At 43.5% G+C, this 66388-nt stretch overlaps 1 protein-coding gene and 2 pseudogenes across 2 annotated transcripts; 1 reads left to right on the top strand and 2 right to left on the bottom strand.

The window, feature by feature from the left end:
- Positions 1–6134: 6134 nt before the first annotated feature.
- LOC26536189 lies at positions 6135–53121 on the bottom strand. 2 transcript variants are annotated; one of them, XM_015189724.2, is made up of 6 exons: positions 52851–53121; positions 7577–7791; positions 7396–7507; positions 7182–7337; positions 6961–7128; positions 6135–6908 (listed from the first exon to the last, which is right to left on the bottom strand). In XM_015189724.2, exons 2-6 carry the CDS (start codon positions 7781–7783, stop codon positions 6745–6747), a joined length of 807 nt encoding a protein of 268 aa, XP_015045210.1. In that variant the 5' UTR covers positions 7784–7791; positions 52851–53121; the 3' UTR covers positions 6135–6744. The 2 variants fall into 2 exon arrangements, with proteins under 2 accessions (XP_015045210.1, XP_015045208.1); XM_015189722.2 differs by lacking the exon at positions 52851–53121 and having other exon boundaries at positions 7396–7503; positions 7577–7702.
- Positions 23535–24822, top strand: LOC120320506 (annotated as a pseudogene).
- A 13061-nt stretch (positions 53122–66182) lies between the features above and the next one.
- LOC6539294 overlaps positions 66183–66388 on the bottom strand; it is a 626-nt pseudogene continuing 420 nt past the window's right edge.

The following is a 66388-nucleotide window of genomic DNA, read 5'->3' as shown; positions in this document are numbered from 1 at the left end:
ATACTTTTTTAACGAATCTAATACTCCTTTTACTCTACAAGTAACGGGTATAATAAAAAAAACTAAAACAACAGAAAGAATGCTATAGTCGAGTTTCCCGACTATTCGTTACTTAGTAAGGGGAAGTGCAAAGGAGAAATTTCCACAAAGACAGTTTTTAGCGGTTTGTGCGCGTTAGTTATAGTGGGCGTTGCAAAATTGTTGCAAAAATATTAAATAGTAGAATGCGCTTCCAAATGGTCCCTCGCAGTCTTGTGAACAGGTATTCTTTGGCTTCGACAGGCTGGCTTGCTTAGGTTGTATAATTTTGTGTTTATAGTTGATACACTTAGTGGGTGGTGGTTTTGGGATTTTTTTTGATTTGTCAAATTTATGATAGTCGAGTTCAGTTTGTAATTTTTAAGCGGTCGACCTGAGGTTTAGTAACCAATAACCACTTCAAGTGCGTTATTCTCTCTTTCATTGTACCGGTAACGGGATTTTCCTCCGTGTACCTGCCACCCACGGAATTCGCAACTGTGTGCGTTAGCCGTTAACGGTTTTCCGGCTGTATACCCTTCCTGTCCCGCTCTGTCCCGCTCTTGCGCTCCAACTTGCCTTTCTTTTCGATACCCCGTATCGTCTTCCCCCTTCTTCACTAAAGGGTTTTATTATTGTTTTCCGCACTCGGTGTCCTCTGGGCCGCCGGCGCCCGCGTTTCCCGGATTTAAGTCGCTAATATGAGCCGTTTTCGTCTTCTTAGTTGTCGCGTGTTCGAATACACAAATTACTGGGGACGTGAATCTCTTCTGAACGGCCCGTCGAACCTTGTTGCCAGTTCCGCCGCGAAGCCTTGGCTGTTTTCGACAGGTGGTGCTCTTTGGTCCATACTGTTTCTCCCACCTTCGGTTTCCACAGCCTTCTTCTTCTTCTAATGACGCGCCTGATCCTGCGCTGCCTTTTCCATATTCCTTCGCACCATTTCGAAGATCTCCTTCAGTTTTTCCGCGTTTTCTGCCGGCGTCTGTGTACACCTGCCCGTTCCGGCCGTCTGTTCGTCGAACAATGCATTCGGCAGCCTTGGTTCCCTTTCCTGCGTGATAAATGCCGGCGAGTATCCGGTGGTCCCCGCCACACTCGTGTTTACTGCCAGCTGCAGCTCCGGCCAGTTATCGTCCAATGTCCTCTGTTCGGCCCCTGTGAACTGCGCGATCATTGTGTTTACGGTCCTGGTGCTGGTGTCGCACACCCAGCTCCTCCAAAAACCTCTTGAATGCCCTGCTCGTAAACTGGACTCCGTTGCCCGTGATCATGACTTTTGGCACCCCGTATCTGGCCACTATTCGCTCTCGCAGAGCTTTTCGTAACGACTCGGTGGTTGCCCTACGCATCTGGACGATCTCGGTCCACTTGGAAAACCTTTCCACCAGGACCAGCAGCATCGAATTTCCGTGCTTCGATCTCGGCAAGGGGCCCACAAAATCCGCACACACGGTGGCCCATGGTTCTTCCGGCACCTGGGTCAACATTTTTACTGCTGCATGCAGCTGGTTAGGCTTCTACTTCATACAGCTCTCGCAGTTCCGCACGTACCTCCTTAAGTCTGGTGCATTTCTGGCCAGTGGTACCTGGCTGCCACCCTCACTATCGTCTTCCGACTTCCCAGGTGTCCTGCCGTCGGCATGTCATGGTTCTCGGCCATAACGCGCTGCCTCTCCCTGGTCTGTACACACCATGACACCACATCCTCATTCCCTGCCCGGTGCGGAATGTTCCTGTACAACTGGCCGGCCTCCTCTAGGTAAACTGGGAATTTTTGGGGATCCTGCTTCACTTTCTTCCGCATTTCTTCTGTCCACCAGCATCCCTGCTGCTCGTCCGGGTGCCCTTCTTTCATCGCCGTTATCCTGCGGCTGGTTTCCTGCAGCGGCTGTCTCGACAGGGCGTCCGCGACGACGTTCAGCTGACCCTTTCTATACGAGAATTCAAAATCGTATTGTTGGAGCTCCAGTGCCCACCTTGCGATCCTTCCGGACGGGATCTCGATGCTGTTCAGACACTTCAGGGCCATGTGATCTGCTGGAGTAGGATGGCCGCTCGCCTTGCTCGGATTGCTGTGTGAGAATAGCGCCCAGCCCGCTGGCGTCCGTCTGTAACACGAATGTCTTTGCGAAATCGGGGCATACCAGGATCGGGTCGGCGACCTTCCGGACGGGCTCTCGATGCTGTTCAGACACTTCAGGGCCATGTGATCTGCTGGAGTAGGATATGGCCGCTCGCCTAGCTCGGGGTGCTGTGTGAGAATAGCGCCCAGCCCGCTGGCGTCCGTCTGTAACACGAATGTCTTTGCGAAATCGGGGCATACCAGGATCGGGTCGGCGACTAGCCTGGCTTTGACAGCTTTGAATGCTTCTTGGTGGGCGTCTGTTCACTCCCACCTTGCCTGCTTCTTGAGGAGTGCGTTCAGCGGTTGTAGAAGCGTCGCAAAGACAGGTACAAGACGCCTGTACCACGACGCCACTCCCAGGTACTGTCGCAGCTCCTTCACGTTTCCCGGGCTTCAGCTGTGCTATTGACGCTACTTTCTCCGGATCCGCTCCGATGCCTTGATCCGTCACGCGGTGGCCCAAGTATTGTAGCTCCTTTCTAAAGAACTTGCACTTATCCGCGTTTACTTTCAGGTTTGCCGCCCTTAGCCTCCGTAAAACCTCTCTCAGGTTGCGCATGTGCTCTTGTAGTGTCCGTCCGATAACAATTATGTCATCCTGATACGCGAAAGCGTGCGGCACCATCTCGGGTCCTATCACCTGGTCCAATGCCCGTTGGAACGTTGCCGAAGCGGAGTGGAGTCCGAAAGGCATCACTTTCCACTGATAAAGCCCCTTTCCCGACACCGTGAATGCCGTATATTGCCGACTCGACGCTTCCAGCGAGATCTGCCAGTACCCGTCCTTCAAGTCCAGGCTGCATATGTACTGATCTGGAATGTAATTGATCATAGGCATTCGGTACGCGTCCTTCACGGACTTCGCGTTAATTTGGCGGAATCCCACACACAGCCTCCATTGACCCGTCTTCTTTTTCACCATCACTATTGGTGAGCTGTACGGGCTCCTAGATGGCTCGATGCATCCTTTCTGTAACAACTCGTCGACCTTGGCGTTGATCTCCCCCTGCATCTTTGGGTTCTTTGGGTAGTAGCGCTGTTTAACCGGTTGATCGTCTTTCATCGTGATTTTAAGCACCGCCACTGTCGATGTCCCATGTCCTCGTCCCCACTCAGCCAACTTTGACGTCAGGAAACCGTCAATATCCTCCTCCGCGATTGCCACCGACAGCTTCTCGCGTGTACTGCTTCGAATCGCCTGTCCCACGGGTATCGTTACGCTCAGTCCCGCGCAATCCGTTCCGCGCACGGCTTCCAACTTTCGTTAGGAAATCCCAATCGAGCAGCGATGTAATCTCCGTATACCGTCCATCAGCCATCCGCACTTCTCTCCTTGTGGATATGACCTCTCCCGCCGCCCGCAACCTGTCCGCGAACTCTTTGCTAATATAACTGTGGCTCCGGTGTCCTTAATTTCCACTCTATCTATGAGCACTGTGGCGGACAGTTGCCTTTCTTCCGCCTTCAGCTTGCCCATTAATTTTGAGGGGCAGCACCTTGCGAACCCTTGTTGCCCCTCTGAGGCTGGGGTCTCGTGGCGTTTCCTGAACACGGATAGCACTCAGCGGTCCTCGGGCCGATTCTCCCGCACGTCCAGCAAAAGCTGATCGGTCGACGTCCATACGGACGGACAGACGGACGGACATGGCCAGATCGGCTCGGCTATTGATCCTGATCAAGAATATATATACTTTATATGGTCGGAAACGCTTTCTTCTGGCTGTTACATACTATTCAACGAATTTAGTATACCTTTTACTCTTTTGATCCTGATCAAGAATATATATACTTTATATGGTCGGAAACGCTTTCTTCTGGCTGTTACATACTATTCAACGAATCTAGTATACCCATTTACTCTACGTGTAACGGATTGATTTTAGTTGCATTCCTGACCCCTTGGAATCGGGACATTCCCCCCGCAATACGGTTTGGGCCGTAGATATACGATGGGCCTACTGAAGCCCTATATGAAGGAAGAGGTTATCGGGGGAGATCGTTGTCGGTGCGGTGCGCGGACGTGTCAAGCGCGACCGTAACCCATCCTGTCTGCAGTCTTTGTTCCTTTGTGTTATTTGTCCATATATCTTTCTTACAGAATTCTAAAATTAATATGGAATAAGTTTTTGTTGCTACATTTAAATTTTTATTTGCAAGAGAGTTCTTTGTGGTGATCTGTTTTTGCCTGTGTGCATGGATGCAATTATACATTTTGTTGTTATTATATTATAGGGTATAGTAGATTCGTTGATAAGCGTTTCCGAAAGTATATATATTCTTGATCAGGATCAATAGCCGCGTCGATCTGGCCATGTCCTTCTGTCCGTATGAACGTCGAGATCTCAGGAACTATAAAAGCTAGAAAGTTGAGACTCAGCTTGCAGACTCCAGAGACATAGACGCAGCGCAAGCTTGTTGATTTATGTTGCCACGCCCACTCTAACGCCCACAAACCGCCCAAAGCTGCCACGCCCACTCGTTCGAAATATAATTTGATATTTTTTAATTTTTTTATTAGTATTACAAATCTCTATCGATTTGCATAAAAACTTTTTGGCACGTCCAACCTAACGCTCAAAAGTGCCACACCGACACTTTTGTAATATGTTTTGATATTTTTTCATTTTTTTAGTAGTATTGTAAATTTCTATCAATCTGCAGAAAAACTTTTGCCACTTCCACACTTACGCCCACAAACTGACCAAAACTGCCACGCCAACACTTTTAAAAAGTGTTTAGATATTTTTTCACATTTTTGTTAGTATTGTAAATTTCTATCGAAAAACTTTTTGCCACGACCACTCTAACGCCCACAAACCACCAAAAACTGTCAGTGTGGAAGGCTCTCCTTCGCACTTATACTAGCTGATTACCGGGTATCAGATAGTCGGAACTCAACTACAGCGTTCTCTCTTGTTCTTTATTATTACCGAGTCTACGTTACAATTGGTTTTGTTATCAAATAGGAAATACGTCTGAGCTTGTTGGTGGTACCAAGAGAATTAATTCTAGGATCTGCTAAGTCCCCGGGTGACTGATCTCCGTCGCTCTATAACCACAGATATGCAGAGTCGCAGCGGATACTCGTGCAGTCGACGGCATCGATATTAGGCTTCCAGCTCAAGATGCTAGCACTGCAGATTTCCGTTGGGCCCAGAAAGGATTCCCGGTAGCCCTTAAGTACAAGAGGCTGCATGTCTTATCTCAACTTTCTAGCTCATACATGGTCAGACATACCTTATAGGGTCGGAAACTATTACTGTAACATATTTTCAATCGAATATAGTATAGCCTTTTACTCTACAAGTAACGGTATAAAAATGGCAAGCCCAGCATAACAGCCATTACCTGAAAATCACATAGGCCAGCTCCTTACATAGCCTAAGACGATGGTAACACGAAGATACTCAGATAATAACAAGATACAAATGGCAGGCCTGAAAATCGAAGAGTTAAGAAATCAACAAACGGGATATGTCAGAAGTATAGGGGAAACGCAGCAATTCCTAAAAGAGGGTCGATAAGCTTTAAGGTCCTCCCTAGCCTGAAGTGAATGAAAGACAACGATTTTTAAATTTTCTCCGCCAAAAAAATACACAGCCATCAGCTACAGTTCATCAAATGTTCCACACAGTGATCACTAAGGCATAAGTGTAAGAGCAAACACTGTGCCTGAATGACACATCATTGCATTGAAGGCAACGCTGATGCAGTTGAACAAATCACGATGGCGCAATGCAGACATACAAGCATATACATATGCAGACATATACAATACATGGTTTTTCTGACGTTTTAATGCTAGCGTTCTACCATATCTTAACATTTTTTAAAATTCGTGCAAGACTCTTGCATAGTTCTTCAATAAAGAAAGTTTTTCTCGGTATTGGATCAGAACGCATCCTTCTTTTTTGCCAGTTTTCGTCACCAACCAAAAGTGACGTTAAGGATTCTATTTGGTTTGTCTTTCAATTCTAAAGGTTAAAGATTTAGCTTAAAACGGAACATACTGAGTTTTATTGGTTTGTCAGATTTCTAGTTATAAAATAAATAAAAAAAGCTTAAAATATCGACTTTTAAACATTAAAGTCACAGATTTTGAAATAAAAACTCAACTTTAAACGTTTTTGACATATTGTAATATAAAATTCGAATTTGAAAAGGTACCTTTTTTTAAATTGTTTTTGTTGGCCGGTTTTTTGGCCAACATATCTGCTTTTATATATCCCTACAATGTATGTTTATTAAACTGCACAAGCGGACATGGCTAGATCGATTTGGATACTGATCCTAATCAATATCTTATAGGTTACTCTTCAATGAATGTATACTACGAGTTGTAACACGTAATGACATTTTACGCTATTTCGAGTATACAATACTGTCATACATGTTTATAAGTCTATTAAAAAATGCATTCTTTTTCAAACTAAAACTTTCCACAGGTTTTTGTTACAATGATTATGCAGTGTCCTTAAACGTATTTCAATCAAAAGTGAAAAGAAGATTTATGATTATTGTATTGTAAAAACATTTGGATATTAAAAAATGATTTCCATCTGTTCGAATACTATTTGAAAGGTGTAAAAATTAGTTACTTAAATACGTGTAATATTGATTGCGTCATTCGTAGATTCTCTTCTTAATAATTGCTTCTTATCATTTTCTAATTCAATCGGAGATATTCCAGAGTTACGGTCGTTTAAATAAGTTGTATCTTCCTCCACAATTTTTTCGAGGATTGCATCAGTGCTGTTTAAAACTAAAAACTTTGTTAATTGCTGATTTTAATAATCTGATACTACATTTTTTACCATTATGGTTAACTATCGGTCCATTGCACATATTTTCTGCAGAGCCACAATTTACGACGGAAACATCTGTAGGAGATATATTACGTCCGCCCTTTTGTAAAGCAACAGCTTTTCGAGCATGTCGCGTTGTCAAAACACCAGTTTCAATATCTCTTTCAAGTCGGTGTCCTGAAAAGTATATATTTTATTTGAAAAATTTTACATGTGTAATATTATATTACCAGATCGAGATCTAGTTAGTTGACGTTGCACATAGTCTTCAAGATCCTCCTCCTCTTTTCGACTTATAAGACAGTTTAAAATAAGTAAAAACAGTCCCAGTCCAAGAGAAAATAAGCCTGTGCATGTAACTTCATTCCACCAGGCAGAGCTTGAGCCTAATAAATCGATTAGATGCAGCAAACAAAACAAGGAAATTATGTTAAAACTACTTACTAAATACGTTCCATGACATAGTTTCGTCTGGAATAATACCAGCGCCGCAAAGAAAAACTCCAAACACAACGAATACAATACCTATATGCAACATGCCAATACTAGTAACTACCTATATTTAAACGATAAATAACATAAAATTTACTGTTTTTTTCCTATTTTTATATTCCTAAACATAAACCTGGCTGTCAAGCATTCCGGGGCCGGGACTAACTGGATGACGAGGATGGTGATATTTTCGTCTCAGGGATCCTGTTGGAGAATGAAATGTTTCTCCGCTCTCAGAACTTTGCGTGCTATAACGTCTTTCTCGAGCCCTTTTCTGTTCATCTCGACGTTTCCGTTGCCTTTTGATCGCCATTGCCGAATGAATGCCCACGGAATGCATTTTAATTCCTAGAATGTTGTTTTTAATATGAAATGTGTATGAATTTGTAGTAGATTTTTTCTGACATTTATATTTTAAATAAAAATTGAATTATAGCTTTATATAAGCTATAGATTTTGCCTTCTTCTTCTTCTACCTGTTATATACTTTTCAAGGAATATAGTATACCATTTTACCTTAATTTGCTTTTGTTATACCATACTTTTTTTTGTGCCAATTTCTATCGCTATGCCAATAACAATTTAAATATCTTTCGAGCACTAATATATAATATTTATTAAAGTATTTCATTTACTGTTATAATATACATATATTTATTATTTGCAAAGTGCAATTAAAAACAAATAACAACAATTGGACTCGATTTGAAGTGAGAACAACGACTTCATTTATTAAAATTCAATTAGCAACTAAACTATCTATGCTAGTTAACACGCGCAAGCTTAAGTTTGCTGACAACGCTGTTACGCCGGATGCCGTCGTGACAAAGTTGCAGCCGAAACCAGAGACTCGCACGCGTAAGCTGCCGGACAGCCCGTTGCAGACGCTGACTCAACATTCAGCCGACTTTCCAGCGGCAGCGGCGGCTTCGTGGTCCGACGGAGCTGGCCCTAAGTTCCAGTTTTAATTTTGTTCTCCAATTGTCAAGTACAATAAATAAAAACAAATAAAGTTACCTTGCCGAGATATAATAAATAAATCAAGTAAAGATTCCTTATTTAAAATAAACGGTCTTGTTATTGGCGCCCAAACAGAAAATAACCCAGTTATTATAACTCTTCGAGCTAACGCAAAGAGTCGCGGTACGGTTCAATAAAGTGAATAACCAAATCAACAAGTGAACAGTTACTCTATTATCTAACTGAAATAACTCTTCGAGCTAACGCAAAGAGTTGCGGTACGATTCAAAGTGAACAACACAACAAATTTTGTGAAAAAAGAACCGGAAAAATAGTGCAAAAAATACGCACTCACAACGAATACAAAAAATTAAGGCCTCCAGCCAAAGGAGCTGAACGAACCACCCCACCCCACCACTTGATCGAGTTCATATCAAAAAAAAATGTATGTGAGATGTTCATTATACCCGTTACTCGTAGAGTAAAAGGGTATACTAGATTCGTTGAAAAGTATGTAACAGGCAGAAGGAAGCGTTTCCGACCATATAAAGTATATATATTCTTGATCAGGATCAATAGCCGAGTCGATTTGGCCATGTCCGTCCGTATGAACGTCGAGATCTCAGGAACTACAAAAGCTAAAAAGTTGAGATTAGAAATACAGACTCCAGGGACATAGACGCAGCGCAAGTTTGTCGAATCATGCTGCCACGCCCACTCTAACGCCCATAAACCGCCCAAAACTGCTACGCCCACACTTTTGAAAAATGTTTTAATATTTTTTCATTTTTGTATTGGTCTTGTAAATTTCTATCGATTTGCAAAAAAACTTTTTGCCACGCCCACTCTAACGCCCACAAACCGCCCAAAGCTGCCACGCCCACACTTTTGAACAATTTTTTGATATTTTTTCATTTTTGTATTAGTCTTGTAAATTTCTACCGATTTGCCAAACAATTTTTTGCCACGCCCACTCTAACGCCCACAAACCGCCAAAAACTGTCTTTTGCACTTACACTAGCTGAGTAACGGGTATCAGATAGTCGGGGAACTCGACTATAGCGTTCTCTCTTGTTTTTATTTTAAATTAAGTAAATAAAATACTCAGAGCTGTCTAGTGTGAGATTTCAGTGTTTATTAAAACAAACTAAAATAAATTTCTGCCTGTTGCAATAGAGTGCTGAAGAACCTCTATAAGCTTAAACAAAAATTAATTCCGAAACGATTTGAATCTTTTATGATGTGTCCGGGGCAATACCAAAAAAGGGCGGACGACAGTAGTGGCGGCGAACTAATACTCTCATACTTAGAGCGGACTTTAGAGCAATAAAAAAAAATGAATACTGAACAGGTTGCCCGGATGGAGGCAAAGGTGCAGGCAGAGAAACAAGGCCGCTTATTTGAAGAGAGGATAGCCTCCCTGACAAACCAACTTAGTAAAGCTAGAGTTTCTGCACCACAGATAGAAATTTTCCAAGAAATTAAAATAGTGCCAGGGACCCGCTGCGACGAGCCCTTAGATGTTGCAAAATCCATCCCCGAGTTCGACGGAAAGATAGAAAACTATGTTTCGTGGAGGCAAGCCGCTTCCGCAGCCTATAAAGTCTTCTTATATAAAACCCCTTCCCGAACTGGCACATTGGGTGTCAGTTGACAGCCTTTTTCAAGTCAAATCAATTCATGGGCACACTAAGATCGAGCAGAAATGCCTCATCCACCTTTTCGATGTAAAGTCCTATTTTTTCATGCTAGAGTCACTTAATGACTTTGATGGCATAATTGGCCTTGACCTCTTAAAACAGGTCAATGCTGAAATAGATCTGACAAACAACGTCATTAAACATGACCATGGGATGGAAAAAATCGAGTTCACCAAATGTCAACAGGTGAACCATATCCAAATTAATGACGCAGATGTCCCTCCTGCTATCAGACTCACTTTTGATAGTATGAAAAAAATAATGGTAAAGGCATTTGCGGACGTTAATAAGTCCCTACCGTACAACATAAATACGGTTGCCACCATACCAACGGATGACGAACCAGTTTACTCAAAGCTGTATCCGTATCCAAAGGGTGTGTCTGACTTTGTCAATGCAGAAGTTAAACGACTTCTAGCGAACGGCATAATAGGACCGTCAAAGTCTCCGTACAATAACCCGATATGGGTCGTCGACAAAAAAAGCATCGACGAAGCGGGTCACAAACAAAAGCGCCTGGTTATTGATTTTAGGAAACTAAATCATAAGACAACCGACGACAAATACCCTATCCCATCCATTTCGACTATATTGTCAAATTTGGGCGAGGCTCAGTATTTTACTACGCTGGACCTCAAGTCAGGGTTTCACCAGATCGAATTGGTTGAAAGAGACAGGAAAAAGACAGCGTTCTCTGTCAACAACGGGAAGTACGAGTTTTGTAGACTCCCCTTCGGTCTGAAAAATGCCCCAGGTATTTTTCAACGAGCCATCGATGATGTGCTTCGCGACCAAATTGGTAGGATATGTTATGTTTACGTCGACGACGTAATAATTTTCTCCAAGTCCAAAGAAGACCACATCAGAGACATTGAGTGGGTCTTGAAAAACCTTAGGGACGCAGGCATGCGGGTGTCTCAAGAAAAATCCAAGTTTTTCAAGAAAAGCGTGGAATATTTGGGATTTACAGTGTGCAGAGGCGGGATTCAGTCCTCGCCCGATAAAATTAAGGCTATTAAGGACTTTCCCCCACCAAAAACACTATTCGCTCTTAGGTCATTTTTAGGTCTAGCACTCTACTATAGCTGCTTCATAGCGGGCTTTGCCAACATCGCAAGGCCCCTAACAGATATCTTAAAGGGCGAAAATGGCAAAGTAAGTGCCAACTACTCAAGAAAGGTGATAATCGAGTTGTCACCAGAGCAATATGAAGCCTTCGATAGGCTAAAAAATATACTGGCCTCCGAAGGTGTAATGTTGTCCTACCCAAATTACAAAAGGCCTTTTGTCCTCACAACAGATGCGTCTGGCTACGGACTGGGAGCGGTACTGTCTCAAGACGGCCGCCCGATAACAATGATATCGCGAACACTGCGGGGTAACGAGATGAATTTTGCCACAAATGAGCGTGAGCTTCTCGCCATCGTATGGGCACTTAAGAACCTCAGAAATTGCTTGTATGGTGTTAAGAATCTTAACATTTATACAGACCACCAGCCATTAACCTTTTCGGTATCGGACAAAAACCCGAATGATGATGAACACAACGCGAACATAATTTATAAACCCGGAAAGGAGAATTTGGTAGCAAACGCTCTGTCTCGCCAAAATGTCAATGCACTAGAGGACTCAGTGGACTCGGATGTCGCCACCATCCACAGCGAAGAATCCCTCACGTATACCATTGAAGCCACAGAAAAACCGGTGAACTGTTTCCGGAACCAAATTATTTTGGAAGAAGGAACAATTCCCCATCAGAAGACGCTTATTTTGTTTAAAACAAAAACTCGTCACACACTACTTTTCTCTGATCGCAGCACATTATTGCAAAGCAATAAAGATGCAGTAAATGCTGACGTAGTCAACGCAATTCATTGCGAGCTACCCATACTGGCATTCATCCAACACGGATTAGTTGCGGCATTCCCTTCCTCCACCTTTAGATATTGCAGGAACTTGGTAACAGATATTGTAAACCCAACGGAACAGAGGGAAATTGCGACAACCGAACATAATCGCGCGCACAGAGCAGCGCAAGAAAATGCGAAACAAATACTTAGGGACTACTTTTTTCCAAAAATGGGTCACTTAACTTCAGAAATAGCTGCAAACTGTAGAATTTGTACTATGAGTACAAGAAAACAGGAAATAGGGAAAACCCCAATACCTTCGTTCGCCGGAGAAATGTTGCATATAGATGTTTACTCCACTGCCGGTAAATATTTTCTAACCTGCATCGATAAGTTTTCCAAGTGTGCAGTAGTACAACCTATACGGTCTCGCGGTCGAGCGGTTCCACGGCACTCTTGGGGATATAGCACGCTCGTATAAATTGGAAACACAGGTAGAGGACACTGTCGAAAACATTCTCCTTGCAACTATAAAGTACAACAGGTCAATCCATTCGGTGACAAACGAGAGACCCATAGACATAATTCACGCAGCCTCCAAAGATAGTACAGTTCAGACAAAGAAAAAAATTGCGTCAGCACAGCAAAAGACACTTGACCAAATGAATATAAAAAGGGTCTATAAGTCGTATCTGGTAGGCGATCGGGTTTGGATAAAAAACAATAAACGATTAGGAATTAAACTATCACCCCTATTCACAGAGGGTATAGTGGAAGCAGACCTAGGTACGACGGTTCTTATTAAAGGAAATGTATGGTCCATAAGGTCAATCTTAAATAGGCTTTTGACATTTGAAAAATCATGAAAACTGTTTTTTACTAATTACATTTTTTTTAGGTTATATCTTCTCAGTTTAATAATAGCAACCATGACCTTGACCGAAGAGACATTGAGACTCAACGACTACTCCCACGAGGACTACATACCTATAGTTGACGGAGACGTATCAATCTGGGACTCGTACACTTACTTGGGACACACGACGAACTTGACATCTTTCGAAACTTACATTGACGAGACATGGAAATTAATAGACAAACTACCCAAAGATCATATGAGACAGGTATTGAAAACGGACGTACAGCACATAGCCACCTTAATAACTTCCTTGACCGTTCATCACCGACAAGCACGTAGCATTAACATGATGGTAGTGCCCTTAAGGCAATTGCAGGAACCCCAGATTTTGATGCCTTCAAACAAAATCAGTTAATAGAGTCCGAAAGCAAGCAGATAGAGATCAACACTAAATTCCAAACAAGACTCAATGACGTTTCAAGGGCCATCAATAACATTTTGAAACCAGATGCAAGGGTCGAACATTTTTATGCAACTATTTCGGCAAAGAATAGAATGATAATTACTAACCTTGAGGACTTAATCCTCACTGTTATACTCGCAAAAATAAATTTAATCAGCCCCCTTATACTAGACAGCATCGACATTAAAGAATTATTAAATGAACAACTCACCAATATTAGTATAACCGGTCTCCCATATAAAGGCTTTTCAAAATTCTGAATTATTGTACTTTCTGATCAAATATCCCAAACCTCTGTTAAGCTGTAAAAAATACATATTCTTCCCGTCCAGCATAATAACGTAACATTAGATCTAGAAGAGGGTATTACGGTGGCCGACTGCGGAACAAGGACCTTCGCTGTACGTGACTGCGCTGCTACTGTGAGCACCACTTTCTGCAGAAGACTACAAAATACTTCATGCGCGCAACAACTGGTATCTGGAACCGTCGCACACTGTGCCACACGCCCCGGTCACCTGGCGCCCGTGATAGTAATCGGAGAGGTCATTGCAGTAATAAACAACGCGACCATGAATGTAGTGGACAGCACTGGACACAAACAAATAATCGCGGGAACCTTCCTCGCGATTACGTCTCACTAACGTGAACCACCGAGGCATCCTGAAGAAGAAACCTGCTGTATCCACGTCAACCGTGGTCAACGTCACCCTTTTCAGAGAACATCTAACCTCCCATTCCTACATGACCTTACCATGAAGAGTCTCCGCCATATCGGGGATCTTAGAACAGGATTATCTTCACGATCATATGGCGGCTTGGCACTCATCGCCCTATTCCTACTCCTCCTGGGCACCTGGAAATTGTACCAGCGCAGAATGAGAAAGAAGAAACCCGAAGACGCGTTTCAAACTAGTAGGGGAGGAGTTAACACGTGCAAGCTTAAGTTTGCTGACAACGCTGTTACGCCGGATGCCGTCGTGACAAAGTTGCAGCCGAAACCAGAGACTCGCACGCGTAAGCTGCCGGACCGCCCGTTGCAGACGCTGACTCAACATTCAGCCGACTTTCCAGCGGCAGCGGCGGCTTCGTGGTCCGACGGAACTGGCCCTAAGTTCCAGTTTTAATTTTGTTCTCCAATTGTCAAGTACAATAAATAAAAACAAATAAAGTTACCTTGCCGAGATATAATAAATAAATCAAATAAAGATTCCTTACTTAAAATAAACGGTCTTGTTAATTTGCTGTCCCTAGAAAGCTGCGAGTCTTTAGCTGTCGGCTGTACTGTCTACGTGGGCAGAGGATCGACCTCTATGTCCAATAGGCCACGATGAAATGCAGTCTTCTTGTAATCACAAGCGCTGGTAGGAGCGGAAGGTATTGCCAAACAGATTCTTGGAGCTTTACTTGGCAGCTCGGTGTGTAAAGGAAATTAAGCAGACGCTGAGCTTGCATATTGAAATTTGTTGTTCTAGATTTGGACATTATTGTTATTAACTCTTCACCTTCTAATTTATGCTTGTCCCCATGCTGTCTCTAGAATGGGAATACTGTTGAACTGAGGTAGCTGATGTTGTGCCTCAATAAAAGATCGCTCTGAGGTTGATGGTGCTAGTATAGCGGTTTCCATTTCCGTGTAGGTCCAAGATGGAAGGTTATGCTACTCTTTCTTTGAAGAGTAATGGCAAAAAGAGTTTGCAGGGTTATGCTGTTGACCGTTGAATGGGCATTTATGTGCCTCAGCTTTCCAGTATTATTTATTATATATGCAACGCTTCCAGTGTTCCGAGCGATAGAACATAAAGTAATTATTTTTCCTTAGCAGTAAACTGCACAAGAATCAATAGAATGATTCCATCGTTAACTTCTTCTTTTTTGGAAACTTGGTCGGCATTGCTAAAACTACATAGCGCATTCTTTTCTTGCACTAACTTTCAAATACAATTTCCATTTCTTACATTATTCCACCCTGACCCTAACCAATTTAATGATTGGAATTTAATGGTTTTGGAATGCGTGAAAAGTTGTGATTATATTTCATAGTGATATATATAATGGACTCCGTTTAGTATGTTCATGTTAAATATTTAAAGTGGTGTCAATGACAAGTCAATGACTTGGTATAAATTGGTCGTTGGTTATTGTTAGTATCTGTGCGTTATTGTAGTCCGTAAGACTCATACTTCCACCGACATCATTTGTAATTCATAGTAATATCCTGAAAAAAAATATTATATTTTGATTATTTCCTGATTCAGTTATTATTGTGGTGTGCTTGATTTCCTTAACTGGTTTCTTTCTATATTTGACGGAAAGCCTAATCTAGTGTTCCTTTTTTTTGTACTTTCTTTTTATGATTTGTAAGGTATAATTTCTATTTGTTTTTAAGTCTTTCAATGTTATCTTGTCTGGCTGTTATGTAATGGTCTGTCGTTACTTTCCTGCCGAAGAATACTTCTAATGATATCTTATTTGTAACAGAATAAAATTATGGTTATACTTCTAAACAACGCTTTCTAAAAGATCCTTGAAATTTCTATTTATGCCAACTTTCTTTAGGCATCTCATTATTTGTGGGAAATAATACGTTTCTGACTATTGTTTCGATATTCTAGAACGTTTCGATGTGCTCTCCTATGTTCTTGAGAATTTTTTCTTTCTATCGGTTTTGTCTGTCAAGTCTTCTACCCTGGACTGGTAAGCTTTGATTCCCTTAAAGTGGCTTCGGTAGATTGTTTTATTTTTTTTCATTATATCTTCAGTCATGTCAATGCCGTTAATTACTGAAGGGTTGAGAGGTTTTTTTAGTTCTGCTATTATTTTGTCTGTAGTGTATTCGTGCCTGTATTTTTCTTGACTTTGGAAGGTAGAAAATGGAATGGTAAACCTGTAGTCGGATTTGTCTGATTTGTAGAAGAATATTTTGTTTTTAAAAACATTTATTGGGGCTTTAAAACTATTGATTATCTTGGATAAAATATACAGCGTTATGTAAGATTACGGATTTATCTGATGTAAAGGTATTTCTAAGAGCGCGTCTGCCATAACATTTCCTTTTCCTGGTTTGTAGAATATCTCATATTCATATTCCTCTAGATAAGACTTCCATCTCATTGAATGTATTAAAGGCCGATGATTTATAAAGACCTTAATCTTTGCTTTACCGTATAGCTTATTTCTGAGGGACTTAGTGCCCAAATTAAGGCTAGCGAAATCTGGGTAACTGAGAACTATTTCTTTTTAGTCATCTTAAAAGGGTCTAGAGCTTCATTGTCTAGGGAAATTACTTTTTTTGGTGACATTCTCTCGGACACGTGTCAATTTTCCCCTCTTAAAAGTAATGTTAGGGAATTTGCAAAGTTGGCATAATTTTGTATAAACCTTCTCTAACTGTAGTCATAGGAAGGATCTCAGATCCCTCAAAGTTTAAGGGCAGGAATAATTTTCCATCGTTCCCACTTTAATCGGGGTTGTTTTTATTCCCCTATCAAAGACAACAAATCCAAGGAATTCGTCGTTGTTTTTCATAAATTCACATTTGTCCAACTGATATTTCATGTTAGCGTTCTGAAGAGTTTGAAAAATGTTGGCAAAGTTCTCAATGTGCGTATCATCATCCTTACTAAATGTGATATAAGTAAAAATTATTTTCCCAATATGTTCTCGAAGTATGTAATCCAATCCGCGTTAGAAAATTGAGGGCGAAAAATAAACTCATATTTTCCGTTATTTACGTAGAATGCGTCACTATTTCACTTGTCACTATTTCTGAAAAAGATTTGATATAAGCCAACTTTTTTTTGAGCTTGGCATATTGCGTATCGGACACGTTGGATGTTCTCGGAATAATTGTCTTGACTGCATCGAATTAACCTTTTTTTTAGAGTCATAATATTTTTGCTGATTTCTGCAGTTTCTGCGTTACTTTCTTCGTCGCGAGCCAAGTCACACATCGTCGATCCGGAGCTTTGTTCGTCGGCTTATTTCTCTGTTTCTCCAAATGCTGAGCGGGCTTTGCCGAGACGACTCGAGACATCATCATCCACTCCTTCACTATTGGATATTATGGTGCCAAGGTATGGGAAACTGTTGACGAACGCGATTGGGTTCCCATGTATGATGATGTTTTCTTGGTTGGAGTGGTTGAATCGCATAGCTTTTATTTTTGCTACGTTTATCTCGAGTCCAACGCTGCTAGCTATCCTGACGAGGTTATCACTTTTACTCTGTACATCGCCAAGTCTATGAGAGATAAGACAGATGTCGTCTGCATAGTCCAAGTCCTCAAGGTGTCTGGTGAGGCTCCACGCAATTCTGCGCTTGGACGAGCATACTTCGCTCATTAACTCGACGACCACGATGTTGAAGAGTAGAGGTGATAGAGGGCACCCTTCCCGAATTCCGGTGCTCGTCTGGAAAGGTTCACTTGTTTTTCCGTTGTGCAGTACCGCCAATTTGGCATCGTCATACATTGATTTGATGATTACGATGAGGTTCGCAGGTACTCCTTTCCTTGCAAGTGATCCCCATATTGCTGCCATTTCAACTGAATCGAACGCCTTCTTGAAGTCGATGAACAGGAGGTAAAGCGGGGCTCTCCATTCCACAGCTTGCTCGGTAATTATGCGTAGTGTGTTTGCCTGATCTACGCAACTCCTGTATGGTCTGAAGCCTGCCTGTTCGTCTCGGATTTGGCTCGATTTTTTCCTGGAGGCGTTCGTGCAGTGTAGCTAGGGCTTTATAGCTCGTGTTGAGCAGTGTTATCCCTCTCCAGTCGTTGCAGTCGCTGAGGTCGCCTTTCTTGGGGAGCTTTACGATGATTCCGCTTCTCCAGGAGTCAGGTAAGTCTCGCCTTCCCATATCCGTGCGAAGTGTGGATGCAGCGTATCAGCCATCAGCTGAGTGTCAACATGAAGCAGTTCGGCTGGTATGTTGTCCTCGTCGGCTGCCCTGTTGCGCTTTAGCTTTTTTATTGCATTCACAATCTCTCTTACATGCGGGGGTGTAGAGGGTATCCTGGTATTCCCACTTGGTGGCGCAATGTTTCTATAATCCATAGCCACGATTGGTGATGTGGTGTGGCTAATTCCCATGAAGTGTTGGCGCCATCTCTAGATTTGTGCATCAACATTGGATAAGAGGTTGCCTTCTAGGTCTCTGACTGGCTGGTTCCGTCTGTGGTGGGTTCCGGCAATCCGTGCAATCTGCTGGTATAACGAGCGCATGTTGTTCTCGCCGGCTGCTCGTTCTGCGTCTGTCGCAAGTCTATCCAGTAGCGGTCGTTTGTTCTTTCTAGCCGCTCTTTTCACAGCTCCGTACAGTTCGCGATATTCTTCACGATTCTGTGTGAGCTGGTCCGCCAGAGGCTTCAGATTGTTCCTCCTTCTAATCAGGTCCCAGGTCCCTTCAGATATCCAGTCTGCTCTTCCACGTTGTTGCAGCCCAATTATCCTGGAATATGATCGTTACTTCGTCGGAGATATCCCCGGAATACAGATTACAGGACGTAAATACAGTTCTGTGCTCTCCTCCGACAAGATGAAACCTTGGTGCACTACTATTCCTGAGCTAGATGTGTCTGATGACGTAGATGACCGAATCGAGGACGATCCGAATGCAGGATTGGCCGAGCTGTCACACTCCAATTAAAACTCAACCTGGTGGCATCCTTATAAGTCCCATATGTATACATTCGGTGTTGAAAAATATAAAAAGGGAATGCCATGAGAGAGTCGAAATAGAACCGATAGAAGCGGACGTGATTGCAACGAGCGGCAAAAACGTAACATCGACTAAAATTTATTCTTACCTTACTCCGTGTATAATCTCCTTTATTTGATAAATTAATTAAAGAATACCTAATACTATAGCATTTCGATTCTTTCACATAGTTAGTCGCGCTACCCACTCGCTTATTTCCTAACAAAACTGAAAGCTTACACACATAGGCATCGCGAATCTTATTTCTTGGTGTGTATGTGACATACGTTTTATGTGACGCATACACACACACAAAAATAATTGTTAGATTTTTCTCCCAGCCAAGGGGTGGGCTTAGACCAGGGTAACAGGTCGCTTAGCCATGGTCGCTCTAGCTGTTAAAAAAACATCGTTGATTTGCACTTACAGTTGTTCGGAAGCTTAGGAACACGGAGGAAGATGACTCAGTTTTAAAGCGTCTAGCTGTCCGCAGACGACAACAGAGGAATAGGAAGTAGAGAGAGTTGTGTGTAGAGTATAACATAGTGCTGCCCGAGTCAGTGCACATCAAACGCATAGGACTAGCAGGTGCATTTGCAGGTGCAATGATAGGAATAGACAAAGGGGCACAACAAATTTCATTGGGACTACTTAATTTTGCTATTATTTGAATAGGATTACTGAGCGTTTATCTTTCAGAAGAGAAGCTCAGGCCACGGGTAATAGTGAAAGGCATAGGCCCAACAAAAACGGAAGACTAGAAGCGCCAGCCGCTTGGACTGCAGACAGCGAAGCTTATGTCTGACCACGGCAAACGTTTCAGGTTGTTGTTATTGCTGATTAGCAATAAACAACACTCTTCAGTTTTTTTTTATTTCGGTTTTCTTCTTAAACCTTTTGCTTGCATATAATTTTAATTGCTAGCATTAGTATGCTTGCTGGTCCGACTTTTGTTATTGATTTTGATTTATTTATAAAACTAAAAACATTTATTGGAAGAAACTTCAGATCTTCAAATCGAAGTCTGAATCTTGTTGTGGAACGCGATCTCAGAGTTCGGAACTTGGATAGATATTTTTATCTTTTTATTTTTTTTTGGAACGCTTATCTTAGTTATAGTTTTTTAGGAGTTGTATTTTTTCGGTTTTATTATTATTTATTTTTTTCGTTTTTGTGACTTGTTACGATAGAAATTATGGAGACAGAAGCTTGGGGGTAAACAAAATGCATTCTCTGCGACAAGACCTCGCTACCGGATCAAGTAAGTCGTGCAATATGTGGACATGAATGGATGGACACTCTGATCAAGTCAAAGGGCAGTTGTCCTGGTTGCAAGACTTGGGGAGCCTCCGCTAAGCAGAACACCGCAGCTTCAGGAAAGCAATCGGTTAACAGCATTGACGCAGAAGCGATCAGCAACATTGTAGCGCAATAAATAAAGGCGCGGCAGAATGATATGCAGATACAGAACAGATAATGGGCAAATAATTCAGGCAAATTTCGCGGCACAGATACAGGAGCCACCAAGATCAGCCGAATCTGTTTAAAACTTTGTAGGTCCGCCTGAATTAGGGGATATTGGGCTCTCGGATAGACCCGTTTCAGCCTTTACAAACTTAGATTTAAGCAGCCGTCCGGATAAGGTCGGACAGATCATCAACAGCTGGATGCTGCGATTCAATGGGGCTCAAGACAGTCTTGGTGTGGATAATTTCTTATATCAAGTGGAGGCGTTCTTCCGGGAGACCCTCAATTCCCGATTTGATTTGGTCTGCGGCAACGCTAGCGTGCTTTTCGATGGGAAGGCACGAGAATTTTATTGGCGTTTTCACAAAGAATCCGATAGTTCGCGGTGGTATTTGCTTACAGAAGCTTTACGCAAGCAGTGGATCTAAGTAAGTCAATTAGCGACCGGAAGCAGAAAGAAGAAGAGAGCTTTGACTGTTTCTATGATGCCATTGCGCAGATAACGGACTGTCTAGAGGTTCCAATTCCGGAAAAAGATCTTATAGAAACTCTTCGCCGGAACTCACGTCCGGAAATTAGGCATAAGCTTTTAAACTTAAGCATAGATTCCGTCCAAAAGCTTCGTGATATCTGTCGGCGCAGGGGGGGAGGACGTTAAACGTACTTATGGATACCAAAAGCCAGCTCCTTTTCGAAAGCAGGTTTCCGAGCTAGTGAAGAAGTATTTGTCGGATGTTGCAGCGGAGTTTTCTGACGCCGATCAAGTAGCCGAGGTAGATGATTTTCCAACGAACCAAGTTGCAGGCAGTTATTGATTAATTTCCTTCTTTCGCTGTTTTGGGTTTGGGAAAAACAGGCATGGTTTTCCATTCTATAGATGTTGGGAAAGCCAAGCCCGTAAAACAGAGATACTTTCCCGTTTCGCTAGCTGTTGAGAAGTTACTCGTCGAAAAAAAAAGCGTATCCTTTGCCACAAATAAATGCTATATTGAGACGTCTATCTAAAGCCAATTTTATTTCTAGCCTGGATCTCAAAGATGCCTATTGGCATCCAATAGATTCGCAGTCGCGCGAGAAAACCGCATTCACGATTTCTGGCAAGCCATTATATCAGTACAATATGATGCCTTTCGGTTTAACGAATGCGTCGTAGACAATGACTAGGCTGATGGATAAAGTTAGACCGGCTGAACTTAGAAATGATGTTTTTGTGTATCTGGATGATCTCCTGATCGTCTCATCCCGCTTCGAGGGTCACGTAAGGGTTCTGAGCACTGTTTCTAGTCACATAAGAACTGCTGGTTTGACATTAAACGTGGAGAAGAGCAAATTTTGCATGAAAAATTTTAAATATTTAGGCCATATTGTTTGCAAAATTAAAGGAGATGCTTTGTTCTGCAACAGTTCTTCGTAGCCCAAATTTCAGCCAGTCATTTTACATTCACTGCGATGCCAGCAACTCCGGAGTGGGAGGAGTGTTAGTGCCGAAGTCTAAAAGTGGCTAAGAATGCCCAACTGAATGGCATATTCAGCAAATCCTTCTCTAAGTTTTGACTGACCGTTTAAAACATTTAGAAAGATGGCAGCAGGCATCTCGATGCCAACAAAACATTGAATAAACAGTACTTTTAAATGAGCGCAAGCTTGCGACAGTCACAGTGATGCACTTCCTTCAAGGGCCGTGCCTAATGCAATAACTAACCCGCTGCCTTTGATCACGTTGTCGGCAAATATAAAAATATATCAAATTTAAAAGGATGGCAACAGGCATCTCGCTGCCAACAAAACATTGAATAAACAGTACTTTTAAATGAGCGCAAATGGTGCCAGAAAAGCATACTTGCGACTGCCACAGTGATGCACAGGCCTTCTAGCGCCGTGCATAATGCAATTACTAAGCCGCTGCCCTTGATCACGTTGTCGGCAAATATGAGATCTACTGTTGTACAGCAGGCTGAACCTCACCTCACACGCAATCGGGGTTAAATTTAAAGGAAAAATTTGGATCTCAGTATACACTGTGCAGCGTAGTCACCGCCTGAATGTTAAAAGGAAATGGCTTTTGTTATTCGAATGCTTGGTAGATCCGACAAGAATGATGGTGGCGTATGATTACGTTGGACAATCATCGTATGTAGTTGTAGACCAGATTTTTTATAGGATTACAATTGCAATTACAAATAGTGTATAAATTGGAAAAAGATGGTTTATTATTTTCCAGAAACATGTGATATTCCTAAGCCGTTTGTAGGCAAAGAATTCCCAAGAATTTCGGTTCCATTTCCTTGAACGAGTATGTCCTACAAAGTATGACTTTAGGTCTGGTCCGGATTCGACACAAAAGCAAACGATCCTAGTGTATGTAATAAGCTCAACCTTAATGTTCACCTCACCCCCAAGAATGGTGCGCTAAACGTGCCCAATATTACCGTACAGAGCTTTTATGTTATGCTTTTATATTTTCGACAATTCGTTACCAAGGAATACAACGATTTGCGGCTACCCACATTTGGCGATAAAATTTGACTATATCAGCTAAAAAGCCGAATTTAAACATTCTGAAACGTATATAAATTGGGAATAAGTGTTGGCTCATGCAGCCGCAAAAACTGTGCAGTAGACTAATCTTATACTCGTAATATTGTAAGCCGAAGTAGTCAGTAGTAGGAGTGGCGATGCCCATAGTGCAAACCGCTGTTCTCGCATAAATTTATCTGTACGGCATTCATTCCTTCTTCTCTTGTTATCTACCTACATTTAGCTTGGGCGCAGCATTCGTCTGTCTGTCCCGCCAATGTCACTTCTTCGTTTTTCGGCATAGACTTAACTTGTGCATTCGTTATAGTTCTTGGTCGGCCCTAGCTGCCAGTATAATTAACAAAATAAACTGTATCGGAAAAAAGACAAAACTTTCTTCGGCTGCTACAACAGCTATTGAAAAAGCTCAATAGCTTAACAGTTGGTGACCCCGACGTGATTGTGTTAATTTTCATGCATTAATTAATGCACATATCCCGTTTACATAAATATTATATATTAAAAAGCAATCGGTTGGACAAGTGAGTGGCGATTTCGGTGATAGTGGCTGTGTTTAAGCGAGCTAGCATTGTAACATACATACATATTTATATATATATGTCGGGGCGAAAATAATGTGTATGCGCTTAGTCGCTATTTAATTCTTCTCCATGTTCCTTGTGCTGTTATGCGTGTTCCTATTCATTGTCAATGTGTGAGGATGAGTAGATGAATTATCTATAAACAGGACTCTGCTAGAATGAGAGCGTTATAGCTGTTGCTGAACGTGGCCACTTGCGCTACTTGAATTAGAGTGAGAAAGAAACATAATGAAAAGGGAATGTCAAAAATTGGGAAGACAAATAGCAGGTCTGTACGAAACGACACATTAACCGTTGAGAAGCCAAAGTAGACGCAAGTGGACTCGTTAAACGCGCGCAGCTTTACAAATTGAGTAGTGAAAAAATCATTATGAGTAACGCTGATATGAACGTACGAACGGACGACGAGGCTCCTGGCATCAATAACCCGACATCAAAAGTGGGATCTGTGCCCCATCCTGCATTTTCTAAGGAGCAGTGGCGTGCAGTGGTCGAAATGCAAAATCGGAATTTGTCCGAACTCGTAAAAATCATGCAAGTGACGCCGGCACGCGAGCAGTAACCTAGCTATGAAGTTAAGCTACCCAAATTTAACCCTGAAGCTGCATGCGTTGAGGCAGCAAAGTGGTGTTCAACAACCGATATAATTCTGTCTGAGCACCCCCTTCAAGGAAGTAAATTGATCATGGCACTTAGCAACTGTATGGAGGGAAGTGGATCTCAGTGGCTCACACAAATTTCGTACCATGGTATGACTTGGCGAGAGTTTCAGGAATTATTTCTACAGCGCTTTGAAACCGAAGAAACGCCGGCCGCTACGTTTTTTAATTTTCTCAACAGCCGCCCGAGTGGCGCCGAATGTTACGCGGTATATGCAAGTCGGTTGGTGACGACGCTGACTACGAAGTGGCGAAATATGGGAATAGAAGAAATTGCCGTTACAACTGTTCTGGCGCATATGGCAAACATTGATAGTCGTTTGCAACGCGTTCTCTTCACATCCAATGTGAGCACCAGAAGTAAGCTACAGGCGGAGCTAAAAGCGTTTACGTTCGAGAAGAAGCGACATGCTCGAGATGACAACCTTGGACCTAATCAGAAGAACCATAAGGCATCGCCGGTTATATGTCACTTCTGTTCAAAGCCGGGACATCGAATTGCTGAATGCCAAAGTAAAATGCGACAAGATAGAGAGACGAAACCGCAGCGTGAAAAATCAAATTTGAGGTTACTATTAACGAAAACACTATGGAAATATTGAGGAGTGATATTCCGATAGGGCGAGAGATACTCAAACAAGGCTTTTATGTAATTTTGACATCCGATAATTTTAAAGTAGTAAAATCAAAAACTGTTAATAATTGTTCCGTTGCTGAGCGATCGTTTACCTTGTCCGATATCGACACCGAATTAGTCGACAATGAGAAAGCTAAATTAATCGAGCTACTTGAAAATCACTCGACTTCATTTACCAATTGGATACCTCATACCCGAGTAAATACAGGTGAAATGAAAATCCGTTTAATTGATCCAACTAAAACTGTCCAGCGCCGACCTTACAGACTTAGCCTCGAAGAAAGAGAAGTAGTGCGTATGCAAGTCAGCGAATTGATAAGGTGTAATATTGTTCGCCCAAGTTGTTCTCCCTTTGCTAGCCCCATGTTGCTCGTCAAAAAGAAGAATGGCACCGACCGTTTGTGTGTCGATTTTAGAGAGCTTAATTCAAACACGATTTCGGATAAATACCCCTACCGCTTATTAGCGATCAAATTGCTAGACTTAGCGGAACAAAATATTTCACATGCTTAGATATGGCAAGTGGCTTCCACCAAATACCGATTCACCCTGAATCCGTGGAATATACTGCATTTGTGACCCCAGACGGTCAATTTGAATTTCTTACAATGCCTTTTGGCCTCAAAAATGCGTTATCTGTTTTCCAGCGCGCAGTCATAAATGCACTTGGTGACCTTGCTTATTCTTTTGTAATAGTTTACATGGACATTATAATGGTTGTATCGCCAACCAAGGAATTGGCTTTGGAAAGACTTACAACTGTTTTGGATGTTCTTACAAAGGCTGGTTTTACCTTAAATCTTGCTAAATGTAGTTTACTCAAAACAACGGTCCAGTATTTGGGTTATGAAGTGCGAGCTGGGGAGATTCGCCCGAATGTGCGAAAGATAGCTTCATTAAGCTCTTTGCCTCCTCCTCAAACTGTCTCCGGCGTTAGACAATTCATTGGCCTGGCAAACTTTCGCAGATTCGTTCCTGGATTTTCACAACTTTTGAATCCTTTGTATTCACTTTCGTCTGGTAACGGCAAGATTACATGGAGCGCCGAGCTAGAAAAAATCAGAATCAAAGTTGTGACGATCCTCACAAATGAGACTGTTCTGGTCATTTTCGACCCGCAATATCCTATAAAGTTGCACACTGATGCAAGTGCCTGTGGATATGGAGCGATACTTTTACACCGTATAGAAAGTAAACCCCATGTAATCGAGTACTTCAGCAATACAACTACCTCTGTTGAATATAGATATCACTCTTACGAGCTGGAAACCTTGGCAGTAGTAAAAGCCGTTAAACATTTTCGCCATTACATAATTGTCCGTGAGTTCGTTGTCTATACCGACTACAATTCATTAAAAGCTTCTCGCACAAAAGTAGATTTAACCCCCAGAGTTCACCGCTGGTGGGCCTACTTACAATCGTTTAATTTTGAAATTCAATATAGAGAGGGTAAACGTATGGCTCATGTCGATTTCCTATCAAGAAATCCTTTACCATCCGAACACATTCTGCCAATGAACAAGATTCCCGAAAAACGAGTAAATCTGTCCGAAATTTCAAGTACTTGGCTTCTTGCTGAGCAACGATTAGACCCCGAGATAACAGAAATTGTTAACAAATTGGAGTCAGATGAGTTGGCCGAAAACCTAGCCAAAACGTATGATCTCCGAAAAGGCGTATTATATCGCAAGGTCCAAAGACTAGGTAGAACAATTTTTTTACCAGTTGTAGCCAGAGCATTCAAATGGTCAGTAATTAACCAGGTACACGAGTCAATAATGCATTTAGGATGGCAAAAGACACTTGATAAAGTATATCAGTATTATTGGTTCGCTAAAATGAACAAGTATGTCCGGAAATTTGTTTCAAACTGTATTACTTGTCGGTCCGTGAAATCATCGTCTGGGAAGGTTCATGCGGAACTTCACTCTATTCCGAAGACAAGTATGTCGTGGAACACCATTCACATAGATATAACGGGAAAATTAACTGGCAAGAGCGATATGAAGGAATATCTTATTGTTCAGATCGATTTATACAAAGTTTGTTTATCTATATTACACCTTGAAGATAGATGCCGAAAGCTGTGTCAACGCTATGAAATCTTCCGCATCCTTATTGGGAGTACCAGATCGCGTTATCGCCGACCAGGGCAGATTTTTCGCTAGCTCCAAGTTTTCAGAGTTTTGCACATCACAGAAAGTTTAACTTCTCTTGATTGCTACGGGAATGAGCCGCGCAAATGGGCAAGTGGGACGGGTCATGAGCATACTGAAAAATTTGCTGTCAGTGGTAGAATCAAGTCAACGATCGTGGCAGGATGCACTTGGCGAAGTCCAACTTGCACTGAATTGTACAATTTCTCGTGCCACTGAGGCAAGTCCGTTGGAGATGTTATTGGAAAACAGGCTCGACCCCTTGGGTTAGTTCCCGAATGTGAAATAGATTTGGCAACTGTTAGAGCGCAGGCGACAGAAAATATGAATTCCTTAGCGTCTTACGACAAATCCAGATTTGATAGCAGTAAGGCAGCCGTTGACAAATACCACGTAAGTTACTATGTGCTATGTATGTTATATCCGAAATTCAAAGGTCCGTTTTTGGTAACTGAAGTATTAGAGGGTGACAGGTATACGCTAAAGTCGTTGACGAGTAACCGATTGTTCAAGTATTGTCATGAAGATTTACGAAAAATGCCGGATGCGGAAATGCCTAATGAGTTAAACGAGGATATAAAGAAATAGCTGAAATATAGAAATAGTGGAATGAAGAGAAAATCCCGCCAATGAATTCTTTTGTGAACGAGAGATATCCGTCTAGGTGAGACGATGAATTGCGAGTTATCTGTCTATGTGAGACGATGAATTGTGAGTTATCCGTCGAGGTGAGACGATGAATAAGTAATAAAGAGTTATCCGTCTAGCGAGACGAAGAGATATCTGTGTCACTTGTTGCTTGTAACAAGAGAGATCCGTCCAGGAGAGACGATGAGTTTGCATAGAATAAATAATCAAGTGGCTGCATTCCTGGAGCAGCGATGTAGGACTTTGGAGGCCATGGATTGCACCATGGTCTCTAGATGGTCCGCCTTCCTCGGAGCCACATGTTCCAGTGTCTTCAAGCTCCCACACTGAGCCTTCTGCCCCGCTTTCCATTTCTTCTACTCTAATTGCCCAGGATCTCGGTAGTGACCTTGTGCTGCTAGCCACTGCAACCGTTCTAGTGCAGTATCGGTAGGGACTGTTCCTTCCCTGCAGGGCCTTGTTAGATTCTGGCTCTCAACTGCACTTGGTCACCTATCGGTTTGCAAATCAACTGCAACTTAAGAGGTCGAGGTCGTGTAGCTCCGTCACTGGAATCGGGGATTCCAATTTCGAGACTGATGGATTCTCGGTAGGAATTGCGATGCGGTCTGCCACTTTGAATTTCCCAACGAGCATAACAGCAGTTATCCCTCCCAATATCACGGATCGCTAGCCAAGCTTTAATGTGCCCAATCATTGGGGACTGGAAGATTCCAGAAAACGTGCAGCGCGCCGACCCGGAATTTCATAAAGCTCAGCGTGTTGACCTGTTAATAGGAGCTAGCCTGAGCTTCTGTGCGTAGGTCAGATAAAGTTGTTGCCAGGACTGCCACTGCTGCAGAAAACTCGTCTGGGCTGGGTTGTGTCTGGAGGCTGCGCGCGCCCGTGCGGTAGCGCCTTAATAGCGTCACGCGTTCCTTCTCTAGCCAGCGAGGAAAACAGCATTGATTTTGGACTTGATTCGCTTCTGCAGCGCTTTTGGGAGTTAGAAAATTGTCCCGGCCCAATAGGTTAAGCCACGAAGGAGGAGCTAGATTGCGAGGCCAACTTTGTTAAAAATTACACACGATTGCCAGCTGGCGATTACTCGGTATGCTTGCCGCTAGAACTCCATTTGGATTCCTTAGGAGATCCTTAGGAGCACCCTGGCATGAAGGAATATCGTCATCTGAGACATATGTCGCCTGTGCCTGCTTCTGAGGTCAGCTCGTGTCGATATTTTTTGCCACATCACTGCGTCATGAAGGAAGATAGCTCTGCAACCAAGCTTCGCGTTGTCTTTGACAGATTAACGATGTATTAATGCCTGGCCCGGTCATCCAGCCCAAGCTATTTCACATCCTAATTCGATTTCGCTCACACCCAGTTGGCGTTACAGGAGACATATGTAAAATGTACCGATGTGTAAGGGTCTCGCAAAAAGATAGATATTTGCAGTGCATTGTATGGAGGGACTCCCCGATCGATGACCTCCAAGTATACAAACCCGACACAGTCAGTTACGGTACCAAACCAGCCTCCTTCATGTCCGAGGAGCTATGCAGCAGTTATCAATCGATAAGCAGGCAGCGTTTACCGTTGGGTCAGAAATCCTTCGGCGTGATTTTTACGTGGATGATCTTATCTCCGGCTCCGGCACCGTAAAGGATGCTATCAACGTAACGCAACAGACGGCTGGTATTCTTGCGAAGGGCAAGCTCAAGCTAAGGAAATGGGGCTCTAACATTCCGCTTGTGCTGGAGGGTGTGCCCGAAGCTTGAGGATGGTAGCGATTTCACCAAAACTTTAGGTCTCGCTTGGGATCCCGCCTCCGACCAGCTATTGTTTTCGTTCTCTGCCTTTCAGACGCAATTGAGACTCTGCAGGCGCTCTGTTTTGTCTGCGATTGCTAAATTTTACGATCCTCTCGGCCTGATCGGTCCTGTAATCACAAGGTGTAAAATCTTTTTGCAGCAGTTCTGCAAGGAAAAGCTGTCCTGGAATGAAGGCCTCCCTGAAGCTCATAACACGAAATGGCTTGATATATGTCGCAGGTTTGAAATGATTAGTCATGTTATTTTCCCTCGGTTCGTGTTTAGCTCAGAGCCTGGCCTTGAGGTGCATGGTTTTTGTGATGCAAGCATTGATGCCTATGGAGCCTGCGTTTATGTGGTTTCTAAAGGGGAACAAAGTTTTAGCCAATTGCTTTGTTCGAAGTCGCGCATAGCTCCGTTCAAGACCATAACAGTACCAAAGCTGGAGCTTTGTGGTGCGGATCTTTTGGCTAAAATCATGAGCGAAATAGTTGGCTTGAAAGTATTTAAAGGACGCTACTATTGTTGGTGCGACTCGACGGTGGCACTTTCCTGGATCCGAGATGAGCCCGTCGTAATTTGTGGCAAATTGGATTGCTGCCATTCGGGAGCTGACACATGTCACGGCTTGGCGTTATGTTCAAACAGCGTTAAATCCGGCTGACATCTTATCCAGACGATCCCTCCCGTCTGAGCTCAGCGAGCTGTCACTCCGGGCGCATGACCCGCCTATCTTATGGAGCCTGAAAAATATTGGCCACCAGCTGTATGTCCTGAGAAACCGGTGCTTGAACTTCACTGCAACGAGTGTTTGCATACATTTACAAATTTTGTAATGGAATTCGTGATCCTGGGCTCACTCACACATTCAAGAGAGTACTCAGATGATGCTGCGTTTGGTGCAGCGTGCGCAGATATGGGAGGACATGTCCCTAAAAACGCTGGGAAGAGTTTAGTTCCATATCCTTGCTTTCCTGAACCTATTTAAACTTCTTAGTGTAGGCGGTCGTCTCCGGAATTCGTCATTGGACTTTGATGGTCGCGACCCGAAAATCCTTCCAAGGTCCCATCCGGTGACTGGCAATTATTTCGAATTACCATGAAACCAATCTTTATGCCGGACCTCGAGCTCTGCTGGGTGCAATTCGATTCCAATATTGGCCAAATGGGGGGGAGGAAGACGGTTACCAAGGCCGTGAATAGATGCATCAGATGTTTTCGGATTAAGCCGCGACTGATAGAGCACATAATGGCGGACCTTCCCAAGAAGCGCTTGGAATGATCTCACGCCGAGAATCAGAATTTTTGCCTTTCGGAGACGATAGACTGGCGGTTCATCCCTTCACGGTCACCCCATTTCGGTGGACTTTGGGAAGTGGCGGTGAAAACGGCCAAGCATCATTACTACCGCGCTGTGGGTACGGCGGGTCTGACCTTCGACGAGCTGAGGACGCTGGTGTGCCTCATCTCGGCAGTTATTAACTCCAGACCTTTATATCCCATTTCAGAGATCCCTGCCGATCTGGACGTTCTCACTCCGGCGCATTTTCGCAATGGTGGTCCGCCTTCGTCGTTTGACGAGCCAGAGGTAACGGGCCTTAACTATAATCGGCTTGATTCTTGGCAGCAAATCTTTTGGTCGCGAAGGAAGAATACTTGACGTTGCTCCAGCAGCGCTCCAAGTGGCACACCCCAAAGCCTGGCGTAGCCGTGGACAACGTCGTTCTTGATAAGGACGAGAATCTACCTCCAATGAGATGGCCTTTGGCGAGAGTCATGCAGTTGATTCCTGGCAGAGACAGCGTCGCTCGAGTTGCAGAATTGAGGACCGCGTCTGGAGTAATAAGGCGGGCAGTAAACAAGCTGTGTCTGCTTTCCCTTGAGGACTCTGTTGAAAACGATGCTTCCAACGGGGGGAGGATGTTGGGTCATGCAGCCGCAAAAACTGTGCAGTAGACTAATCTTATACTCGCCGCTGATCTCGCATTAATTTATCTGTACGGCGCTCATTTCTTCTTCCCTTGTTATCTACCTACATTAAGCTTGGGCGCAGCATTCTGCTGTCTGTCCCGCCAATGTCACTTATTCGTTTTTCGGGAAAGACTTAACTTGTGGATTCGTTATAGCTCTTGGTCGGCCTCAGTATATTTAACAAAATAAACTGTATCGGAAAAAAGACAAAACTTTCTTCGGCTACTTATTTCTTGCAACAGCTATTGAAAAAGCTCAATAGCTAAACAGTGAATTTGTAGTGAATTGATTATACGAGTTGGTGTGGCAAGTTAAAGCATGGTTTCTTCTCAATGTCTTCCGGCAATAGCTCTCTCGCGTGAAGATCGGGATCCTCCTTCATGAGGCGTCCAGCACCCCATCAATCTCTGCTCGACTTAAAAGAAGTTACGATTTGGAAATAACGAAAAAGCGATGATACTACCCTGGCTGTCGAACATCTTTTGTCCGGTGAACACGGTGAGCAAAAGCGCCAACGAATAATAGCCAGAGTCTGCTATAGCTATGCATACAGTTATATAATTGTCGTTAGTCCCGAGTAATCGGGTCACGTCAACAGAATCAACGCAACTAAAAAAATGTTAGGAAGTGTGGTATGAAATGAAATGTACCATATAATCCTATTAGTTTGGTCTGCTGCATCCTCGTACAATCTCCGTAGCTCGCTCCGTCACTTCGTATTTGCAACAAAGTCAAAGGTAAATTTACACAAATCAGCTGTTTCTCTACAAAAATTTAATTTTAATTAGTAAAACTTTTAAATTTCTCTCAAATGGTCTTTTCATGAATCCTACGCCCAGAAAAATGTTTTTATATTATTTCATTTTTTTATATTTTGTTAGTCCGGTAAACTTCTTTCGATTTTCCAAAAATCTTTTTGAAACGTCTACTATAACGCCCACAAAACGCAAAAAACTGTCAGTGTTGAAATGTCTTCTTCGTACTGCCACTAGCTGAGTAACGGGTATCACAGGGTCGGGGATCTCGACTCTCTCTTGTTTCTTTTTGTAGGTGTGGATAATTTGAATGTTTTCTGCGGTCAATACAATTGGGTGTTTAGGATATTAAGTTTTTTTAAGTTACGATTTGGCAAAAATCTTTATTTTCTTTTTCATTCATACCCTGCATTGTCTTATTAATGTTTTTTTTTTCTATTTTGAGTAATAGTATTATGCAAGTGGGTTTCTGTTATGTGTTTCTAATATTAATTCTTTCTGCATAATTTTTCTGTCAAGTTTTCCTTTTTATGTTGTGAGAATTTGATGTTAATAAATCCCAATTGTTCTGGATAAATTCGCTGTTATTTTCTATTGTATCTTCTGTTCAAAAAAATTCCAGAGAGGGGATTAAATATTTTGTTTAACATTTCAATAATATTGTTATGTGTTTATGAATGATAGGGAACGAAACACTTAATTTGTACTTTAATTAATTTGTATTTAATTTGTTTAAATTCATTTGTATTTTATTTTTTTTATGAGCTATTTTAGCTTTGCTCATAATAAATCGTCTGCAGCACCAGGGTAAATCCAAGGAAGTACCTTAATACCTTCACGTTGTTGTGAAGGGGGTAGTTAGCTAAGCTATAATACAATAACATTTTAATATATCCAAGTTGGGCAAGATCCATAACCATATTCAATTTTCTATAATCTATTTCGTTATGCGTTTCCTTATATTTAAGGGATCTAATTTTTTTCGATCTATTCACATTGGTGAGTTTATTGACCTTCTAGAGTCTTAATTTATTATATTCTATGCGTTCCTTAATTTCTCTCTATATTTAATTTTGGATGGTAAATGGTAAAATTCGGTAAATGTCGGTATTTGTTTGTTTTAAGTTTTAAGTTATATGCTTCTTGTTTTTATTTTCGCAAATATGTTTAAGTATTTCTGAATAAGTTGTAAAGAATGATTGTTACAGTAAAACTGACTTCTTGATAAATTAAAGTACTACAACTTTTAAAATACCCATGTGTTCCAAGTTTTAATACATTATGATCTAAAACAGCTGACTTACTTTTTATTACTTTTAATTAATTTGCTGAATGCTGCTATGACAGATATCATACATTATATATGTATATAAGTAAACTCAAGTTAACGCCGCTACGGCGAGCTTGAGAAATAAGAAGGCAACGGCGTTCTGCAATGTAAGCTTTATGCCGGATGTCGTTACGTAGCCGGCAGACACTGCTTATTTTACGTGGCCGCTACGAATATGAAACCGCAACAATGTGTTTCGTTTTCATTTTAGCTCCTAATTTGAATTCCCATATTTGCATAATCCGTTCTTTTCTACATTCGTTAGGAGCAGCACCTGCTCTGCTCAATAAAGAGAATATCAAAGGTTACTCCGTGAAAGGCCGTCAGTCGGGTGATGGACAAGGGGAATAACGTGTAGTTTCAAGCTTGCTAGAAGAACGCGCCGTAATTGTCCATACACCCGGAAGTGCGACTATACTCTCCACGCGAGGGCGGCTGGAAACAGGTCCCCTGACAAGGTTATGTCCCTGCCAGAGGATGCTGGCAAATGGTAGTCGGGCGTCCCGGGCCCAACTAAGGTGTTATTCGACCCGTGCCGAGAGTCAGCCTGACTGAGTTCAGTCTCAAACGGAGAGCTCAGGGTAGCTGGCAACTGTTCTAAGAAGCCTTACCCGGGCGTCGCGGACCCTCCTTTTCTCCGTAACTCGTGCGAATCACATGGAGTCAACAAAAATAAAAAGGAGTCAGGATTTCCCAAAAAACCTACCCAAACGGCAGTGACGACTGAGTCTGGCCGTACAAACTTCAAGGCAGCGAAGTTGGCGAATGAGCCCACCTGCCTGGACAACACCGCAGGATCGGGTTCGGGTGAACCCCGCCTCAAATCTGAGGCGACTGAGTGCAAGCCGCCCAAAGCCGTCGCTATGGGAACATCTCCAGACCCTAGTGCCATGATGCCCCCTTCAGGCGCAGCCAAGGACGGCCAGCACTCAGTGGCAACCGATAACGGCAAACACACCTACGCAGAGAAACGATCTGCAGGTCAAATCCTACGCAGCCAGGAGAGATCAAAAACGGCTCCTTCGGCTGAGTGGATGAAGAAGGTGGAATGGGCTATATCCGTTTTGCAAAACTTCGGCAAGGAAGCCCCCAAACCACCCAAGCCCACAGAGGCCTCACCTAAGAGGGAGCGCTCCCAGGGCGTTCCCTCCGACCCCTCGGCAAAGCGGCAACGCGTACAGCCAGGGCGATCCTTTGCGGAGATCGCGAAAAACCGCATTCTCCTGGGTGTGGTCGATAAAAACGACCCGAGTGGCAGGATTCCACGATTCCAGGATTAGGGACTAAGGAATATAAGCTTCTAACAACTCCCAGCGAAGGTAAAATAAGAGCCTGTATTCTAGCCAAAAAGCACCTTAGCATTTTTTTGCTCCATAATTACAGCGATGCAGACAACGCGGCAGCCACCGTGGAGAGTCAGCCATCTCCATTCCGAGTGCTGTCATTATACATAGCCTACGAAAGGCATTAACCGCCGGATGAACTGGTTAGGAGACTGGTAGAAGACAGTGAAAAGCAAAACATAGGCCTACAAATAGGCTGTGATGCTAACGCCCACCATACATAATGGGAAAGTACAAACACAACGACCGCCCACCATACATAATGGGAAAGTACAGACACAAACGACCGCCCACCATACATAATGGGAAAGTACAGACACAAACGACCGCGGTGAGTCTCTTTTTAACTTTATCTTTAATTCAAATCTCTTCATATGTAATAAAGGTAATGACCCCACCTTTATCATTAAGAACCGAAAAGAGGTAATAGACCTAACTCTCGTCTCTAAACCACTATTAGAGACAGTAACTCACTGGAGGGTGCTAGATAAGCACTTTTTCTCGGACCACAGGTATATAGAAACGACCCTCACAATCAACCCCTACAAACCAGCAGTTTTCACAAACCCAAGGAAAATAGACTGGCAAAAATAAAAAAATATTTTAAGGGAAAAAATCCCAACGGATCCCCCTCCATACCCACAAACAATCTCTAGTCTAAACGAACTAGTTTCAATTTTCACAGAAACCTGCAACTATGCACTAAAAAAGGCCTGCCCCAACAGCAAGCCCAAAAGAAAAAGAAAACCTCCCTGGTGGTCAGCAGAACTGTCCCCCCTCCGAATAGACTGCAGAACCCTTTTGAACAGGGTCAAGGCAGGAAATGAGGAGGCCCTATGGACCGCCTACAAGAGAGCCCTTGCAAAATATAATACAAAAAAGCCATCAGGAAAGCAAAGCGATCCTCGTGGCATTCCTTCTGCTCAGAAATTGAAAACACAACTGAAGCAGCCAGACTTAGAAAAATACTATCCAAATCGGCCACAACCCTAGGCTTCCTTAAAAGAGCAGATGGCTCCTGGACCAGCACGAGTGAGGAATCTCTGGAGATACTTCTAGATACTCACTTCCCAGGAAACAGCCAAAACGCTCTCACTCCCCAACAAACAAACGCCACACTAGCAAGTATCGAACTGTGCATAGACCCAAAGGTTCTCTATTGGGCCATACACAGCTTTAAAACATACAAATCTGCAGGTACAGACAAAATCATACCCGCACAAATCCAGCATGCGGGAAATATAGCCATCAACTGGCTTTTTGATATTTTTAAAAGGTCCCTACTTCTGGGACACCTAGCACAATCGCGTCTTCCAGGCTGAAGTGGCAGCAATAAGGGAGGCCCTAAAACACTTAAAATCACTAAAGCCGGAAGGCTCACATGAAATCATTTTCAGTGCAAGCCAATGAGCTATCAAATCGATTGGCTCAATCTCAAGCCACTCAAAAACAGTATCAAATTGCCGCTCATCTTTACACGAGATGACACAACAATTCGTAATCAGCCTTATATGGGTACATGGACTCAGGGACATAGAAGGCAACTCCATCGCAGATGAACTAGCTCGAGAGGGCGCTACCGCGCCACTCCTGCAAGAGATGGAGGGCACGAGTATGCCTTTAGCCACATGTAAACAAACAGACAATATGGGAAAATATCACACACAGGCGCCTAACACGCCAAATATGGCCAAAAATAAGCTCAAAGAGAACGTCAAAACTTTTAAGATTGACCAGAACAAACCTCAGCACTGCTATGGGAGTCATCACAGGGCACTGGTTGATAGGCACCCATGCCAGAAGGTAAATGCCCCGTATAATGATTTCTGCCGTAGCTGTAGGGTCGAAGAAATGGAAGAAACGGTAGAGCATGCCACTGTCCAGCACTGCAAGCGAAAAGACTTGCTCAATTAGGAAGCAGATTCCTGATAGACACGTCCGACCTGTCCGACACCGATCCACATTGGATACAAAAATTCACCAGCGCCTATGGCTGGGGAAACTGCTAACTTCACACGAACCGCTACGGGCAAAAGGGGAAAACATTCACGGTATCACAATGGGCCTCTAATGGTCTAAGTGCGTCGGATAACCGACGGCCGGTAAAACCTAACCTAACCTACTTCGTGAAGTATTTATTGTGAAGCCACCGGCTTGCAAAAGTGACGTATAATTCAAAACACAACATACCAGGAAACTGGTTAATAGGCGCCCAACTTGCGGTATTTGACAGTGTATTAGTCATTTCCCACGAACTAAAAAAACACAATTAACTACAAGTGAATCAAACTCAGCCACGTCAACAAGGCTGTAGTGACAAACATAAGTGGTAACAGAAAAAACAAGTGCCACTGTTGCTTACAACAGAACAATCAGACAAGTGGCTGCTGCTGACCTACGTCAACACAGGCGGCACAGCGACGCCGTCATTAACCTCGTCTCTTGAGTGCAGTTGGCTTAGCTCAAATTTAATTTCACGTTACACCGAAGCCGCTGGAGCTCTTTGGCAGAGACAACGCAGCTCACAACAGCAGACACCAACTGCAGATTAGAACACCACACTGCATCAAAAGATGTAAGTGGGCTTTCTTTAAACTGTTCTTAAACATGCGAATTAAAAATAAGTATAAGAGTAAAGTTTTTGCAAGTGTCTTTACTAAGATGGAATTAAACAGTAAAAAGTTTTAACACAGTAGTGGTAAATTAGGTTGACGAAAACTAAAAAACTATTGGCAGCAAGAATAATTAAAATAAAAACATTTGACCAATAATTATCAAATTATCATTAAATGCACGCGCGCACAAATTTTTCCGTCTGCCTTTGTCTCGTTCGTTTTGTTTTATCGTTCAACGCAATACGATCGGTGGAATTTTGCAGCCTTGTTGCCTCCATCCTCAAGCGTTGTGTTAGAGGTTTCTTTGCTTATATTAGGAGCATATGAATTAACCCTTCCGTCGCTATAGAACCCCCTGCCGTCGGTCTAGTGATTTGGACTCTACCGTACACGCCATTATCAGGCGGTGATAATTATAAGGAATAAAATCAGGGGGGCTGCGGATGTTCTTCTGTCCTCTTTCGGCACAGTAATTAACTTTGATGCGATCATAAATCGCCTCGACTTCACATACAGTTCACCTAATCAAGCAATAGATAGGCACGCTGAGACAAGGCAGCATGCCTCTACTGCAATATTACGATGAAGTCGGCAAAAAACTTACTTTGTTGATTAATATGTAAAGTCAACATGTCATATGAGCCGGTCCTAGCAAAGGGCCTCAGTTCCGCAAAGATGCACTACGTGTGTTTATTTCGGGACTCAAGCGTAATTTCACAGATGTACTATTCTCAGCAAAGCCAAGGGACTTGCCGGCAGCTCTGGCGCTCGCGCAAGAGGTAGAATCGAACCATGAAAGATTTGCGTTTGCTGCCAGCTTCGCGAGGAGCGTGGAGGAAAAAAGACACATGGCAATTTCCCAGCAGTGGGTCAAGCTACCCCAACAAGCAGAAGCCCAGGCAAGCGGGTCCAAGAACCCACATTTTAGTAGGCAGCACAAGCAGCAAGGCCAATATGGCCAGCGAAACGCCAAGCAGCAAATTCGGGCCAGTGCTCCAGAACCAATCAAGGTTGACTCTTCGCTGTCAAAGTTTAGACAGCCCATCGAGGCCTCCGTTGGCATCAGCAAGCGATCGACCATGCCCGATCGGTATAGTGGTAAGAGCAAGCAACAAAGGGTCAATCATGTAACCCAAAATGCTAGAACTCGTACGCCGTACAGTTCTAAGTCGATACTGAAAGTTATTCTGACGCCCTTAATTTTTTAGGGTAAAATCCCTGCTACCCGTCATCAGACGAAGAGTAGCGGGGCTGAATATGAGCTTCCTTATCGACAGCGGGACGTCCAAAAATTACATCCGACCACACAAGGGGTTGCGTGGCGTCCGTATGGTTAACTCGCCATTCAGCTTGCGATCGATCCATGGCTCAACCACCGTCACACAAAAATGCTTTGTTTCGTTGTTCAACGTAAATGCATCATTTTTTATTCTACCAGACTTGTCAACCTTTGATGGGGTAATCGGCTTCGATTTGTTAGCTCAGGCCGGGGCGTCACTCTGTTTGGCCTTCAGTCAGCTCAATGGGGTACGTAGGTCGAGAAGATCTCCTTCCGCTGATGTCAACTTCACCAATGTCGATTGCCCAGACGCGCCCGCTTCAGTGCGGGAGGCTTTTCGAAAATTACTAAAGATCAGAAAAAATGCCTTTGCAAACCCAAACGAGGCCCTGCCATACAATACTTCGGTGGTTGCCACCATCAGAACAGTGAGCGAAGAGCCCATCTATGCCATGCTCTACCTATATCTCATGGGCGTAGCCGACTTTGTCAATAAAGAGATCTAAGATCTTCTAAAAAAAACCTCCTACAACAACCCCATATGGGTAGTAGATAAAAAGGGAACCGATGATGCGGGCAAGCGCAACAAGCGCTTGGTGATAGACTTTCGCAAAGTCAATGAGCAAACCATTCCCGACAAATACCTGATGCCAAATATATCTGATACTAAGCAATTTGGGTAAAGCCCATTATTTTTCGACCCTGAATCTCAAATCCGGATATCATCAGGTTGTGCTAGCGGAACGTGATCGCGAAAAAACTTCTTTCTCGGTGATGGGGGAAAATACGAGTTCAAGAGACTGCCGTTCGGCCTCAGGAGCACCGCCAGCATCTTCCAGCGAATGATCGATGATATCTTACGGAAACAAATAGGCAAATTTTGCTATGTTTATGTTGATGACGTGATCATTTTCTCGCAAGACGAGAAGGCTCACATCAAACATGTGGAGTGGGTGTTAAAAAGTGTGAGTTTTCTTGGGTTCATAGTCACCAGTAACTGTGCAAAAACGGACCCAGAAAAAGAAGGGCCATAAAAGAATTCCCAGAGCCCAACACGGCATTCGAAGTCAGGTCGTTTCTGGGCTTCGCGAGCTACTATAGATGTTTCATCAAAGACTTCGCTGCCATAGCAAGGCCCATCTCGAACATATTAAATGGCGAAAATGGAACAGTCAGTAGGCATAGATCGAGGAATATTCAGGTGCATTTCTCCGAGTCCCAGCGAGAGGCGTTCCAAAAGCTGCGCAATATATTGGCATCAAAAGACGTCATGCTCAGCTACCCTGACTACAAGAAGCCATTTGATCCAACAACAGATCCTTCGGCCTACGGTATAGGTGCGGTGTTGTCCGAAAGATTTCAAGGACTCTTAAGGACACTGAGGCCAGCTACGTGACTAACGAGCGGGAGTTATTGTCCATCATTTGGTCTCTTGCTAAGCTGCGGTATTACTTGTATGTAGTGAAAGATATAAATATCTTCACTGACTATCAGCCTTTAACATTTTCTGTGGCGGAATCAAACCCGAACGTTAAAATTAAGAGGTGGAAAGCCCGCATAGACGAAATCAATGCGCGGTTATTTTACAAGCCCGGTAAAGAGAACCTGGTGGCGGACGCCTTGTCTAGACAACAGCTATATGTGCTGGAACAAGAAGAACCCGAATCTTGCGCAGCAACGATTCACAATGAGATGTCTCTCACCGACACAATTGATTCGAGCCGTTGAACTACTTCTAGAACCAGATAATACTGGAGGAGGCAAGTTCGTCGTCCAAAAATACCTTTATTTTATTCGGGAATAAAAGGCGCTACACGGTTAACTTTGTCTGCAGGGAGTCTTAATTAGACGAACTGGTAGACATAATCGGGCGTAAACGCTTTCCGTTGCGATTCCCACTTGCTCGCAATGATACAGGACGAGATAGTCCGGAGGTTCCCAGCCACAAAGTTTTGGCATTGCAGGAACCACGTCGTGGACGTACTCAGATTTGAAGAATGAAGGAAAATCTTAGCTGCTGAACACAATAAGGCGCACAGAGCAGCACAAGAAAATGTGAAGCAGGTATTGTCAGAATACTATTTCCCCAAAATGGCCAAGCTGGCCAACGAAATCGTGCAGAACTGCAGGACTTTTGCGAGGGCCAAGTATGACAGGCACCCAAAGAAACAAGAACTCGGTAAAACGCCAATACCGTCAAACACAGGGGAAATGTTTCACAGGGGAAATGTCTCCTCACTTGCGTCGACAAGTTTTCTAAATTTGCCATCGTACAACCTATTGCCTCGAGAACTATTGAAGACCTGAAGCCAGCGCTGCTTCAGCTCATGATCTTTTTCCCAAGGGCAAGGTTCATTTATTACGACAACGAACCGTCGTTGAAGTCGCACCCTATCGTGTCCGTGCTCTGTAACAACTTTGGTCTAAGCGTTACAAACGCACCACCACTGCACAGTACCTCCAACAGGCAGGTGGAGCGTTTCCACTGCACGTTGCTGGAGCTAGCCAGGTGCAAAAAGATAGACAAGGGCTTAAATGATACAGTCGATAGTTACTATCTAAGAAGCGGACATGAGGACCACGGTCCTTATTGAGGGGAGAGTGGTCCACAAGGACAATTTGAAATGACGCGCTCAGTAGCGAGGTCCGTGTACCGGTTTTTGTAGTGTATCTTAGCTTAGTACCATCCGCACGTGGCCGCTACCAATATGAAACCGCAACAATGTGTTTCCTTTTCATTTTAGCTCCTAATTTGAATTCTTATATTTGTATATTCAGTTCTTTTCTACATTCGTTAGCAGCAGCACCTGCTCGGCTTAATAAAGAAAATATCAAAAGTTACGCCGTAAATTATTTATTGTGAAGCCACCGCCTTGAAAAAGTGAAGTATAATTTTAAACACAACATTCCAGGAAACTGGTTAATTTATGTATACAGTCGTCCCATTTTGATAATATTACCGATATTAAATCGTTAAATCCGCTCCGTTCGACTTATATTGTGGTATGGCCAGCATAGGATTAGGGTAGAAAATGAGGGCTCTGCAATCGAACTCAAACTGCAGTTAAACATAGAGCTATGCAGTAATATATGTATATATATATGAATATATATCAATTATATATTGTACTGTAAATGTGCATCGTTTATCAGGTGAATTGTTTACCACATGTGTATACAAGATTTTTTCCTGTATACAAATCAACGTATATCCATGTGGAATGCCAACGGTATTTCACGGCATAAACTTGAAATAACTCAATTCCTAAACGTAAATCACATCGACGCCATGCTGCTGGTTGAAACGCACCTCACAGGGAGATATAACTTCTATATAAGAGGCTATACCTTTTACCGCACAGATCATCCGGATGGCAAGGCCCACGGCGGAACGGGCATTTTAATCAGAGAACGCATCAAACACCACTTTCATCAAAGGTTTGCAACAAATTACCTGCAAGCCACGTCCATAAAAGTGATCTCAGGAAACGGCAACCTTTGCATTGCCGCTGTCTACTGCCCACCTCGATTTAACATCTCTGAAGGTCAATTCATGGACTTCTACAACACTCTGGGGGATCGCTTCATAGCCGCAGGAGACTACAACGCCAAACACACGCACTGGGGATCACGCCTCGTGACTCCCAAGGGAAGGCAACTGTATAATGCACTTATAAAGGTGAGCAATAAACTGGACTACGTTTCCCCTGGTAGCCCCACATATTGGCCTGCAGACCCAAAAAAGATCCCAGATCTAATTGATTTCGCGGTGACAAAAAACATCCCATGCAATTTAATAGGCGCCATAGCACTACCGGATCTCTCATCTGACCACTCCCCTCTGTTGATAAGCCTTCTTCAAAGCCCAGAAATTGCGGACCACCCCCACATGCTGACGTCGCACAACACTAACTGGATGAAATACAGAAAGTATGTGAGTTCCCACATTGAGCTAACTCCCCAATTAAACATCGAAGCGGACATCGACTGCTCCACCGCCGCACTGGAAGAGGTACTCGTCACAGCAGCTAGGATCTCAACCCCAAAACGGAAGGATGGGGAATTTAAGAAGTTCAAAACCAACCGGCAAATTGAACAGCTGGTTCTGGAAAAGAGGCGTCTGCGACGAGCGTGGCAAACCAGCAGATCGCCATGTTCAAAGCAACGTCTTACTGAAGCCACCCGCAATCTAAACCGGGCTCTGAAGCAAGAAGCTGAAAATGAACAACTTAAATATATTGGAAAACTCTCGCCAACTAGCACAAAGCATCCCTTGTGGAGGGCTCACCCAAATCTAAGCTCTCCAATTCAAACCGTCACCCCTATAAGGAATTCTTCAGGGTGCTGGGCCCGCAGCGACAAAGATAGAGCCGAATCATTTGCCTTACATCTCAGAGGCGTATTCCAGCCGAACCCTGCAGCAAAGGATTATGTTCCTCCACAAATCCACCTCGAAACTGAATCCACGCCAACTACATTTCAGCCGAACGAGATCAAAAAAGTCATCAGGGAGCTAAAACCAAAAAAGGCTCCAGGCGGTGACCTAATAACTACAAAAATGATAATGGAACTTCCGTACTGTGCTATTGAGGTCATCTGTAAACTCTTCAATGGAATCATAAGTCTCGGCTACTATCCAAGGAAATGGAAAAAATCAATTATTATAATGATACCGAAGCCCGGAAAAGATCACACGATTCCGTCATCTTACAGACCAATAAGTTTACTATCATGCCTGTCCAAATTATTCGAAAAATGCCTTCTAACGCGCATAATACCATACATGGGGGCCCACAACATTATTCCAGCCCATCAATTTGGCTTCAGAGCAAAACACGGAACTATAGAGCAAGTAAACAGAATAACATCAGAAATTCGCACAGCCTTCGAACATAGGGAATATTGCAGCGCGATATTTCTCGACGTATCTCAAGCATTCGATCGTGTCTGGCTCAAAGGTCTCATGCATAAAATCAAAACACACTTGCCCGGGTACACCCATAAACTCCTTGAATCCTACCTCTACAATAGAGCCTTCGCAGTAAGATGTAATACAACAATTTCGGATAGCTACACTATCGAAGCTGGGGTCCCTCAAGGTAGCGCACTTGGGCCAACTCTATTCGTCCTTTACACAGCAGATATTCCCACGAGTGACCGACTAACAACATCCACCTTCGCCGACGACACTGCGATCCTTAGCCGCTCCAGATGCCCAGTCCGTGCAACAACCCAACTCGCCAACCATCTCGTGGTAGTCGAGAAGTGGCTATCTGATTGGCGTATTAATATAAACGAACAAAAGTGTAAACACATAACGTTTACCCTTAACAGACAAACTTGCCCTCCGCTCTGTATGAATAGCACGCAGATCCCGCAAGTTAATGAAGTAACGTATCTCGGCATCCACCTCGACAGACGTCTAACATGGTATAGACATATCAAATGCAAGAAACTGCACCTAAAACTGAAAGCCAGCAGCCTCCACTGGATTATAAACTCACGATCGCCCTTGTGCCTGGACTACAAGGTCCTGCTCTACAACTCCACTCTTAAGCCAATCTGGACGTATGGCTCCCAGCTGTGGGGGAACGCGAGCAGAACCAACATAGACATCATTCAGCGAGCCCAATCAAAGATCCTGCGAACTATCACTGGGGCACCATGGTATATTCGTAACCAAAACATCCACAGGGACCTCGGCATTCTCGCAGTAAAAGATGAAATAGACAAGCAAAAAGCGTCGTACAATGAAAAACTATCTGCCCACCCAAATCCTCTAGCAAGGGTCTTGACTCGGCTCTCCAGCCGAACCCGCTTGCAACGTACAGATCTTCCAACCCAGTCATAACTTGTCAGGGCCACTGTCTCAGTCTACATGACTCCTAGTTAGGTTATAGTATAAGATTTGATACACTTATTGTTAGTCTCGAAAATGGGAAGATTCAATAAATAAAAGCAAAGCATTTAAAAAAAAAAAAAAAAAACAAATCAACTACTTAGAACAACATTATGCCTACTAAAAAAAAAACAGGGAAAAGCCGAAGTCAAGTCATATAGAAAACGTTACATCACGTTATCGATTTCCGACTCCAAAAGGGATGGATTTTTGTGCTTCGATTTTCGAACCGATCGCCGGCCCTTATATATCGGCGGCTCGTTATTAGACTTTTTGTGCCTCGAATTCCTGAAAATTGCTTTGAGTTCCGTACTCAGTAATATTGTTGTGTCACCTCCTGACGTTTCGATTAATATTGGGAAAAACATAACATATATTAACAAAATATAACAGTAATTGTCCTAGGAGCCTAACGGTTGTACACCCACACCAGTGCACACTAAACCATTCGTGTTATTAGTTTAATCTGCATAGTTCTCTTACAGAAGCATTTCTTGTGCAAGCTAGCAGCCACATGGTGAGGCTGGTATAGCGTGCAACGGTGTCCAGTCCCCCGTTCCCACACTCCCCATTCAAAAGAAGATGGATTGACAAGTTGGACATACCCAGCGATACTGCTTTCTGGAGTTTCGCTGCGTGAAATGTGGAGAAGGAGTGTGCAAAGAAGGAGAAAGTTAATCACCCTGCCGTCAGTCGGGTGATGGACAAGGGGAATAACGTGTAGTTTCAAGCTTGCTAGAAGAACGCGCCGTAAGTGTCCATACACCCGGAAGTGCGACTATACTCTCCACGCGAGGGCGGGTGGAAACAGGTCCCCTGGCAAGGTTATGTCCCTGCCAGAGGATGCTGGCAAATGGTAGTTGGGCGTCCCGGGCCGGACTAAGGTGTAATTCGACCCGTGCCGAGAGTCAGCCTGACTGAGGGCCCGGTTCACAAAATAGCTCAGTCTCAAACGGAGAGCTCAGGGTAGCTGGCGACCCCCTGTTCTAAGAAGCCTTACCCGGGCATCGCGGATCTCCGCCCGGGTGGACCCTCCTTTTCTCCCCAACTCGTGCGAATCACATGGAGTCAACAAAAATAAATAAAAAGGAGTCAGGATCTCCCAAAAAACCTACCCAAACGGCAGTGACGACTGAGTCTGGCCGTACAAACTTCAAGGCAGCGAAGTTGGCAAGTGAGCCCACCTGCCTGGCCAACACCGAAGGATCGGGTTCGGGTGAACCCCGCCTCAAATCTGAGGCGACTGAGTGCAAGCCGCCCAAAGCCGTCGCCATGGGAACATCTCCAGGCCCTAGTGCCATGATGCCCCCCTCCGGTGCAGCCAAGGACGGCAAACACCCAGTGGCATCCGGTAAAGGAAAGCATACCTACGCAGAGAAACGATCTGCAGGTCAAATCCTACGCAGCCAGGAGAGATCAAAAACGGCTCCTTTGGCTGAGTGGATGAAGAAGGTGGAATGGGCTAAATCCGTTTTGCCAAACTTCGGCAAGGAAGCCCCCATACCACCCAAGCCCACAGAGGTCAAAAAGCGACCTCCACCTAAGAGGGAGCGCTCCCAGGACGTCTCTTCCGACCCCTCGGTCAAGCGGCAACGCGTGCAACCAGGGCGATCCTTTGCGGAGATCGCGAAAAATCGCATTCTCCTGGGTGTGGTCGATAAAAACGACCCGAGTGGCAGGATTCCCAAAACAAGTGGAAGTGGGTGGAGGCAGCCCTAGCTACAAAATGCTTCGAGATTTTAGCCAAGGAACCTGGCCCCCCTCCTGTCTGCAAAGACGTGGGATGGTTCCAAGGCGGCGTCAAGGTTATCGCCTGTGACGATGAACGCTCTGCGGAGCTGTACAAAGCCGGACAAGGAGTCCCTAGCTCCCATTGAGGCCGCTCACGGGGTGCTAAACTTCGGGTTTAGCTCAGTGACCATAAAGGTCTTCAAATCGGACTCCGCCAAGGAGGATCAGGAAGGCAGTGGAGGAGTGATCGGGGAGATTGCCTCCGAGATCGAGGCATCGGAAACCGAGGACGGCCTCAATCCTCGGCAGCCTTGCGAACATGGGTCCAATGACGGACCTAGACACATCGGACGGGGAGGAGCCGATACAACCGTGGTGGAGATGCACACAGCAGATGTCCGTGAGGCTTCTGCAGATAAACCTCCACCACAGTTAGGCAGCTTCCGCTGCTCGTCAAATCCATCTGGCTAAAGATGGAGTCGACATAGTCCTAATCCAGGAACCTTGGATAGTGGGAGGAAAGGTTTCAGGATTAGGGACTAAGGAATATAAGCTTCTAACAGCTCCCAGCGAAGGTAAAATAAGAGCCTGTATTCTAGCCAAAAAGCACCTTAGCATTTTCTTGCTCCATAATTACAGCGTTGCAGACAACGCGGCAGCTCCCATCTCCATTCCGAGTGCTGTCATCATACATAGTCTACGAAAGGCAATAACCGCCGGATGAACTGGTTAGGAGACTGGTAGAAGACAGTGAAAAGCAAAACATAGGCCTACTAATAGGCTGTGATGCTAACGCCCACCATACATAATGGGAAAGTATAGACACAAACGACCGCCCACCATACATAATGGGAAAGTACAGACACAAACGACCGCGGTGAGACTCTTTTTAACTTTATCTTTAATTCAAATCTCTTCATATGTATTAAAGGTAATGACCCCACCTTTATCATTAAGAGGCAGGAAATGAGGAGGCCCTATGGACCGCCTACAAGAGAGCCCTTGCAAAATACAAAAAAAAACATCAGGAAAGCAAAGCGATCCTCGTGGTATTCCTTCTGCTCAGAAATTGAAAACACAACTGAAGCAGCCAGACTTAGAAAAATACTATCCAAATCGGCCACAACCCTAGGCTACCTTAAAAGAGCAGATGGCTCCTGGACCAGCACGAGTAAGGAATCTCTGGAGATACTTCTAGATACTCACTTCCCAGGAAACAGCCAAAACGCTCTCACTCCCCAACAAACAAACGCCACACTAGCAAGTATCGAACTGTGCATAGACCCAAAGGTTCTCTATTGGGCCATACGCAGCTTTAAACCATACAAATCTGCAGGTACAGACAAAATCATACCCGCACAAATCCAGCATGCGGGAAATATAGCCATAAACTGGCTTCTTGACATTTTTAAAAGGTCCCTACTTCTGGGACACCTAGCACAATCGTGGCTAGAGTCCCGTATAGTCTTTATCCTCAAAGCTGGGAAACCATCACACACGAGGCCCAAAGATTTCAGACCAATCAGTCTGTCTTCCTTCCTACTAAAGACCCTTGAAAGAATCATCGGCCTGCATCTGAGATCAACTCTCAACCCCAGTCCCATCACAAACACGCAACACGCCTACAAGAAAGGGAAATCGACCGAGACAGCACTACACTCTCTCGTCTCCAAGATAGAAAAATCAAAGTCGCAAAAGGAATATGCACTGGTAGCTTTTCTGGACATAGAACGAGCCTTTAACAACGTCATCCCAACGGCGGTTACCGAAGCCCTGACAGACCTTGGGGTGGACTCCTACGGAGTACATACAAACACCTTTCAACACAATCATCCCAGAGAGGGATGATTGGAACTCACGAACACCTGGCCCCGGAATGCTATATGCTTCTATACGGACGGGTCAAAACTACAGAACAGAGTAGGAGGAGGAGTTTACTCCGAACAGCTAGGCCTACGCACCTCGTTCAGACTCCCCGATCATTGCAGCGTCTTCCAGGCTGAAGTGGCAGCAATAAGGGAGGCCCTAAAACACTTAAAATCACTAAAGCCGGAAGGCTCACATGTAAACATTTTCAGTGCAAGCCAATCAGCTATCAATCTCTAATCACTCGAAAATAGTATCGAATTGCCTATCATATCTACACGAGATGACACAACAATTCGTAATCAGCCTTATATGGGTACCCGGACACAGGGACATAGAAGGCAACTGCATCGCAGATGAGCTAGCTCGAGAGGGCACTACCGCGCCATTCATACAAGAGATGGATGGCATGAGTATGCCTTTAGCCACTTGTAAACTACTACTTAGGGAAAACCCAAACCGTAACAAATAGACAATATGGGAAAACATCACACACTGTCGCCTAACACGCCAAATATGGCCATAAATAACTTCAAAGAGAACGTCAAAACTTTTAAGATTGACCAGAGCAACCTTAGGACTGCAATGAGAGTCATCACAGGGCATTGGTTGATAGGTACTCATGCCAGAAGACTAAATGCCCAGTATAATGATTTCTGCCGTAGCTGTAGGCACGAAGAAATGGAAGAAACAGTAGAGCATCTACTATGCCACTGTCCAGCACTGCAAGTAAAAGGACTTGCTTAATTGGGAAGCAGATTCTTGATAGACACGTCCGACCTGTCCGACACCGATCCACTAATCCTCTAATGGTCTAAGTTTTTTAAGCCCCTTGGAAGCCCTTTCATAGCAGCAGGGGATTTCAAAGCTAAAAACACCTAATGGGGGTCGCGCGTCTACAACCCCAAAAGGAAGAGCTCTACTTGGAATCCAGGCAGCGCAATGGTCTGGACTGTCACTCTCGATTCTCGAAAGAGTATTTTTGCGTGTTGCCGACGACACCGCGTTTCTAGCCACCGCCTCTGAGTCGAAGAAGCCACAGCCATCATCCAAAGTCAACTGTATGCAATAGGCCCTTGGTTGCAAAGCTGAAACATACTTTCGCTGTCTCTCTAAATGGAGACACCATCCCAAATGTACCCACACACAATTACTTAAGGCTGACCCCGGATGGCAGGCTCACTTGGCGTCTCCACCTCATCGCTAAGCGCATCCATTGAAGGCGCTCATTTTCGCCTGAAACTGATCATTGGAAGCTCTGGCTCATCGGAAGAAGGTCAAAGCTTAAGCAAAATACAAAACTTCTGGTGTACATGACATCTAGCGGATCTAGACCTACGGAATACAGCTATGGGATACGGCAAGTGTTTCAAACCACCTCAAAATACAGCGGTTCCAGAACAAATGCCTGAGAAATGTCTCTGACGTACACCCGCACCACGAGAATGCCACCATCCACATCGAACTAGGCATCCCGCCAGTACTAGACGAGATAAAAAGGCTCAGCCCAAGCGCGTGAAAGTTTTCCCTACTAAAGATGTGATTTGTAATACTATGTAAAACATATTGAAAAAAAGGGGTAATACCTGAGGTTATTTTAATACTTGCAGAGGATGAGGCGGTAACCAAAGTAATAGCCGTCAAAGTTGTTATAGAGGTAACCAAAGCCACAATAATAGAATAACCGGCAACAAGAAAAGAAGTGTTCGAAGTATACAATCGGAAATCTTCCGAAAACTCAGTAAGTAACTCTTATATATACAGAAAAAATTGCTTTTACTGGAATGCAGAAGCAACAACCTTCATAACGCAAATTTAAACAAACATACACTGGTAGGCACAATTATTTTGACAAAACGTTCTTTCGTGTTCCTCAGTACTCTTTTATCAGCAGCGTTCAAAGAGTGCGCAAAAGTTCATAAATAGCATATTAATAATAGCATATAAAAAAAGTAGCAAGAATTTTAGTTCAAGCTCAAGATCAAAGAGTACTGAGAAACACGAAAGAACATTTTGTCAAAATAATTGTGCCTACCAGTGTATCAGGCATATCCTGACAGTCTTCCTATACCAGGGTGTGGTATAATGCGGCTTGCGAAAAATATGTAATCATACAACACTAGGTATTACAACCTGAATAATATTAACAAGCTATATTGTAGATACTTAGAGCGTGTTGTTTCGCATTAAAAATATAACAGAAAAAGACGTCAAAAATCTAAAGGCAATGTCCAGCCGTCTATATCAGAGTAAAACGGACGGTACGCAAGAAATCGCTGCAATCGGCGGAAAATCAATAGCCCAATCAATAAAAAATTGTAAAGTGTCTACTTTCCACTTCCAAGAATAGATGATATTCTTGATCAATTAGGACGAGCGAAGTATTTTATGTGCCGAGACCTAATGTCTGGATTTCATCAGATTGAACTAGACGAAAGGTCAAGAAATTTAGCATCATTCTCAACCACAACTAGTTCATATCGCTACTTGCGCTTCGCTTTCGGCTTGAAAATATCTTTCAATTACTTTTAAAGAATGATGAAACTTAACAGATTTTTGTAAAATATGCAGACAACACAATATGCAATTACTTCCAGAAAAATTTACTTTCTTCATTAAAAGTAAATTATTTAGGTCATAAATGTACGGACAAAACTATATTACCAGATGATTCTAAATACGAGGTAATTAAATACTGCCCACAGAAGCTAGACGGACGATTCGTCGCATTTTGCAATTATTACAGAAGATTTAGCCAAAATTGTTCATATAATTCCAAGATCAGAATGTGGAATTGACTATGCAGTCATTTTAATAAATTAATAAAAGCGCGACACAAGTTGCTAAAACCATATTTGAGATTTTTACTCAAGTACGGTCCAATGAAAACAATCATTACGGACTTCTGAGTACAAAAACGCTGTGTACAGCGTACTCAGTGTCGTCAATTATTCTCTCCCTTCTTGATTTCGAGACGAAAACGATCTATATATATGTATATAAAATCAAAATTGCCATGCATTTCTGCCACCAGCTTACATTCGATATTACAAGAGCACCTGGCCGTAAAAAAGGTTTGTTCTCGTTGGATCCCGCACAATTTGACAATCGGTAAAAAAAAACGCTCTTGTGGATCCCGGTGCTTCAAAAGACGTTTATAGGACGAGTAATGGATCTATCCGTATGAGTTTGAAACAAAACAGCAATCGACCGTGTGGGTCGATTTTCGTCGCCAGAAGGTGGTGTTGAAGCATTCAAAAACCATGATTTTGATGTGTCTCAATCGGAGCAAAAGTGTATAAATTTTAAAAAACAATAAATAACAATTTTCGTTGATAAATATTCGTACTTTCATTGTTAGGACAGAAATATATATGTATTTAGCAGCCCTCGTATCGACACGACTGTTAATACTGATCAGGAATATTTGTACCTTAAATTGTTTAAAATGTCATTGCAAACTTCTAACTAAAATTGATTAGAAATCCTTAAATAAATTATTGCTAATCTTTAAATAAATGTTAGACATTTGCCTCATTAGGAATGGCCTTCACAGATCAAGAGATCTGTGAGACCAAGAACAATGAAAACATAAAAAGTACAGAGGAAGACCCTTATATAAATGTCTTTGGAGTAGGTGCATCCCAATACTATTACCATAAGTCGTTCTCATGTATATATTAAGCTGTTTTGCATAATTCAAAATGCATTGCTCAAAAAGAGTTTATTGTGTTATATTCGGTGAAAAGTCCTCTAACGGTATGTTTCAGTTAGAAGATTTCAAGGCAGCGACATTTGCGATCATACAGAATATATATTCTTGACAGTCCGTCCTTCCATCTGTCCGTTCGTTTCTACGTAAACTAGTCTCTTAATTTCTAGATTTAGCTATATAAATGTAACTATTAATAGCTGGTGGATTTCTGCAAAAGTGGAAGACGAAAGTTTTTTGTTTCGAGCTTTTTAGCACAGATTAAAAGTTAAGTAACACTTAAATAACTTTTTGTTTGTAAAAAAATGTTAAACAAAAATTGTTATTTTTAAATTTCATGCACAATTTATTTTGGAAATATTTTTTTTAACGTAGACATACGTTGCAAAATAATTTTTTTTTTTTGGGATTATTATCTTCTACCAGCTTCAGATCGGTCAACCACCACAGATTTTTTCAGATTTTTTCACATATATATACTATTGAAAGGCTTACGAGTTTTACTTATGGTAAACCAACTGTATTTCTGCCGATTGTGATTTAGCTTTTATAAAACTAAGCTGAAATATTCAAATTAGCTTTCGGTAAGGATTTATATTAACATGAACTGTAAAAACCAAGTGGCTTTGGAATATAATCATGATCGAAATTACACGCCAAAATCACTTTGAAGGGACTGCATAAAACTCAGTAGTGTTTTTCAGCACATATTTCAACAGGTTAACATCTGAAATCCGTAATTGGTTATTAAGAATATTAAAATGTATATTTAATATCAATAGGTATAAAAGTATACATATATGTGTACATATTGCATGTATATTTGTATGTATGTATATATATATATACACATATTAATTGTACGTTATTCCTTTAAACAAATTGGAAAACTCACCTTCGCTCGTTGATTTCAGTAAATTTTTTAAATGTATTATACTATAATCTGTTAAACTTTGATTTTTTATAAAAACGCATTTTGGGACTCTCCTTAAAGTTATTTTCTCTCAATATTTAACACGAAAATACATGGTACATATTTTTATTATTTATCGATTTCATTTTAAAAGTTTACTGTATGCGCATGATTTCTATCATTAGGTAAAGCAATTTGTAAAGCTCTTGAATATAAAGAGAGTTTATTCTTTAGGTATAATTTCATTAAATTGCAGTAAACATATTTATTGAACACCGATAAAATATTTTAAAATTATAAAGATCTTAAAAACAATACTCGCCACACAAAAATACTAAAAAAACTACTGCAATATTGTGTCAGGTTTTTGGTTTATGACTTAGAATAAAAAGCTTTTTCATTGGGAAAGCTTTTGAAAGATTTTCCTTTTACCAACTATTTACTTTTTTATATATATTTTATGATCTCGGGCTTGTTTTGCTGCTGTTAGTCCTTAAATCATAGTAATGTTTAATTTTCATGCTTGTATTTTTTTCGTTTGCTTAACTAGTCCTTAAATTTAAACAAGACAGAACGCTATAGTCGAGTTTCCCGACTATCTGATACCCGTTACTCAGCTAGTGGAAGTGCGAAGGAGAGTCTTTAACAATGACAGTTTTGGCGGTTTGTGGGCGTTATAGTGGGTGTGGCAAAAAGTTATTTGTCAAATTGATAGAAATTTACAAGACCAATACAAAAATGAAACAAGAGAGAACGTTATAGTCGAGTTCCCGGACTATCTGATACCCGTTACTCAGCTAGTGAAAGTGCGAAGGAGAGTCTTCAACACTGACAGTTTTGGCGGCTTGTGGGCGTTATAGTGGGTGTGGCAAAAAGTTTTTTGTCAAATCTATAGAAATTTACAAGACCAGCACGAAAATGAAAAAATATTAAAACATTTTTCAAAAGTGTGGGTGTGGCAGTTTTAGGCGGTTTGTGGGCGTTAGAGTGGGCGTGGCAACATGAATCGACAAACTTGCGCTGCGTCTATGTCTCTGGAGTCTGTATGCTTAGTCTCAACTTTCTAGCTTTTGTAGTTCCTGAGATCTCGACGTTCATACGGACGGACAGACAGACAGACGGACAGACAGACGGACAGACAGACGGAAATGGCCAAATCGACTCGGCTATTGATCCTGATGAAGAATATATATACTTTATATGGTCGGAAACGCTTCCTTCAGGGTGTTACATACTTTTCAACGAATCTAGTATACCCCTTTACTCTACAAGTAACGGGTATAATAAAAACAAGAGAGAACGCTATAGTCGAGTTCCCCGACTATCTGATACCCGTTACTCAGCTAGTGGATGTGCGAAGGAGTGTCTTAAACTCTGACAGTTCTTGGCGGTTTGCGGGCGTTGGAGTGGGCGTGGCAACACTTTTTTTGGAAAATTGATAGAAATTTACAAGACTAATACAAAAATACAAAAAGTGTGGGCGTGGCAGCTTTAGGCGGTTTGTTGGGCGTTAGAGTGGGCGTGGCAACATGAATCGACAAACTTGCGCTGCTTCTATGTCTCTGGAGTCTGCTTAATCTCAACTTTCTAGCTTTTGTAGTTTCTGAGATCTCGACGTTCATACGGACGGATAGACGGACATGGCCAGATCGACTCGGCTATTGATCCAGATCAAGAATATATATACTTCATATGGTCGGAAACGCTTCCTTCTGCCTGTTACATACTTTTCAACGAATCTAGTATACCCTTTTACTCTACGAGTAACGGGTACAAATATTCTATGTTCTTTCAACTTTATGCATAGTGAGTTTTCTGTAAAGGTATTGCTTCATATCCAATCTTAAGCAATTGCTCGGAAAATTTTCTGGTGGTCCCGTATATTAGTGTTAAAACACCTAAAACGCAGACTTGAACAAACACCGTAACAAACCCCACTTGTTTTTATACTTCTTAAATAAATTACTTAATACAATGGAAATGAGTGTTGAGACGCCTGGCCTAAGAGATAAAGGACAGATGCATATAGATGGTGACGGTGATCACGATGGCACAGATGCCAGCTCAAAATTAATAGTATGTTTCCAGATTGATTTCCCCTTAATTGATATCATGTCAAGCGTCCTGATTAATTCCTGAGGCTAATTTACAGTGTGAGGAGTTGAAACTCCGCACAAATGCGGATGTTGATTGCATGAGGGCCTGCCGTTGCCAGTTACGCAACAAGGCAAAGCGTAGTAACGGCAGTGCGTAGCCCGGAGAAAGAGAGTTTGGAGACTCTGGGCCGGAGAAAGAGAGTTTGGAGACTCTAGAGGAAGAGAGTTTGGAGACTCGGGAAATGGAGAGAGAGAAGATGGAGACTCGGGAAATGGAGAGAGAGAAGATGGAGACTCCGGACTTGCTGAAAAGAGAGTTTGGAGAGTCAACAACGTGAGAACGAAGTCAGCAGAGGAGCTACAGCCGTGATAGTCAACAAGGAGCAAGATCGCTACGTCAAGACGTTCGGGACGAGAAGGTCTCCGAAGGTCTCCCCGCAAGTAGCTGAGGTCCAGTACGACGAAGCACGAGTAGCCCAGAAGCGCCCAACAGGCGAAGCCAAACCAAGGAGGGCATAGGATAAGCGTCAGGGATTGTGGTGTAGATCCGGAGAACTCTGTAGGAGACCGCGAACTTGAACCAGGCGATCGCCTAGGTGTTTCCGTGCGATCCGAACAGGTGTGATACCGGCGCCACCAGTCCGAACCAGACGTGGGGTTGACGTGTTGCTGTTCCACAGGCGTTTGCCTTAGGGATCACAGCCGTTAGCTGCCGTGAGTCTGCGTAAGACAACAACTCTCAGCCCAAGCGACGAGCGCCCAACAATGAAGGTCCGCCACATTCAGGACGACAGGAGCGGCGAGACAGCGGAACGAGGCCGGTGGACAAACCATCCAGCACCAATGCCGAATAATCAGATTCCTTTGTTAGCCCAAGCACAAATAAAGATCCAAGAACAAAACTCCGAGTGTTATTACTGGTAACCGGGTGATCACGTTATTCTATAAATTTGGTGGGACGAACGCACAAACTCTACTGAGCTAGCCGCACGTATTCCGTACCGAGCAGACAAACAAAATCAGTTCGTTACAACAGGTGTCGTGTGTTAGTCTCTTAGTTTACATATCTGCTGGCATCTCGGTAGATGCCACCCTTCCCTATTAGGTCTTGGATGAAGTGATGTTGTAATAATTTCCTAATAGATTTGTGAATACTGCGTCTGCAGCCTGATTATTCTGGAACCGCGGTATTCTGGGGCGGTTTGAGTGGCTTGCCGTGCACCACAGCTTTACCCCGTAAGTCCAGATTGGCTTGAAAATTACCTTGTAGACCGGGAGCTTGATTATCTGCCTCAGCTTGGACCTTAATCATGCATCGGCCTGAATGCGATTGGTTATTATATGAGGACGCCATTTCAGCCTGCGGTCCAAGGTCAGCCCTTGGTACCTAGGCATTGGGGATATTGGCTCCGCTTTGCGTGACGGGTGGGCAATCTCCTTCTCGTACTGAAAAGGTGGTTTGGGTAGATTTCTCCGCGTTCACTACAATGTTTCACCTTTTAAGTATTTAGCGCCTCCAGTTGCCTTTGTACCATGTCAGAGGCTTCTTGCGGGTCGGAGGATGAGGCGAGAAAAGCAGTGTCGTCTGCATATGTGGCTATTGTTAAGTTCCTGGAGGGAATGATGGGAAGATCTGCGGTATATAGGGGTAGAGGATTGGTTCGAGCACTCTGCCTTGCGGAACTCCAGCTCTGATCAGTCTGGGTGAGTTCGTTGCACTTCCGCATCTCACTGGGAATGCTCTTTCCTCGGTGTAGGATTTAGGGAGGGTAAAGTTGGGGCTTGGGACGTTTTTATTTTATGGAGGAGTCTACAATCCCATACTCTGTCGAATGCCTGCCTTATGCCTCCAGGATGCATTCGGTGGCACTGGTCCGGTGTTCCGTGGTAGCGTCTGATGCCAACTGGTGATCAGGGATCAGTACGGTCTCGTCCAGTACAGGTCATACTCTGCGCAAAAATACTCTGTTGAGTATTTTGGAGAGGATTGCCAGTAAGCGATCTAGGCCTGTTCTTGAGTAAGGCAATCTCCTGCGTAACCTTCCTAGATTAGTCGGTTGAATCGGCGGTCCGGGAACTCTTGGACTGTCAATGAATCTGACGGTTTCGGCACGCTCATCAGCAGTGCAGCAGTCGAACGGAGAGAATGCATTGTATAGGTGCTCTGCGAAGGCTTCTGCTCTCTCGGCGTTAGAGCGGTACCAGGATCATTCCGCTTGGCACACTGGTGACCCCTTTTTTACAGGTCTCCTTATGTGGATGGAATGTTATGATCGGGGTCCCCTGGAGAGAGTTCCTTGAGAAAGGAGAAAGAAGAAGGAGTCCTGGCGTGAGCAGCAGCTCTTCTCTTTGAGCTCTTTAGTTGCGCGATTGAGCTCTTTTTTGTCTTTTGTGTTGCGCGCCAAGAACCAAGCTCTTCTTAGGCACCTTTTTTCAGCCACGAGTGCCGCAATATCCGGGGACCAGAGGTGGAGCTCTCTCTCGGGTGTTCTTGCAAATTCCGCAGCGTTTTCTCTTGTCAGGTGTCCGATAGGGTCGTCAATATCTCTGGGTATATTGAGGAGAGGATTTGGGGTGAGGGTGGAGATAATCCAGGACGCAAACTTGGCGGCGTCATTGTGTCTTCTGAGCGGAATTTCGGGCATGTTGAGTAGGATGTTGTCTGTGGTCAGACAGGATATCAGCGTTGGTGGTGCAGTTGATCTGGGCGTGTCCTATACCTTTCGACATGGCAAAATCTAGCAGATCTGAAGTCTTGATGGGATCCGATGGCCAGTGTGTGGGCTCGCCAGTGGAGTGGCAGGACAGGCTGTTGCGCTGCAGGTACAGAGTGTTTGGCGTTGAAATCTCCAGCTGATATGAATCGGGGCCCAAGATGCTCGAAGAACTCACTGAAATGCCTGACTGTTATCCGGTTTCTAGGGGGAAAGTAGACCGGTCCAATGTTGAGGTGTCCTTGCGGGCTGGCGATCCTAATGACGGGACATTGTGCCAGTCTTTCTTAGAGGCGGCCAGCTCTACAGACTGGATGCCATTTCTGATTATAATAGCTGCTTCTCCGCGTGCTCTATCGGAAGGGTGGTTAGCCTGGATGTGGTCATATCCGCTGATGCTGAAGAGGGATCTGGGGAGAAGTGGGTTTCCGCTACGAGGATAATGTCTATTTGGTTGGTTTTTAAATGGTGTTCAACTATGGCCCTGCTATTCTGCAGGCCGTTTGTATTTCAGACAACTATATGGAGCCTGTTTAGAATGGAAGCTACCAGCTGAGTCTTTTGAGCTGAGTCATTTCTCTCCACCATTCTCTCCATTATGCCTTCCATGCGAGTGAACATCGCTTCTATGTGGCTGGGTTGTGGGGCTTCTGGTGGTCTTTGTTCCGGGTTTAAGGATTGCGTGCTTCTGCCAGAGCTGATGTTTGGGAATGTCGCGGGCGGTGTTTTGTTGGCATACACGACAGGCCTAGCTTTGGGAGCTGCTTGTGCCTTGGCCTAACAACAAGTTAACAAATCTTAATTGTAAATACTAATTACCAGTACATTTCTTGAACTGTATTATAAAAGCGGCCCTAAAAAAAAAAAAACACTGCTGGGTTGGCAAGACGTTTCGACGTAGTCGTGATCGGCTGCTTAGCCTTGTTAGACTACTCGCGAGCTGGTTAGGATGTGTTGATAACTTGTTAAGGTACTTTTCCTTTTTTTCCGCAATTTCGTCTTTTACAAGTGGCACGTTTAGATCTTTGTAAATGTTGGCGTTTCGAACATACCAGGGTGCCCCGGTGATAGTTCTCAATATCTTCGTCTGGGCTCCCTGAACGATATCGATGTTGCTGTTGCTGGCATTTCCCCATAGCTGGCAGCCGTAAGTCCAGATTGGTTTTAACACTGAGTTGTAGAGCAGCACCATGAAGTCCAAACTGAGTGGTGAGCGGGAGTTGATAAGCCAATAAAGGCTGTAGGCCTTCAGTTTTAAGTGAGTTCTCTTGGCTTCGATGTGTCGGCGCCAAGTTAGTCTTCTGTCGAGGTATACTCCCAGATACGTCACTTCGTTTGCTGTTGGAAGTGCGACGTTGTTCAGCGTGAGCGGTGGACAATCTTGCCTGTTAAGGGTGAAGGTTACTTGCTTGCATTTTTGTTCGTTTACCTTTATACGCCAGTCGGATAACCACGTATTGTGTTGGGCCTAGTACGCTGCCTTGTGAAACGCCGGCTTCAATACTGTGTTCGTCGGATATCGCAGTGTTGCACCTCACTACAAACTTCCTGTTGTAGAGGTACGATTCTAGAAGTTTATGAGTGTTTTTTGGAAGCGTGGATTTGATTTTGTACATCAGACCGACCAGCCAAACTCTGTCGAATGCCTGCGAAACATCTAGAAATATCGCAGAGCAGTATTCCCGTTTTTCAAATGCGTTTCGTATTTCTGATGTTATGCGGTTAACTTGCTTAATAGTTCCGTGTTTTTCGCGAAAGCCAAATTGGTGTGCTGGTATTGTGTTGTGCGTGTTTAGGAATGGAGTAATAGTCAGAGACAGTAGGCATTTTTCGAAAAGTTTCGATAAGCAGGATAGAAGGCTTATGGCTTTGGTATCATTATATTATTGACATTTTCCATCTTCCTGGAAAGTAGCCAAGTTTGTTGATGGTGTTGAAGAGCTGGGTAATGCTGCATACGGCACAGTAAGGCAGCTCACTAATCATCTTAGGGGTAATTAGGTCACATCCTGCAGATTTTTTTGGGTTCAGATGTTCTTTGATGATTTTTGAGATTTCGTTTGAGCGAAACACATGCATGATGATGCTGGGAGTCGTCTGTTGCGGGCTGAATTTCGAACGTGTTTGTTGCAGAATTCGGTTGAAAGACTTTTTGTAGATGAGTGGCAAATGTGCTGGCTCTATTTTTGTCGCTACGGGCCCAACCACCTGTGTGGTTTCTAATGGGGACCACTGGTACTGTGTGTACTCCACAGTGAGTTTTTTGTACTGGATGTTGATAATTTTTTAATATAAGTACGTTGGGCAAGCTCTTCTTCTTGATTTGAAGCTTTTGTAAGTTTGCGTGTGGAGTCTTTTAACTTTTGTTTTGCCGACGGTGATCTGGAGGACTGCCATTCTCGCCGTAGGCTTCGTTATTCGAGAACAAGTTGTTCGATTTGCAGGTTGGTGCTTTTGTGATTTGTAATTTTGCTTACTGCTTGCGGCGTTGAGCAGCGAGCTGCAGCAACGATGATTGACTCCAGTGAGTTAACAAAACTGTCAATGTCAGCTTCAGCTTCAAGAGGTGGGTTAAGCTCAATGTGTGAGCTTAGGTTTTTTTTGTATTTGAGCCAGTTGGTTTTTACTGAAGTCAACTTGTAAGAGAGGTTTGCTGGTTCTGGGTGTCGAAGTAGTAGGGGCGATTGGTCAGATGATAGGTCTGAGAGGCACTCGGCGCTTATCAAATTACGGGAAATGTTTTTGGTGACTGCGAAATCAATTAGATCAGGTAGTGTTTTGGGGTCAGTAGGCCAATATGTAGGGTTGCCAGGAGAAACGTGGTCGAGCTTGTTTTTTGCTTTTATAATGGCGTTGTAGAGCTGTTTTCCTTTTGGATTCACGAGACCCCCAGTGTGTGTGCTTGGCATTATAGTCCCCAGCTGCTATAAAATGCTCTCCAAGTGAGTTGAAGAATTCCATAAATTGGTCTTCAGATAAAGTGAAACGAGGTGGGCAGTAAACAGCGGCTAAAGTAAGCTGGTTACCATTATCCAAATGAATTTTAATTGATGTTGCTTGTAGACAGTTTTTGGCAGTCTCAATATGATAATGGTGGTAAAACAGCTTCTTATCAAAATCCCGGTCCCGCCGTGGACCTTACCATCAGGGTAATTGGTTCTGTAGAAAATACATCCTCTTATGTTGAAGTTATATTTGTTTGTGAGGTGTGTTTCCGAAAGTAGCATTACGGCGATGTGCTTTTCGAGTAGGAATTAAGCTAGCTCAAGTTTGTGCTGAGAAACGCCATTGGCGTTCCACGAAGAGATTCTTAGCGAGGCCATGAAGATTATTATATTGATTGTTGTGATACAAGCAGTTGTATCAACATGTTTTGATTGCGCATTAGATCTTGCATGGTTGTCCGCATAAGCGCCATAAACTCCGCCATGCTCTGCTGCAAGGTAAATATCATTGCTTCGAAATTGTTTTGTGGTTGTTCCATTGGCTTTTTGTCTTGTACCGAACTGAAGTCCACATATTTGGCTTGTGAACATGGCGCATTGGAGGCTGGGGGCTCTAGACCTGATCTTAGAGCGCTTGCATATGACGCGTTTTTGGTGGCAGCCTTGTAGTTGGCTGTGTGGTTGCCTCCACAGTTGCCACACTTTTTTCTGCTTGAGTCTTCTTTGGGTGCACTGCAGCTGGCTTTGTCGTGGAGTCCGCCACAGGCTATGCACACTGGGCGCAGCTTACAGTAAGACTTTGTATGGCCTTATTTTTGGCAGTTCATACATTGTACCAGATTGTTACGTTTTTGAGGTTCTTCTACAGTGATTATACGAAATAGTAAAAATTTAAGTTTGTACATTGGATGGACATCGTTTCTTTTCGGCATCTTTGCTTCAGGTGCAAGTTCCACCTTGAAGAGTGGTTGCGGCTGTCTATTTTTGTTTAGGATGTTGAAGACTGATTTTGCGGTAAGTCCTTTATCCTGTACCGCCAGCTTTATTTCGTCTGGTGTTACATCAGGCTCTATGCCCTTTAGTACGACTTGCAGACCCTTGCAGCTTTTTAGCTGGTATGTGTAATAGCTTTTTTCTCCATCGTCCAAATACTTTGTTAAGGCTCTAAAGTGTTGTTCCATCAGCTTCAACGGGCAGGTCTTCAATAGTGTCTGCCAAAATGTTGAACCTGTTGGCATAGTTCGGTACTTCGCCTAAAGTTGTGTTGGCGTTGGCGCGTGAGTATTTTGGTTTGTTTACATTTTTTTGGGGGCTTAGCTTTCGTTTTATTTGGATGTAGCGATCCATTCCAGTCTGTATGGCCGGCTTTGCGTTTTCGTTTGTTGCAGTTTGTTTTGCTGTCTGCGCAGCTTTCGTTGTGTTTGTATGTGTTGAGCGGGCAGTCGGCATCGGTGTTGTTTTAGTTATTGAGGTTGTCGCAACAATTGAAGAGTTTGTGCTTGCTGTTACAGCTAAGTTCTGTTCTCTTAGCTTGGTGTAAGCAGATTTTGTTGGAGACGAAGAGCAAGATTGTTCTTTGACGTTCGCTGTAAGCAGGTGTTCGTTTGGGTTGGGAGTTGCCGATCGCGGGCGGTCGGATTGCGTCGGCCCGATAGATAGAAGCGACGGCGACGGGGAGCAAGAGCGTTCACTGTCGCGTGATAAGAGAGAAGGATCCGCTGTCGGGTTGGGGGTGATCGACCGCTCGCGGTTCGATAACGCAGAGACGGCGGAAAAGTAAGCGTTGTTGCGTAGCAAAGAGAGCCGTCGCTCATCTTGCTGACGTTGACGCTGCGCGCGAGCTTCGTTTTCACTCATTGTTTTTGTTTAGCTTGCTTATATTTGTAATTAGTTAATTGAATATTAATATCTTATGGATTTGTTAGAAAATCTATATGTGCAGGCATTGCACTGAGCGTCTTTTCGCTTAAGATTTTATGTTTGGTTCACTTCACTGTTTCGATTCAAATAATAAATTCAAATTAGTTATTGTTTGAATATTATTATTTAGGTACAGGTACAAGATTCGGCTGTTGGAGCAGCCCTGGCAGTGCCGATGGTCTGGCAACGCCACTAAGCTCAGATCACTTGCCGACGTAAGTTGGCAGCGCTGTCAGCTGTTGTTCTCAGCTGCACCGAATTGCAATTTACCTATCGCTCGTCTTTTTCACTGTTTATCGCGCCGAAATGATGCACATTAGCACCGAGTGGCTTTGGGCAGTTATTCCGCCAAACTCGCCGTCTTCGTGATAAAGGATTTTTTTCGCGCAGCGTATCAAAAACACGTCCGATTTTAGGAAGTCTCTTCTGGCAAGGGGATTATGCAGATCTCTCACAAAGTGACCTTGGCTGAGAAGGTCTTTAACAATTTCATTCCGGTCAGTCGAGTGGTGGAGTCCTTTAATGTCTACTCTATAGGCTCTCTAGTTCTTCGGATAGAAGGTCCGGTGCCTTTTGTTTTGGGCCACGCAAAGCTGTGTAGGTCTATTTGTTGTTGGCGTTGTTTTGCCAAGCTTGGTTGCCCGCGAGGGGACCGCTAATCCATCCACTCCAGGGGAGATAAGATGTGAGGAGGGATGGAGCTAGCACCGTTAGCCGACTCTTAGAATGCAGCACGTGGCTGCTGCTTTAGTTTAATACTGCTTGATGTGCAGTTAACACGCACACTCGAGTGTGCGTCGGTATTAGTGAGTACAACCGTTAGTTTCGCAGGCTAAGGCTGCAAACATAGTGCGCGCTGAGACGAAGACGAAGCTGAAGACGAAAAACAGTGCAGAACAAATCATATGAATTCGCTCGGCCGCAAGCATAGTGCGTGCTGAGACGAAGACGAAGATGAAGACGAAACGCAAGCAATCAGCTTCAAACGCTGCTGTACTGATTTTGAAGACGAATCGCTTGCTATTTTACCGTTGGTTTTCGATTTGGTCTGTCTATGCTTTGGCGCCGAACATGCTAGAATTTGCACAGTTGGTTTTTGTGATTTGACGGACGCACATGTTTTGTGAAAATGTCTGCAATTAACGAAGAATTAATTGCAGCAGTATTTAAAAAACGCTGTCTATGGGACCAGCAAAATAAACTCTACCACAATAGGCAAATAATTGACCAAAATTGGAACGAAATTTCAAACGAAAAAGCAAGCAACAAAATTGCCAAATTCCAGTTGATAATATATATATAATAATTATTTAATAATTAATAATTAATAATATATAATAATAATCGAAGGAGACGCAATGTAAAATAGAAATCAATAGCACAATTTCAAGTCCATCAATCCCAGCCCAAGTAAAGGCTTCTCTTTACGTATTTATGCCACCCCAACTGGCCAATTCAATTCTTTTAGAGAAAAATAAACAATACTGCATGACATCTGCGCAGTAAGCGTTCTTATGAACAATTCTTTGGCTTAAGCCATTACTGTAAACAAATCCTAAAGCCTGATCTAAGCCTGCGCTTTCTGAAGCTCTCTTCAAATTTAGAATCTGAAAGCAATGCTCTCCGAAATACACTAACATATTCTTAACGCACTGAGTCTAATCATCAATTTTACTTACATTTGATTTTTAGTCTTAAGCTGAACGTTGAACAAAAAAGAATAAAAATACAATCTGGGTTTCCAATATTTGTCAAAAGTCAATTTCTCAAAATAGACAGTAGGCCTAGCATTCGTTGCGTTCGGACTGTACAGCCAAAGCTTTTCTTTTGTTTATCGAATAACCTATATCTGCGCTACTTCAGCTAACTTGAGTTGCCTATATGGACAAGTCCACAATTGTGGCACTGCTCAAGTGCACTCTCCGCAAACAAACGGAGATGGCATACCGACTATCAGTGCCCAGTTCCACCCCACGCAAAATCGAAACTAAATCAAAGAACGGATTGGCAGGCCCCCCGGTTAGTTACCAAGCGTGGCAAAATAACGCCCTACAATCAGAGCAAGGAAGTTTAGCACGATCAGCTCTTCCCACGCCAAGCATGGCGAGATCAACTCTAGGTAGGGAGCTTGACGTCACGCCTAGCCCCGGCGCAGTCTTGCGTATTAAGCTGGCAAACAACTCCTTTGCCATCCTCTCGAGCGATAAAAAAGACGATGAACACGACAACACAGAAAAAGAACCCGAACCAGGGAAACCGAACCCGACCTGACGTGACCAAAATTAAATAAAGATAATTTGTAGTTCGGTCGTCACCATAGAGCAACCAGAAAGGTCTAGGACGTTTCGCAGTCTTTCAGATGCCAAGGGTTCGGACACGCCTAGCACTATTGTTTCCTTTAAGTTCGCTGTGTAAAATGTGCTGGTCCTCACGACTCCAGATCATGCACCGATAAGGACGATGAGAAAGCATGCCGCTTACAATCCCAAGCTGATCACCCTGCGTCGTTCAAAGGGTGCCCTGCCAACAAAAAGGCAAAGCCACATAAAGCTCCCAAGCTACCCCCGTCACGAGTAGCAAAAAGCCATCTAACATCTGGATACCAACAATCACCAATTGTATAAGGTACAGGGATGCACTAAAAAAAAGACAAGCAACACAGCCGAAGAATCGGCAACAAACCACTCAAACCTCACTCGAAGCCCCCAACCCAACCAGATTGATTGAGTTGTTTGCAATCATGGAAGGAATGATGGAAAGGATGAAGTAGAAAATGATTCTCACAGATGACGCTGGATGTAGATTCCATCCTCAACAGCAAGTCATGCAAATCATCAATATTGTTATCAGCGGGTATGATCTGATCCATGCCAACCATCCATCTGACAGAGCACGCGGAGGTGCAGCCATGCTAATAAGGAGTTTCAGGAGAAATGAGCACAGTTCGCCGTGACCAGGATTACCAGCACACAGGAAGATATCATTATTGGTGCGGTTCGGTTCATAGCAGGCGAAGACTTGAACGCCAAACACTCCTCTTAAGGGTCCGGTACAAACAGCCCAAAAGACAAAAAGTTCCATAAGTACCTGCAGCGGAAGAGTCTGAAATGTCACATAGGACGCTATCGACTATCCTGAGAACACCTGATAGACGTGGTCTCCTATCGTCCGATTATTTTGCTGGCACACTTCTCCAAAATACTTAAAAGAGTATTTTGGGAGCACCTGAGCAATGCAACTGCCTATTTGAGCGCATTCTGAAGGAGTACTGCAGAGCAGTTTCTAATTTTCAAACAGGCTCGAGGACTCCTTTCCCAGTTCCCACATCGCCTTCGTCAAGTCGAACACAGAGGCAAGAGATGCGAATCATCCAGCACGCCTAGTCCTATAAGAGCCGGAGTACCCCAAGTCAGCGTTCTTGGACCCATCCTGTACACACTCTACACAGCAGACCGCAAGCCCTCTCGAAATCTCAATTCTGAAGCCAATCTGGACCTTTTGGGATACAGCTGTGCGGCACGGCAAGCGAATCAGCCGAATCTAGGCGTTCCAAAATAAATACCTCAGAACAGTTTCTAACGCCCATCCGTACCACGAAACTCCATCATACACAACTAACTAACTTTGTTTGATTGGACATCAATTGCAGCCGTTGTTCGTCGGTCGATTTGTTTCGGTTCCAGTCGTCCTTATACTGGTTCCCTGATTGTTGGCGCCATTGTTCTTGGGTAGTTTCTTAGTAATGGCCAAGAAGATGTCGTTCACATTCATGCCCGTCTTGGCGGATGTTTCCAAAATGTTTCTCCTCGGCATATTACTTCGATTCATCGAACTCCACGACGCGA

Source organism: Drosophila yakuba, chromosome 2L (genome assembly GCF_016746365.2).
Source record: "Drosophila yakuba strain Tai18E2 chromosome 2L, Prin_Dyak_Tai18E2_2.1, whole genome shotgun sequence".
NCBI lineage: Eukaryota > Metazoa > Arthropoda > Insecta > Diptera > Drosophilidae > Drosophila > Drosophila yakuba.
This window is presented reverse-complemented; position numbering and strand designations above follow the sequence as displayed.

Bases quoted from the DNA above. Each gene is read 5' to 3' on its own strand.
- LOC26536189 (XM_015189724.2), bottom strand. From the start codon at position 7,783: ATGCATTCCGTGGGCATTCATTCGGCAATGGCGATCAAAAGGCAACGG. The intron at 7,338-7,395 runs GTAAGTAGTTTT...TCGATTTATTAG, and splicing joins TATGTCATGGAACGTATTTA to GCTCAAGCTCTGCCTGGTGG. The intron at 6,909-6,960 runs GTAAAAAATGTA...CAAAGTTTTTAG, and splicing joins ACCGATAGTTAACCATAATG to TTTTAAACAGCACTGATGCA.